Source organism: Arachis hypogaea, chromosome 15 (assembly GCF_003086295.3).
Source record: "Arachis hypogaea cultivar Tifrunner chromosome 15, arahy.Tifrunner.gnm2.J5K5, whole genome shotgun sequence".
NCBI lineage: Eukaryota > Viridiplantae > Streptophyta > Magnoliopsida > Fabales > Fabaceae > Arachis > Arachis hypogaea.
This window is the reverse complement of record NC_092050.1, coordinates 124,411,867-124,483,955: the sequence shown is the minus strand read 5'-3', so window position 1 is coordinate 124,483,955 and position 72,089 is coordinate 124,411,867. Positions and strand designations below refer to the sequence as shown.

The 72,089-nt window shown below is 36.0% G+C and overlaps 1 protein-coding gene across 3 annotated transcripts; it reads left to right on the top strand.

The window, feature by feature from the left end:
• Positions 1 to 29,796: 29,796 nt before the first annotated feature.
• On the top strand, positions 29,797 to 43,976 carry LOC112750585 (glycosyltransferase BC10-like). 3 transcript variants are annotated; one of them, XM_025799378.2, is made up of 6 exons: positions 29,797 to 29,905; positions 30,681 to 30,819; positions 36,745 to 36,814; positions 40,651 to 41,497; positions 42,044 to 42,302; positions 43,062 to 43,976. In XM_025799378.2, exons 4-6 carry the CDS (start codon positions 40,913 to 40,915, stop codon positions 43,436 to 43,438), a joined length of 1,221 nt encoding a protein of 406 aa, XP_025655163.1. In that variant the 5' UTR covers positions 29,797 to 29,905; positions 30,681 to 30,819; positions 36,745 to 36,814; positions 40,651 to 40,912; the 3' UTR covers positions 43,439 to 43,976. The 3 variants fall into 3 exon arrangements, with proteins under 3 accessions (XP_025655163.1, XP_025655162.1, XP_072072830.1); XM_025799377.2 differs by lacking the exon at positions 36,745 to 36,814; XM_072216729.1 differs by lacking the exons at positions 29,797 to 29,905; positions 30,681 to 30,819 and adding an exon at positions 31,555 to 31,604.
• The last annotated feature ends 28,113 nt before the right edge of the window (positions 43,977 to 72,089 follow it).

Here is a 72,089-nt window from a genome sequence, read left to right as displayed (position 1 = left end):
CCACACTTGGACCTTGTCCTGTGTGCTTCTCTTCAAATTCCTTCCGGTGAACTTCAGCTACGGTTTCATCTATAATGTCACATTGGAGGATGGAATGATCCTCTGGAGGATGCTTCATAACTCCATTCAGATTGAAGATCACTACTCGGCCATCTATTTCAAAAGAGTATGTTCCTGAAAAAGCATCTAATTTGAACTTTGAGGTCTTCAGGAATGGTCTTCCGAGTAGGATTGATGATGGCTTATCTGAGGTATTCTGGGGCATCTCAAGGATATAAAAATTAATGGGAAATGTGAGTCCTTTAATGCCCACTAATACATCTTTAGCAACTCCAACCACTGTGATAATGCTTTTATCTGCTAACACAAAACGAGCTGCCGACCTTTTTAAGGGAGGGAGCCTCAAAATATCATATATAGACAAAGGCATTATACTTACACATGCTCCTAAATCACACATGCAATCAGAAAATACTACACCACCTATAGTACAATTAACCATACAAGGACCTGGGTCACTACACTTCTCACGTAAACCTCCCATTAAAGCAGATATGGAACTTCCTAAGGGAATAGTTTCTAATTTATTAATTTTGTCTTTATGTATACATAAATCTTTTAGAAACTTTGCATATTTAGGTACCTGTTGAATAACATCAAAAAGGGGAACAGATACCTCAACCTTTTTGAATATCTCTACCATTTTGGTTTCAGGTTCCAGCTGCTTCCTGGGCTTCCTTGCAAGTTGTGGAAATGGAATGGGAGTGGTATCTTCCGCAGTGTCTGCGCCTTTTGGTGCTTCCTCTTGTGGTTGCACTTCTTCTTCTTCAGCTATGTCCTGTATGTCCTCTTCTTCTTCAACATCTTCTATTTCCACTACCTCTTCAGCTAAGGCGTGCTCTGGTGGGTTTGGCTCATCCTGATTCCTCTCCTGTAGTGTGGTTCCGGACCTTAGGGTGATGGCATTAATACCACCTTTTGGATTGGGTAATGGTTGAGAGGGAATTTCACTGGAGCTCAAAGGTTGGTTATTGGAGTTGTTCATTGATCTAATCTGTGAGACAAGAGCTTGCAAAGTAGTGTTCAGACCATTTAAAGTGGCATTAATATTATTTTCCATGGTCTGCTGTCTCCGATCAATAGATTGTAGTAAGTCATCATTGGCAGATGAAGAAGGATAGGTAATTTGAGAGATCTGCTGTTGGGTATTCTGTGGTCCTTGGGATTGCCTCAGGTGAGGTGCTCTGTAAGGCTGATTCTGATTCTGCTGCCTGTTGTTGTTATTATTCAACCTTTGATATCCCTGATTATCTCTGCCTCCTCTGTTGTTGTTGTCCCTCCAATTCTGGTTAGAATTGTCCTGCCATCCATGGTTGTAATTGCCACCTTGATTGTACCCTTGGTTGGGGCGGTCATAGAAGTTGAGTGGCTGCCACGGTGTTGTCTTCCTGTTAGAGCTGCGGACATTCATCAGTATAATGACTGTAATCAGCACAGATTCCGCAAACTCTCTGTGGGACTAACTGTTGGTTTTGCTGTGCTGGAGAAGGTTGAGCTTGCTGAACTTGTTGTTGATTCAATTGCATTTGCTTCAGCAAGTTGGTCATTTCACATATACTCTGAGTTAGAGCAGTAGTCTCTCTGCTAGAGGATACTTCTGCAACGGCTTTTGAACGGCCTTGTTTCTGCCTGTGATTCCTGGTAGATTCAGCTAAGTCACTAATCAATTGCCACGCCTCATCAGTGGTCTTGTACTTTTTCATAGACCCATTACTAGCACTTTCCAATGTGGTCTTATCTTGGGGCCTCATGCCCTGTGTGACATAACCGAGTAACACTATCTTGTCAATCATATGGTGGGGGCATGCTTCCAGAAGATTATTGAAGCGCTCCCAGTATTCATAAAGCGTCTCAGATTCATCCTGAACAATCATGGAAATATCTTTCCTCAGTTTATCAGTAAGTTCAGCTGGAAAGAACTTTTCCAAAAATTCTCTTCTGAGTGTATCCTAGTTGGATACAGTTGTTGCTGGTTGAGTGTAGTACCACTCTCTTGCCTTTCCCTCAAGAGAAAATGGGAAAACTTTCAGCAAAATTGAATTTTCATCTGCACTATCACGCCTGCCAGTAGAACAGGCTGCCTGAAAATCTCTCAGGTGCTTGATAGGCTCTTGAGCAGGTAAGCCATGAAACTTGGGCATCAAATTGAGCAGTGCGGTCTTTATTTCAAAATCTGTAGCCACCACTAGATGATGCACTTGGAACGGTTGTATTGAAAAATCAGGGGCTCCAGCCTCCTGGATAGTAACTCTTCTGGCTGCCGCCATGTTACCTGTACGTAAATCAACCGAATCAGTAGAACGGGAGCTGGTTTCTTTCTCAAATGGCGTTTCAAATCCGCCCTCAGAGAGGGCTAACCGACGCCGAGCTCGCCTTATTCGTGAAATAGTTCTTTCAATCTCAGGATCGAATACTGGCAAGCTTGGATCAGGAAGTGAACGCGTCATCTAACGTAAGAAACAAGTAGCTCATAGTAGAAAAATAAAAGAAAATGCAAATAAATAAATTCCAATTAATAACTTTAGCACTCTATTGCAACTCCCCGGCAACGGCGCCAAAAATTGATGCGAGCGGAAATTGGCGAGTTAAGAATGATTATAAATTATGCGTTGCCAGTATAGTTCTCAACCAACCAGAAATCCGCTTATCAATTTAAAAATGGGTGTCATAGAAATTAAAATTAAAATACTAGGAGTATGAATCCCAGGTCGTCTCCCAACAAGTTGCAGGAAAGTGTGCTATTTTATTAATCAGAAGGTTTTCAAAAAGGTTTGAGTTGAATGACAGAAAATTAAATTAGAAAATGTATATAAATATAAATAGAAGCCTTGACTGGGAGTTGATTAGATGGAAGCCCTATTCTTGTTGCAGTACTCTCAAGATTAATTGACAATTGAGATTTATTGTGTTTAGTTGTCCCTTACTAAGTAAGGGAAAGTCAAACAAGTTGGAATGTTGTTCTATCCACAGGTTCCAATCCACTCTTGGGAGGATTGGTGTTAGTGACTAGAGAGCAATCCAACAATAAACCCAATTATAATCTTTCTCTTGAGCATTCCAACTCAAGGATTCCTTTCATCGACTCACCATCAAGTTAGGGGACTACTCGCTCATTGTAAATGTAAAATTCATAACGTAAGAAAGGGAATTAAAGAAAGACATGATAAATAATGCTCAAAAGATTAATTTAAATTAAAAGTGATTCTTGTATTAATAAATGCTAAAATAATCCAATAGTAAAATTAAGTAAATTAAGGAACATGGAAGAGTAAAAGACAAGTGAAGAGAACGAACTAGAATGTCGAAGTCTTGATGAGGCAAAAACTCTTCTCAATATCCCAATGCAAAGATAACGAAAAATAACTAATCCTAAAAACTATGAATGTGTAGAGAGAAAACCTAGAGGAGGAGTAGAACTAGATCTAAAAACTAAAACTATGCGGAATGAATATTCTCTCTGGTTTCTGCATGTTCTCTGGCTCTAATCTACTTTTCTGGGCCGAAAACTGGGTCAAAATGGAGCCCAAAATCGCCCCCAGCGATTCTGTAGATTATGCAGATCGCGCATGTCACGCGATCGCGTCGCTCATGCGGACGCGTCATTCGGCGTTCTACTTTGCCACGCGGTCGCGTCATCCATGCGGCTGCGTCACTGCGATTTGCTCTTCTCCGCGCGGTCGCGTCGTCCATGCGGCCGCGTCGCTTCTCGCTGGTCATCTCCTCAATTTCTTGTGTTCCTTCCATTTTTACAAGCTTCCTTCCCAATCTCCAACTCATTCATGCCATATAAAGCCTGAAACACTTAACACACAGATCACGGCATCGAATGGAATAAAGGGGAAATAAAATACATAATTAAAAGTCTCCAAGAAGCAAGTTTTCAATCATGCAATAACTTTAGAAAGGAAATATAAATGCATGCTTATTTAATGAATAAGTGGGCAAAGATCATGATAAAACCACACAATTAAACACAATATAAACCATAAAATAGTGGTTTATCAGTGGTTTTTAAATCAGTGAACATTCTTAACCTCTTATCATAATCAAGGTTCTGAAAACCAAATCGGTCATTGAACCGCTCTAGTTACTAGTTTACAGGTTCAACCGGTTCAACAGTGGTTGAACCGAAAAAAATATTTTATAATAAAATAATAAATAAAATATAATAAACACACCAAAATTATATGATCTTATCATTTTACAAATTCAAAAGTTTTTTCAAAACACTCTTAAAATATATGTTTCCAAGCACTTTTGTCATCATCATCTTCAGCTTTACACTCATCACTCAATTAAAAAATCCACAACCCTAATCCTTTATGATTTCTTTTAAAAAAATAAAATCACATTCAAGAAGGAAACCATCGGTGTAAGTAATTGAGAATATTTATGAGACTCAACACCAAGATATAGAACAAGTATACATATAGAACAGTGCCAGATAATCTAATTCTCAATTCCATAAATCATAAATAAAAAGGTGTCTAAATATCCACAGAATCAATCAAATTCAGCATTAAAAATATCAAAAATCAAATTTTTGCAGTTAAAAAATGAAGTAAAAAATATTAGAAATGAGCGTGGCTTAAACCACCGTCTTTTGCATTAGAGAAATACACTACCATCATCATCATCACTCCCAAAACCACCATCAACAGCATCATCTTCATGATTTTCTTGCTCTAAATCAATAACATGGGACATCTTCTATTTGTTAATTTTTTGAAAGCATCAATTTGGTTTAAAATTAAAACACAGCAACAAATAATCACCCTAAACTCTAAAATCAATAAATCTATCAACAAAAATTCAAAACAGCATACTCATAAATTAAAAAACAGCACCAAAGTAACAAATCCATTTTTAACAATAATTTCGACAACAACACAAAATCAATTTCTTTGATTGATTTCACATTTAGAAATTCACTAATTAGATTCAGAACAGACTCAACAGAGTAATAACAATACAATCCAATTACAATATCACAGTAACCCACAACCCAATAATCTCAACAAAGAACATCCAAAATTATCCAAAATTATTTAACAATTATTCAATTATTTAATTATTAAATTATTAATCATGCTTCAAGCAATCAGCTTTAATAATTAATCAGCTTCAATAATTAATCATTTAATCATGCTTCAAGCAAACAGTTTTTCAACAATTAATCATGCTTCAGCCTTCAAGTAATCAGTTTCAACAATTAATCATGCTTCAAGTAATCAAAAGCAAGGTTTAGAACAAAAAAAATAATCACTCTTAATGTGAAGAACATTCCAAACAGTGTCTGGAAAATATTCTAATAACCAACAATCAGCTTCAACAATTATTCATGTTTTAAGCAATCAACAGCAAAGCTTAGAACAACAAGTAATCACTTTTTATGTGAAGAATATTCCAAATAGTTTCTCAAAAATATTCTAATAACTAGAAATCAACTTCAACATTTAAATGAATTAATCATGCTTCAACAATTATTATTACAATCAACATAGTTTAATCCTAGGGTTAGAAGCTAGAAACCTAGAAAAATACAGAGCTGGTTGGACAGTGGCGCGACAGAAAGTGTCGAACAGAGTTGGCGCCGACGGGAGGACACTGCGCGACGGAAACTCGTGCTGGCGGTGGCTGCAATTTTCAAAGGCTGACTTCGCGACGATTCGTGGCTGTGTGAATAGAGCTGGCTGACGTTGGCTCAACGGATGTTGCGATGGCGGCGGTGGCTGGACAGAAGTGGCGGTGGCTCAATGGAGAGTGAGAGTGGAGACTGGAAATGTGAGAGGTGAGAGTGGAGGCTCGAGAGAGGAGAAGGGTGAGTGAGTGGGTCTGTGTGCCTCTGTGACTAGGTTTCCCTTTGGCCCTTCTAGCATGCAAAACGCGGTGTTTTTGGGAAAATTTCAAAAACCGGCCGAGTCACGGTTCGGTTCGACCGACCAATTTCTGGTCGGTTTGACGGGCCAACTTCGGTTTTCAAATCTTGCAATTTTATTTTATGTCCGAACTGTGTTTGCCAATGGTTTCCGGTTCGACCGGTCTGACTGGCCGGTTCGAATCGATTTTCAGAACATTGGTCATAATTAGTTAATCAAGGAATTAATAATTGATTAGGATTAGAGAAATTGAATTACCAAGGAATTGGAGTTTAATTACTTATGATTTGCCATAGATACATCATTGCTTGATCAAGGTAAAAGGTGAAAATGTTTTTCCAGAAGTTTCAACATCTCTGACACCTTAACTCTTTTGAATCATATTTCTTTCGAAATTACTTGCGACTTGCTTTTATTCAGTTCTTTGTTTTTATGAAATTGCTCTTGAAACCCTTAATTTTGATTGTCTGAAATAATCAATTGACTATTTCTTGCTTAATCCGTTGATCCTCGTGAAAATGATAATCCACTCATGTTTTTATGCATGTTGGCCAGTTGTTGACAAGTTGATTTTTTGACTTTAGAATGGCGAGATTTTGAGCCAGCTCATTCCCCTCTCAAGGAATCCAAGTAAAACCACAGTTTGAGAGTCTCTTCTGGATTGTTCTTATTTCTTGAATAATTGGATCCACTTTCCACAAGTTTTTTTCTGATTTGAGAATTTGAACTAATTGGCGGCAGTCTGATTCAATTATTATATTTTTCAATGTTGAGATTTTCTACTATAATCATTGCTTCTCTAATTGCAATTGCTTCTGCAATGAGACTAGAGTTTGTATGAATCACAACTGTTGTTCCTCCCTTAATTGATCCATTACAATCCCTGATGATAGTTGCTACTGCTCCAGAATTTGATATGTTGAGGAATGTTGCATCAGTGTTTAATTTCAGCTAGTTGGGAGGAGGTGCTCTCCATATGGCAGGTACTGAGCTTTTCCTGATTTGTTCTTTGGTTCTATTGTTGCTTTCTTCTACTAAATTGAGATAGCCTAGTTCAAGTACTCTAGCATAATCGATGGTTGAAACAGGATTAGGTTCTGAGTTTTGATAGACTTTTTCGTTTTTTGCTTTCAAAATTTCCCATAATATGATTCGAATTTTACTCCAATTTTGGATTGCTTTTGATTTGTTTCCTTGATTGCATTTCCTGAGCATCTCTTGTAACCATAATCCTATCAATTTGATATTCTCTTTATTTGGTGTGTACTGCACTTGTGAGCCAAACCATACAACTCTTGTCGAGTCGCATAGTAGTAGTGCATGCTCAATTATCTCTTCCTCCTGCAAACAAATAGGACAAAGATTACAATTAGTTATCTTCTTTTTTATTAAGTTGGCTTTAACTGGCAAAATATTGTGAGAAGATCTCCACATAAATATCTTAATCTTTTGGGGAGTGTTCCATATTCCTATCCAAATATCTTTTAATGAGGAGCTTGTTGAGGGGCTTAATGCGTGAGCATCTTCTCTTTATTTTCTTGTTATGTTAGATATGATTTTATTAAGTTTTATTGAAATTTTAGTGTTTCAAACCCATTTGGATGCTACTTTGAGTCGCTCTATGGTTTTTGATTATTTCAGGTGAAGTTTGGATCAGTTTGACAGAGTTCATTTATAAGAAAAAAAAAAGAATTCTGAATCTGTTGAATGGCCGTTAAATGCCACATCTGGTGTTTAGCGCCCAAGTGCTTTGTAATGCATGCAGCCTGATAAACCCCATTTGTAGGGTTTATCTTGTGCTTAATTTATGGGATTTTATGACCTTTTACCCACACTTATTCAATGAAATAGCATGGTTTCATGATTGTCTCCTAATTTGTGCGTAAATGTGAAAACATGCTTTTTAGGCCCTTAATTGTTTAATCTTGATTTATCTTTGATTCCATTAGATGCCTTGATATGTTTGTTAAGTGATTTCAGATTTAGGAGGTAAAGATTGGATCAAGAGAATGAAGGAAAAGCATGTAAAAATGGAGAACTCATGAAGAAATGAAGGAATCACAAAAGCTGTCAAGCCGACCTCTTCGTACTTAATCGACCATAACTTGAGCTACAAAGATCCAAATGATGCGGTTCTAGTTGCGTTGGAAAGCTAACATCCGGGGCTTCGAAATGATATAAGATTTACCATAGTTGCATCGCGGATAGGGGCGCGCACGCGCACGGTACGCATACGCACCGATTTGCATGTGATTCATTAAATGCAAATTCGTGGCCAGCGAATTCTAAAGCCTTGTGGGCCCAATCCAACTCATTTCTGATGCTATTTAAGCCAAGGATTGAAGGGAAATTGACATACTTTACATACTTTTGATCATTAGTTTAGTTTAGGTTAGTTTTAGAGAGAGAAGCTCTCACTTCTCTCTTGAATTAGGATTAGGTTTTAGATCTAGATCTAGTTCTTCTTCTCTCTTCTAATTTTCCTTTTCCTTCCTTAATTGTTTTCTTATAGTTGTAGAATTCTTCTTCTCTTATAATTCATTTGTATTGTTAGTTGTAGTTTATGAACTTTCTTTTGTAGATCTACATTTCTTCTTCAATGCAATTGGTAAGTTCTTTGTTGTTTCATGATTGTCTTTCTTTTCTATTGTTGATCTCTTGCTATTCTAGTTATATCTCTCTTTAATTCTTGCAATTCATGTTGTTTACTTTTATTGTCTTCTATGTGTTTATTAAAATACTTCTTTTAGTTATGAGTTTACTTTTCTCTTGTTTGCCTTTCTATTGTTAATCTCTTACTTTTTTAGTTGTAGATTCCTTTAATTCTTGCAATTTACTATGTTTTTCTTTTATACCTTTCAAGTGTTTGATGAAATGCTTGGTTGGATTTTAGAGTAGATTTTGTTCCTCTTGGCTTGGGAAGGTAACTTAGGAACTCTTGAGTTACTAATGTCCAAGTGATTGATGATTGGGAGCCATTAACTCTAGATCTCACTAATTGATTTGGTGGAGAACTAGGACTTATGGACTTGGATTGACATAGCTCATTTGACTTTCCTTTATTAGTTAAAAGATGACTTAATGGGGTTGATCCTTGCCAATTCTCATGTTGTGGTTAGTGATTAGGATAGAGATCCTTGACCACCAACCCTTGCTAAGGCCTTTTTAGTTGTTAGTTTATTTTCATTGCCATTTATATTTCTTGTTCCTTATTCCCAAAACCCCAAAACATACCTCAACCAATAACAAGAACACTTTATTGTAATTCCTAGAGAGAACGACTCGAGGTTCAACACTTTGGTTTATAAATTTAGGGGTTTGTTTTAGTGACAAACAAATTTTTGTATGAAAGGACTATTGTTGGTTTAGAAACTATATTGCAACGAGAATCCATTTGTGAATTCTAAACCACACAAAAGTCCAATCAACAAAATGGCGCCGTTGCCGGAGAATTGCAATGGTGTTGTGTTATTGGTTATTGTATATATGTGAATATTGTGAATAGCTTGATTTTTGGATTGCTTGCTAGTCTTTGCTATTTTAGGACTTTGTTTCATTATTTTTCTATTAGATTTTGAATTTTATTTTCTCTTTTCACTATGAATTCTCACTTTGGCTATGAGTTTGGTTCTAACAATGTTGTAGGAAATGGGAGCTACAATGAGGATGTATATCAAGGATGGGATAATCAAAAGTGGGAGGAGCCATATGCATATGATCAATCCTCATGGCAATAACCTCCACCGATCAACTATGAACAAGAGCCATTCTATGATGCATATCAACCCAATGGCTATGGTGAATCTCCTTGTGACTTTCAAGAACCACCACCATATGTCTATGAGCCATATCCTCAACATAACCCTCAACCATACTCACAAGCCCCTTCTTACCAACCACCTTCATATAACCCTAATCCATATCCACCATTCCAGCAACCATATGAGCCATATGAACCACATATAGAACCACCACCATTCCAACATCAACATTTTCAAGAGCTACCTCCTCCATACTATTACCAAGATGAACCACCTCCAATATATGAAAACTTTCAACCACAAGATGAATACTACTTTCCACCATAACCTCCTATGGAAGAATACTCATGTCCATCGATCTAAGAGCCGTATGATCCTAATCATATTATCCAAGAGGAAAAAGAGTCAAGGGATCGTCTCAAGGAAACATTGGATCAACTCCAAGAAACCATGGAGCGTGTTGTGCAACAAGTGGAAAGAGTGGAAAGTAGTGAACCACTACAACTCTACCAAAAAAAACCACCTTCCTACTATGAATCCTTCCCCCAAATTGATGAGCCCTTCCATCCACCCCAACCTCCAATGGATGACATCCTTTATGTTCTTGTTCGAGGACAAGAGGAGATGAAAAAGGATGTGCAACAATTCACGGCCACCTTGGACGAGGTAGTAAACCGTTAGCATCCCAATACTTGAATACTCAAGGAACTCCCATGGTTACATGTGGAGAAACAAATGAAGAGCATAACATGAAGGAGAGATTGGTGGAGAATGAGGGAAGTTGCTTTGTATTGGAACAATTGGAGGAAGCTACAATTGTTGAAGAAGAGGAAGAAGTGGTTGAAGATTTAGGAGGTGCGAAACCACCTTGGGAGTCTAGAATTGAAGAAAACCCCTGCAAGATGATTGAATTTGATGCTAAGGAGGAATGTGCACAACCTCCAAGGCATATCCCTTATGAAGAATTGGATGGGATAGAGCAAGAATTGAGTTCTTTTGGTGATGAAGACCAAGCATCAAAGCTTAATGGTGAAGAATCCTTTGAGCATGAAGAACCTTCTCCCATTAGGTTCGAAAGCGTTGTGGAGGTAAATTTTTCTCACCTTCCCAATTATGACTTGAGTATGGGAAAAGGCTTAGATAATATTGTTGAACAAAGGATTACATTTGAAAAAACTTGTGAAGAGGTGAAAATCCTTAGAAAAAGGAGGATGAGAATTGAATACGCTTTGTCAAGATCCTTAGAAGCCTCTTTACCTAGGTTGTCATCTACTCCTTCACTTGAGTGGGTAAAATTCATTTCTATTAGCTTTATTGTCCCACTTGAGTATGACTTGCTTGAAACGGATGGTCAACATAGGATGCTTTGTGGGATGAAGCGTAAGAAAAAGATGTTTCATGGTTGGCGTTGTAAATCAAGGCTCATTATGGTAGATGCGTCAATGATGGAATATAAAGGTTAGAATAGAGCTCAACTAGATGGGTCTAGGAGGGTTGTTGGCCACTTTATTGAGAATTCACCTCACTCACCACCCGATTGGACTAATAATGAAGATCAACTTCAAGACAGGTGTGAAAATAAAGTGTGGGATCCCAGATTACAAGACGAGGATCAACTTTGGGAGCCCCAAGCTTGTGAAGAACTCTATCAACACTTGGTGAAAAAAATAAGAAATCTTGGGGTACAATGGAGAACCAAGCATTGGTGGGAGTTCTAAGATGAGTTCAAGCACAAGCCACCTTGAGAGGAGCTCCCCATAAGTCCAACTTAAGGACAATAAACAAAAGTGCTAGGTGGGAGACACCCCACCAAGGTAAATTCTTTTCATTTTTCCCTTTTGTAATATTGGTAATTAGTATAATTTCATATTTTGTTGAGTTTGCTGAGTATGATTGGTAGTTTAGTAGGTTAAATAAGGTTTTATGGTGTTTTGGTAGCTGTTTGGAGGTTTAGAGTGCTTGGATTGGTGCAAAAACATAGAAAACTTTTGAAAAACAGAGCACCATCTACGCGTACGCGCACTGCACGCGTACGCGTGCATTCAGCATTTTCACCCCTCCATGCGTACGCGCCATGTGCGTGTACGCGTGGATTGAAAAATTTCATCCCTCCATACATTGACCCGAGAGTTGCGCCTACACTGCGCCAGCATCATGCCTAAGGCACAAATCAACCCGCGCGTACGCGCACCTGGCGCGTATGCGTCCATCATGCTAATTGCGTAATGCGCGCGCACCAATGGCACCACCTGCCCTCCTGGAACATGTTCCAGAGAGTTGGGCCAATCTTGGGCTGACACTATGCGCCTAGCCTAGCCCACGCGTGCGCGCACCTGACGCGTACGTGCCCTTCGGCCAAAATGCACATCGGCGCGTAAGCGTGCATGACGATTCTCGCGCCGGAAAAAAAAAGAGTTTTTTTCTCATCTTCAATTTTCTTTTGTCCATTGCATTCACACACTTTTATTCTTTGCATTTTCATTTTGTTTTATAGCTCGTTTTTACTTTATTTTTTTTGAGTTTCTTATTTTAATAATGGTGTTGAATTCTCTTACTCAATTGTTGAGCATTCTTGCATTGCTTTGGTGCTTCTTGACTTGTTTGGTATTGATGGGTGATGAAACTTTTAAATCAATGCTTCAATCTTTTATGACACTTGTGTCTTTGTGCATTAATATGACCTCATATTGTCTTTCATGACCCACTCTTTCTTGTTCGAACTTGATGCTTTTGAGTGCTCTTTATGCTTTGATTTTACTCTTGCATCAAGTGTTAGTTAACATACCTTAGCTTATATTGTTTTCTCACTCACATGCTGTAGCTACCATGTAGTGAGAACCTTACTCTTATTTGGTATTAGCCCCCGCCCATGTTCTCTTTGCTTTGATATCTTTGTTGTAGGCTTCATTTTCTGTCTTTTTCTCTCTCCTTTTAGGTTGGCTACCAAGAAAGGAGGAAAGGAAAAGCTTTTAAATGGGGCAACAAACAAGTCATCCGCACAATCTTTTGAAGGAGCTCATCAATTGTAACAACCCATCCACCTTGCTCTCCTTTGCATGCACCGAGGACGGTGCAATCCTCAAGTGTGGGGAGGTCGTTCGATTGATCGGTGATTTTGGGTGACAAGTTTCTAATCTCAACACCTTTGCATTTCATTTTTTTAGGTCTTTTAGGATTTTTGTTTCATTTTCTTATTTTTGCATATATATATATATACACACAATAAGCTTAGTCAAAATAATGAAATTTTTCAAGATTTTATCTATAGGGCACCTCAATTGATTTGAGTGAAAACTTTTCATTAAACTTGCTTGAATTATATATATATATATATATATATATATATATATATATATATATATATATATATATATATATATATATATATATATATATATATATATATTGTGGATCATATTTTTGAGCTAAGAACACAAGCAAGTGAGACTTGAGCCTAATGGTGTGGTTACATCTTATAACCATTTATTTTTCCTTCTTGTGTGCATTATTCTCTTCCTATGATTGTAATCTTTGATTTGTTTGATTCTTTATGTCCATTATTTTGTGTATTCATGCATTTATATGATTGAGGCCATCATTTTATTTAGCTCACTTACCTAAATAGCCTTACGTTTTATCTTCTTTTGCTAGCAACTTTGAGCCACGATTAACCCACTTGTTCTTAATTTAGCACACTACAAGCCTAAAGAGGAAAACAATAAATGTCCTTATTTGGATCTTTGATTAGCTTAGGCTAGTGTATGTGTATCATTCAAGTGTGGGAACCTTGGGACATTGGGAGAATAAAAAGGTAGTTTTGTATTTTGTTATAAATATTAGAAATTGGGTAAATACTCATGTATTAATCAAATACTAAATCTTGTGCATTGATGTTCTTGTATATAGAAAGAAAAAAAATGAGAAAAACAAAAGAAGAAAAAAAGAATATGGAAAAGAAAAAAAAAACAGAAAAAGAAAGAAACAAATAAAAAGAAAGAAATAAAAAGGGGACAAAATGCCCCAAAGCAAAGCTCAATAAAATCAATGCATATATATTGTGAAATGAAAAGAAAATGCATGAGTATGAGAAGAAAAAGTGAAAGATGGGTAGCTAGGTTAGAACTTAATTGTATAGGATGTCATAGGTTAGGTGGGAAGTTTAAGCTTATCAAAGATTCAAATTTCAAGGTCACTTAACCATATATGCATCCTACCTTAACCCTAGCCTCATTACAACTTAAAGAAAAGACCTCATGATACTTGTATGCATGCATGAAATATATGTTGATTGTTAGATGAAAAATAAATCTTGGAAAGCATGATTAGGGGAGAATTGAGAGAATCAACCCTAAACACTTGAGCGAATAGAGTGCAAACACATCCGGTGAGGGTTTGATGCTCAATTACATGTTTTCACCTATGATCATCTCTTTTCATGCAAGTTTGTAAAAATATTTAATAACTCAATTCAATTGTAGATTAGACTTGCTAGTCCTTAGCCCTTGTGCATATATGCTTCTTGGAAATTGATTTATTTTGACCAAGCAATTGCATTCATGTAGATAGTTGCATATAGGTAGTTTGCATTTAGATTAATTCACATTGAATAAATGTTGATATCCTTTGCTTTCTCTTGGTTTAAGCATGAGTACATGCTTGGTTTAAGTGTGGAGAGGTTGATAAACCCCATTTGTAGGGTTTATCTTGTGCTTAATTTAGGAGATTTTATGACCTTTTACCCACACTTATTCAATTAAATAGCATGGTTTCATGATTGTCTCCTAATTTGTGCTTAAGTGTGAAAACATGCTTTTTAGGCCCTTAATTGTTTAATCTTCATTTATCTTTGATTCCATTAGATGCCTTGATATGTTTGTTAAGTGATTTCAGATTTAGGAGGCAAAGATTAGATCAAGGGAATGAAGGAAAAGCATGTAAAAATGGAGAACTCATGAAGAAATGAAGGAATCGCAAAAGCTGTCAAGCCGACCTCTTCGCACTTAATCGACCATAACTTGAGCTACAGAGGTCTAAATGATGCGGTTTCAGTTGCATTGGAAAGCTAACATCCGGGGTTTCGAAATAATATAAGATTTGCCATAGTTGCATCTTGGATAGAGGCGCGCACGCGCACGGTACATGTACACGCCGATTTGCATGTGATTCATTAAATGCAAATTCGTGGCCAGCGAATTCTAAAGCCTTGTGGGCCCAATCTAACTCATTTCTGATGCTATTTAAGCCAAGGATTGAAGGGGAATTGACATAATTTACATACTTTTGATCATTAGTTTAGTTTAAGTTAGTTTTAGAGAGAGAAGCTCTCACTTCTCTCTAGAATTAGGATTAGGTTTTAGATCTAGATCTAGTTCTTCTTCTCTCTTCTAATTTTCCTTTTCCTTCCTTAATTGTTCTCTTGTAGTTGTAGAATTATTCTTCTCTTATAATTCATTTGTATTGTTAGTTGTAGTTTATGAACTTTCTTTTGTAGATCTACATTTCTTCTTCAATGCAATTGGTAAGTTCTTTGTTGTTTCATGATTGTCTTTCTTTTCTATTGTTGATCTCTTGCTATTCTAGTTATATCTCTCTTTAATTCTTGCAATTCATGTTGTTTACTTTTATTGTCTTCTATGTGTTTGTTAAAATGCTTCTTTTAGTTATGAGTTTACTTTTCTCTTGTTTGCCTTTCTATTGTCAATCTCTTACTTTTGTAGTTGTAGATTCCTTTAATTCTTGTAATTTACTATGCTTTTCTTTTGTACCTTCCAAGTGTTTGATGAAATGCTTGGTTGGATTTTAGAGTAGATTTTTTTCCTCTTGGCTTGGGAAGGTAACTTAGGAACTCTTGAGTTACTAATGTCCAAGTGATTGATGATTGGGAGCCATTAACTCTAGATCTCACTAATTGATTTGGTGGAGAACTAGGACTTATGGACTTGGATTGACATAGCTCATTTGACTTTCCTTTATTAGTTAAAAGATGACTTAATGGGGTTGATCCTTGCCAATTCTCATGTTGTGGTTAGTGATTAGGATAGAGATCCTTGACCACCAACCCTTGCTAAGGCCTTTTTAGTTGTTAGTTTATTTTCATTGCCATTTATATTTCTTGTTCCTTATTCCCAAAACCCCAAAACATACCTCAACCAATAACAAGAACACTTTATTATAATTCCTAGGGAGAACGACCTGAGGTTCAACACTTCGGTTTATAAATTTAGGGATTTATTTTAGTGACAAACAAATTTTTGTATGAAAGGACTGTTCCGAGGGTTACCTGAAACTGTAGGCCGATCTCGGATGAGATCTTCTGTATTGGTCGGAGATGACGTGTCCGGCTGGCTGGTGGCGGCCGGAGCTGTTGTGTCCGACTTGTTGGACTTGCTGCACTGCTGATCCTTGGCCACCGGAGGGTGGGGGGTACCTGCAAGAGACTCCGATGCTTAAGTTAGCACGGGTATTAAGCAGGTTTATTGTAGAATCAGAGTATGAGTTATACCTGGGTGCTCCAGTGTATTTATAGTAGTTGTTGAGTGACCTTTTTATCTTATCTTATCTTATCTTATCTTTGGGGTGAGATCAGCTTATCTTCAACGGAACCGCCCTTCTCTCTGTAGGCTTGGGCCACCTTTGGATTGGGCTATGTTCCTTCATTTGGGCCCTTTTACTGGGCTATTCTGTCGATTTCGCCGAGTTCTTCGTAAAGAAGTCGGTCCGCTTTGACCTAAACAGGTCGGTCGCTTTGCCGCTAATCATCCCGGGTCGGACAGCTCGACCCTGGGTATGAACAGTGCCCCTGCTTGAGCTCGGTCTTCTTTTGAGGTTGAGTTTTTTGACTTCGATCTAGTGAAGCTGAACTCAAGCATTTTGTCTATTCCTTTGCAACAGCTTTTGAATGTAGAACGTTTTTCCTCAAAAAGCGCGCGCTTTTATATCGGCGCTTTGGAAACGTGCGAGGGTTTAATGCCTTCATTGACATTAATTGCCCCGTTTCCCTTTGGCTCTTTTATTTTGATTTTGAAAACCCAGAAACGGTTTCTCTTCTTTCGCCCTTTTCGTAACTTCTTCGCACTTATTCCTTTATTCTCTGCCTTTTACCCACATTTCAACTTTTCTTGCGTTGCGGCGTCTGAAGCTTCTGTTTTCGCCTGAGTTTCGCGTTTCTCTCTGCGATACTGCTTTTGTTCGTGCTTTTTTGCTCGTGAGGGGGCGGTTCCAGATTTCGTCTTCCATTCTTTGAAGCTTGCTGCTTTTTCTAGGTTGGTACTAGCTTTCTTGCTTCTTTCATAGCTTCGTCTTCAGTTTTTTAGTGAAGCTTTGATTTTGCATGTTTGAAAGTTTGAATCTTTTTTGTGGTCTTATATTTGCTTTGTCACTTATAATGTGTTTTTCCTGACTTCTTTTATGCCTTCTCTTGGTATTTTCGTCGAGGCTTTCTAGGGGTTTTATTCGTTGCTTCTGGTTGTTTCCTGTCTGATACCGATAGAAGATCTGCATCTGTTCCTCGCTTTGTCTGGAGATTTCTTTTTCGTCTGATTCTGAAAAAGTTTACACCTTTGATGATTTCTACTTGGCATGCTTTTTGATTTTAGAAACGCTTTTGCTTGGTAGACCGTAATGACTTTCTATGTTTTACTTTGATGAAAAAATGTTTGTTGTTTGAATTCTTTCTGAGAGATGCTGGGGTGCGAGCTGTAGATTTTTCCTGAAAACTTTGCCTGATTATTGCCTCCAAAGGATGCCCCAGGACTTTTGGTTTGAGTCTTGGGGTTTTCCTTTTTCTGCGTGTTTGTCTGTATCGCGTTTGAGTTGTTTTTCTCCCTTGTCCGAGATGTTTTTAGTAATTCCATCTTCTTTTCTTACTTGTAGGATTAGTTGGCCTCATGTTTTCTCGCAATAACATTGTAGAGATGTCTTCCAGAGTTCCCGAGGGGATGTCCGATTGGCTGGACTCCCTTGTTTTGTTGTGTGTTTCTATTGTGGATGCTGAATTTTGCACAGAGCTGAGGAAGCGCCATAGGATTTGTGATAACAGTGCCCGTGAGGGGGATTATGAGCTTGTTGCTCCCGATTCCGATGAGAGAGTTTGTTTTCCGACTTCCGTTGAGGGGGAACGTCCTTCTTTCTTTGCTTATGAATACTTCTTCAGCCAATTAAACGTTACTTTCCCTTTTACTGCTTTTGAAACTGACTTGTTGTGGTCCTGTAATATTGCTCCATCTCAGCTTCATCCAAACTCTTGGGGTTTTATCAAAATATTTCAACTTCTTTGTCAGGAGTTGGATATAACACCTTCTGAAACTCTTTTCCTTTATCTTTTTGTCTCGGCCAAACCTGGAGGTTCCTCCAAAAAGAAAGCTTCCTGAGTTTCTTTCAGGTCGGCCCAGGGGCATAAAGTTTTTGCCATGTATGATGAGTCGTTTAAAGATTTTAAGAACTATTTCTTCCGAGTCCGTGCCATTGAGGGGGTTTGCCCCTTTTTTCTTGATGAAAATGATGAACCTGCTTTTCCTCTGGAGTGGCAAAAGAATGTAAGAGTGCCACGTTACACATGGGAAATGCTTAGTGAGGTTGAGCGGGCCTTTGTGGTTGTTCTTGAAGATTTGTGGGGGAAACCTCCCCATCTGGACACGAAGAGATTTTTGAGTGATCCATCTTTGGTCCGGGCTGCTTTGGGTACTGTCTGATTTATTTTTATACTTGCTCCCTAGTTTTGTTTCTCCTGTGTTGTAACTTGTCTTCTATGATTGATTTTTGTGTTTTTCAGAGATGTCAAAAAATAATGATTCTATGAGGGCTTATAAGAAGGCGAAGAAGGCAACCACTGCTTTAAACATCTCGGCTAAGGCGGCCGGGGAGGGATCTTCTCAGCCTCCAGTTAAACCTCCTATACCAAGTTCTCCCGGGCCGAGGAAAGCAATTCCTACTCCTCGGGTTCGTCTGGTCGATCCTCCACAGTCTTCTGTAGCAGCTTCCGGTGCCCCTCCTAGTAAAAAGCAAAAAACAATTGAGCCTTTCAACCTTGATGCTCCTGACTTTGATGCGGTTGAGTTTGTAGATCAACAAATCGGCCCTTATGGTGCTCTTTCTATGGACGACGTGTCGCTTCTTCATCACTTTGATTATATTACTCGGAGTGGTATCAAGTTGGCACACATGGGAGCGGCCCTATATCGAACTGCTCAAAGTCTTCCTCTCCATGCCACTAAAGCTTTTATGGAGGAGGCCAAACAGGAGTTTGATCGGATGAAGGGCTTGAAGGAGGAGTTTGAAGTAAGGGCGGCCAAGTTGGAGAAAGACTTGGAGAATGAGAAGGCTAGTTCCGCTTCTCTGGCTGCTTCTATGAGACTGGCCGAGGACATGGCTATGAGGCATAAAGACAGTTATGTGACGTCTTACCGGGAGGTGTTGCGTCTGAGAGAAGAGTTGGAGAATGCCCGGGCTAATTATTCCGAACTCCAAGGTCATCTTGTTGGCAGTGTAACTGCTGCCTATGAGAACCTGAAGGAACAAGTTCGGGTTATTGCTCCCGAGGCTGACTTGTCCCTCTTTAGCTTGGAGAACGTTGTCAGAGATGGCAAGGTTGTTCCTGATGACGAGGATGATGATGATGTCGATCCTCCCCCTGCAGCCTCTACCAAGGTGTCGACTTCTGCTGTCCCTGCCGAGGTTGGTCCTCCTGCTTCTGATCCTGACTACCAGATCTTGAACCGGGATGACGGTACTGTAGATGCCATTCCTCTCCAGACTCACCCTCCGTCTCCTCGACCTGATGCTGCTAAAAAATCTTCTGACCCTTAGTTTTAACTTTTATTCCGGATATGTAGTTGGCCCGGCTTGTGGGCTTTTTTAAACTCTTTACGTTTTGTTGGTTGCTGATACTTTTCTGTTGCTTGCCTAGCAACAAATGGTAGCATGCTTTAGCTTTTTTGCGGTAGGTTTTGGTGGCCTCCGAGGCTTTTTTAACCTTGTGGATGATAACTTGTCTTTTGTGCTTGACTTGGTATTTCTTTTTCTGTGAATATTGGAACCTTACAGCTTAACCCTTTTTGGATTGCTTTTGTATTTTGTATTTTGAATCCTTTGTGGTTGTGGCTAGGTAGGTCTAACTTGATTTTTGGTTCATTCTCGCTCCGGTTTGTATTTCTGACGATTCGTAACCGATTTCTTCAAGTTGGTCTCCGAGTTGTTTTCGCAGTCCATTTCCAAGTTATTTTTGTAATCCCTTTCCTAGATCTTTATCAGATCTCTTTTAGGGATTACTTTTATAACTTGTTTGTAGTAGGAGTCCGACTTGGTTATATCGGTCCCCTTTAAGTTATTTGTAGTCCTCTTTCTTGGATCTTTGTCAGATCTCTTTTAGGGACTAGTTTGATAACTTTTAAGTAGTAGGAGTCCGACTTGGTTATATCGGTCTCCTTTAAGTTATTTGTAGTCCTCTTTCTTGGATCTTTGTCAGATCTCTTTCAGGGACTACTTTGATAACTTTTAAGTAGTAGGAGTCCGACTTGGTTATATCGGTCTCCTTTAAGTTATTTGCAGTCCTCTTTATTGGATCTTTGTCAGATCTCTTTCAGGGACTACTTTGATAACTTTTAAGTAGTAGGAGTCCGACTTGGTTATATCGGTCTCCTTTAAGTTATTTGTAGTCCTCTTTCTTGGATCTTTGTCAGATCTCTTTCAGGGACTACTTTGATAACTTTTATTTTGGGCTGACTTTGTCATGTCGAGCCCTTCTAAGTTAAAGTAATCCTCTTTAATAGGGTTGGCCAGACCTCTTTCCAGGGTTTACTTATAACTTGGGTTGACTTGGTCCGACTTCTCAACGTCGGCCAGTCTTAAAGTTATTATTTTAGCGATCCGTAAGACCTCGTCAGGTTCTTTTTTAGATCACTTTCGATAACTTTTTACATTATTCTGTGTTCATCTTTTCCGATTTGTAGAAAGTGGTTGTCATCTCTAGATCGTCCTTTGGGTGAATCGTGTTTTCACCTTTATCGGACGGTTTGTCTTTATCGTGATCGTGCAGTGAAATTGTTTTTCACTTTCTGCCGATCTGTTGCTTTATAATCGGACGATGAATGCTTCAGATTAATGCGTCTTGAAATCTTTGTAGAATATCTCAAATATATTTTATTAAAGAAAGAGTACAAATATATACATATGGGATTGTTTGAGTCTCAACTTGGTGCCTCATTAAAAAACCTTTTCAGGAAAAAGAGTGCATCCAATGATGAGATCTTTTATATCCTTTTTTCTAACTGTAGTACCTTCTGAGGTTGCAGGCGTGCCATGACCTGGGAAGCTCTCGTCCATCGAGTTCAGACAGTCTGTAGTAGCCCTTTCCAAGTACTTCTATAACTCGGCAGGGTCCTTTCCAGTTTGCCGCCAGCTTTCCTTCTCCCGGTCGAGTTGTTCTGATATCATTTCGGATTAGGATAAGATCATTCTCTACAAAACTTCTCGGCACTACCTTTTGATTGTATCTGGAAGCCATGCGGCGCTTTAGGTCTTCTTCCTTGATCCGAGCTCTTTCTTGGATTTCGGGTAACAAGTCGAGCTCTTCTCTTTGAAGTTGGGAGTTTGCTCCTTCATTGTAGTGAACTACTCTTGGCGATCCTTCCTCAATTTCTACTGGAATCATCGCCTCTGTTCCGTATGCTAATCGGAAGGGGGATTCCTTCGTGGTGGAATGTGGAGTTGTTCGATATGCCCATAGGACCTGTGGAAGCTCTTCTACCCAGGCTCCCTTTGCATTTTGTAATCTCCGTTTTAGTCCAGCCAATATGACTTTGTTAGCCGCCTCGGCCTGTCCATTGGCTTGTGGATGCTCAACGGAGGTGTACTGGTGCTTTATATTCAAGTCGGCTACTAGTTTTCTGAAGCCTGCATCTGTGAATTGAGTGCCATTGTCTGTGGTTATCGAATATGGAATTCCAAATCTCGTGACAATGTTTCTATATAAGAATTTCCGACTTCTTTGAGCGGTGGCATTGGCTAGGGGCTCTGCTTCGATCCACTTCGTAAAGTAATCTACTCCCACTATGAGAATTTTAACTTGTCCTGATCCCTGTGGGAAGGGGCCGAGAAGATCGAGTCCCCATTTTGCGAACGGCCAAGGCGAGGTCACGCTGATGAGCTCTTCTAGCGGGGCGATGTAGAAGTTGGCATGTTTTTGACATGGTGGACATGTCTTTACAAATTCTGTGGCTTCTTTCTGTAGGGTTGGCCAATAAAATCCCGCCCGAAGTACTTTTTTGGCGAGAGCTCGTGCTCCGAGATGATTGCCACAAATGCCGCCATGTATTTCTTCTAGCACTTCCCTTGTGTTGGAGGTCGGTACGCATTTTTGAAAAGGTATTGAGATCCCTCTTTTGTACAGGATGTTGTTTATGATGGTGTAGTACTGTGCCTCCCTTTTTAACCTCTTTGCCTCCTTTTCTTCTGCGGGGAGTGTTCCTTCTTTGAGGTAGTTGATTATGGGGGTCATCCATCCTTGGTCCTGACTTGTTATGGCCAGGACTTTTTCCTCTTCCGAGATTGACGGGTTTTGCAACATTTCCTGGATGAGGCTTCTATTGTTGCCCCCTGGTTTGGTGCTGGCTAGTTTTGAGAGTGCATCAGCTCGGGTATTTTGTTCGCGGGGTATGTGGTAGATCTTATACTCCCCGATTTGTCCGAATTGTTCCTTGGTTTTATCCAAATATTTTTTCATGGTGGGATCTTTGGCCTGGTAGTTCCCTGTTATTTGTGATGTAACTACTTGTAAATCGCTGTAAATGTTGAGTTTTTGAGCTCCAACCTCTTTAGCCAGTTTTAAACCAGCTAGCAATGCTTCATATTCTGCCTGGTTATTGGAGGTCGGAAACCCGAACTTGAGGGAGAGCTCAACTTGGGTTCCTTGGTTGCTTTCTATTATCACGCTTGCACCGCTTCCAGTTTTATTTGAGGAACCGTCCACGTAGAGATTCCATTCTGTGGGAGTTTCCAGGGTATCTGTGAATTCTGCGATGAAGTCGGCCAGATACTGTGATTTGATGGCCGTCCGAGCTTCATATTGGAGGTCAAATTCCGACAAATCGACTGCCCATTGTAGAATTCTGCCTGCTAAGTCTGTTTTCTGCAATATTCCTTTTATGGGCTGGTTAGTTCTAACCTTAATGGTGTGAGCCTGGAAGTACGGGCGGAGTCGTCGAGATGTTAGAATAAGAGTATAGGCAAATTTTTCTATTTTCTGGTAGTTCATCTCGGATCCCTGTAGTGCTTTGCTAATGAAGTAGACGGGTTGTTGCCCATTTTCGTCTTCTCTGACTAGTGCTGAGGCTATTGCCCTGCTCCCTACCGCGAGGTATAATATGAGCGGCTCTCCTTCTCGTGGTCGAGATAGGATAGGTGGCCGTCCTAAGAACTCCTTGAAGTCTCGAAAGGCCTGCTCACATTCTGTCGTCCATTCAAACTGTTTTCCCTTTCTTAAAGTGGCATAGAAGGGGAGAGATCTTATCGCAGCTCCTGCTAAGAATCGGGATAGGGCGGCCAATCTCCCGTTGAGTTGTTGTACCTCTTTGACGCAGGTTGGGCTTTTCATGTTGAGTATGGCTTGACATTTGTCTGGATTTGCTTCAATTCCCCTTTGTGTGAGCATGAAGCCTAAGAATTTGCCTGCTTCAACTGCGAAGGTGCATTTTGCGGGGTTGAGTCGCATGTTATGCTTCCTTATAGTGCCAAACACTTGAGCCAGGTCGGATAGTAGTGTATCTTCGCTTTGTGTCTTTATCAGCATGTCGTCCACATAAACTTCCATGATTTTTCCGATGTGATCTGAGAAGACTTTATTCATTAGCCTTTGATAAGTAGCTCCTGCGTTCTTGAGACCGAAAGGCATCACGATGTAGCAGTAGTTTGCCTTTGGTGTTAAGAACGATGTCTTTTCCTGATCTGGTGGATACATGGGAATTTGATTATATCCTGAGTACGCGTCCATAAACGAGAGGTATCTGTATCCGGAGGAAGCATCTACCAGAGCGTCAATACTTGGGAGTGGGTATGGATCTTTTGGGCAGGCTTTGTTGAGATCGGTGTAATCGGTGCATATGCGCCACTTCCCATTTGATTTTTTCACCAAGACGACATTGGCTAGCCATAGTGGGTACTTGACTTCTCTTATGAATCCTGCCTCTAGCAGTGCTTGTATTTGTTCTTCCACAGCTTGGGATCGTTCTGGTCCGAGTTTTCTTCGCTTCTGTTGTACCGGCCGAGATCCTGGGTAAACCGCCAACTTGTGGCACATTAGCTTGGGGTCTATGCCTGGCATGTCTGCGGCTTTCCATGTGAAGAGGTCGACATTATCTCATAAGAATTGTATTAGTAATTCTTTTGAGTCTCCTCTTAGGACCGTGCCGATATTAGTTGTTTTGTCCGGGGTGTCTCTGATCTGAACTTTCTCTACTTTGCCTTCTGGGTGCGGCCGGAGTTCTTCTCGTCGATGAGCTCTGCCGGGCTCGATTGTATGAAACTCTTCTCCTCTGACCCTGAGGTTTAAGCTCTCGTTATAACAATGACGTGCCATCTTTTGATCTGCTTTTATCGTGGCTATTCCTTCTGTAGTTGGGAATTTCATGCATAGATGTGGAGTTGAGACTATTGCGCCGAGTTGATTGAGTGTTGTTCGACCTATTAGGGCATTGTAGGCTGAACTTACGTCGACCACAATGTAGTCTATTTTGAGGGTCCTGGATTGGTTTCCTTTTCCGAAAGTGGTGTGTAGTGATACGTATCCCAGCGGTTGTACCGGGGTGTCTCCTAGTCCGAACAGATTGTTCGGGTATGCTCTAAGCTCCTTTTCGTCTAAGCCGAGTTTGTCGAAGGCTATTTTGAATAAGATGTCGGCAGAACTCCCTTGGTCTACTAATGTGCGGTGTAGATTGGCGTTTTCCAGTATAATAGTGATGACCATGGGATCGTCGTGTCCTGGGATTATGCCGGATGCGTCCTCTTTAGTGAATGTTATTGCTGGGATGTTGGGTGCTTCCTCCTTTCCCTCGACATGATATACCTCTTTGAGATATCTCTTTCGGGATGATTTGGAGATCCCACCTCCTGCGAATCCGCCGTGTATCATGTGGACGTGTCTTTCTGGTGTTCGAGGTGATCGTTCAGCTCGTCCATCATCTTCGTCTCTTCGTCTTTTTCTTTGGTCTTCATCTCGGGTGGCCAGAAATCGATCTAATTTTCCTTCTCTTACCAATTTTTCTATGATATTTTTCAAGTCGAAGCACTCGTTGGTAGAGTACCCTCGGACTCGATGGTATTCACAATATTCCTTCCGGTTTCCTCCTCCCCTTTTGCCTTTGAGTGGTCGTGCTGGGGGGATCTTTTCTGTATGGCAGACTTCTTTGTATACATCGACCAGGGATGCCTTGAGGGGAGTGTAGTTATGGTATTTTTTTATTTTCTCCCCCTGTCGATCTTCTTTCTTTTTGGAGTCCTTATCTTTGTCTCGGTAGGAGGCTCCAAATTTTGAAGTTTCTCCCAGCCGCGCGTTCTCTTCCATGTTGATGTATTTTTCTGCTCGTTCCTGTACTTCATCTAAGGAGGTGGGATACTTTTTTGATATAGATTGACTGAAGGGTCCCTCTCGTAAGCCATTGATGAGCCCCATGATGGCGGCCTCGGTTGGTAAACTTTGTATGTCCATGCATGTTTTGTTGAACCTTTCCATGTAGTTGCGGAGGCTCTCCCTGTCTCCTTGCTTGATCCCTAGTAAGCTGCGTGCATGCTTGGCCTTATCTTTCTGGATGGAGAATCTGGCCAGGAACTTTTTGGCCAGGTCGTCGAAGTTTGAGATGGACTTCGGAGGTAAGTTGTCGAACCATCTGATCGCCGTTTTCGTGAGAGTTGTTGGAAAAGCTTTGCAGCGACGGCATCTGAGGCATCAGTAAGGTACATTCTGCTTCTGAAATTACTGAGATGATGGTTGGGATCTGTGGTGCCGTCATACCAAACCATATCCAGGAGCTTGAAATCTTTTGGAATTTTGGTCTTCATGATTTCTCTAGTGAACGGATCTTGTTCTTTGCGTGAATTTTCCTCAGAAGTGGTTCGTGGAGCTTTTGATTTGAGGTCGGCCTCTAATTGCTGTAGTTTTTCTTCTAGTTCTCTACGTCGCCGTACCTCTCTTTGCAGATCCTTTCCGATCTCCCGTTGTTGCTGGGTTTCTTTCTCAAGTTGCTTTAAGCGATCTTGAAGTGCTTCTATGGCTCCCGGATTTGGTGAGTTCTTGTCCCCGTTAGGTTCCGGGGTATCCTTTAGTGTAGAGTCCGCGTTCTTGTGCGGTGTTCGGTTTTCTAGATCTGAGTCGTGGTCGTTGTCATGGCCGTCCGCCATGGTTTTGGGATGACTTCCAGGTCCCCGGCAACGGCGCCAATCTTCCGAGGGTTACCTGAAACTGTAGGCCGATCTCGGATGAGATCTTCTGTATTGGTCGGAGATGACGTGTCCAGCTGGCTAGTGGCGGCCGGAGCTGTTGTGTCCGACTTGTTGGACTTGCTGCACTGCTGATCCTTGGCCACCGGAGGGTGGAGGGTACCTGCAAGAGACTCCGATGCTTAAGTTAGCACGGGTATTAAGCAGGTTTATTGTAGAATCAGAGTATGAGTTATACCTGGGTGCTCCAGTGTATTTATAGTAGTTGTTGAGTGACCTTTTTATCTTATCTTATCTTATCTTTGGCGTGAGATCAGCTTATCTTCAACGGAACCGCCCTTCTCTCTGTAGGCTTGGGCCGCCTTTGGATTGGGCTGTGTTCCTTCATTTGGGCCGTTTTACTGCGCTATTCTGTCGATTTGGCCGAGTTCTTCGTAAAGAAGTCGGTCCGCTTTGACCTAAACAGGTCGGTCGCTTTGCCGCTAATCATCCCGGGTCGGACAGCTCGACCCTGGGTATGAACAAGGACAATTGTTGGTTTAGAAACTATATTGCAACGAGAATCCATTTGTGAATTCTAAACCACACAAAAGTCCAATCATCACAGCCATTCTGTGAAATCAGCGCTAAACACGGACCTGGGCGTTTAGCGCCAGGTGCCGCGTAACGTGTGCGAGCTCACTGCCTCGACGCGCGCTAAACATTGAGCCTGGCATTTACCGCCAGGAAGACAGCAACAATTGGAGGACTCACTGCCTCAAGGGGAGCTAAACGCCGATTCTGGCATTTAGCGCCAGTAGCGCGGATCCAATTTTAATGAAGGGGCTTCATTAGTTAGATTTGGGTCATATTTATTATATTTTATTTTGTTTTGGTTATTTTTATTTATAAACACAATCTTTTGGGCTTTATTAGTTATTATTCTATTTTATTTTCAAATTAAATTAGGTTAGATATAAAAGAAAAAAATTTAGCCCTTTGGGCTTTTCTTTTCTCTTCTCCCTTATTCTAGTTTTCAATACTTTGGAACCCTAGTTTTCTCTTTGAGTCATGAGCAACTAAACCTCCCTTGTTAAAGTTAGCAGCTCTGTTTATTTTATAGATTAATACTGTTGTTACTCTATTTTAACTCATATATTGATTTAAATTCAAGGATTACTTTCGTTCTTCATCTTATGAACTTGAGTGTATTGGAAAATAGCTCTTGTTCTACATGAATTCTTGTTGATTATTAGAAAAGTTATCTCACCTGAATACTAACTTGAAAGTAAATTCCTCCTAAATTACTAATTGTCTGGACTTAACGGGATACATGACATATAATCCTCTTATATTTGGGTAATTAGGATTTTTGTGGCTAATAAACTAGAATTGAACCTAACCCTCTAATCTATATTAAGTGACCAAGGAATTGGCGGTTGATTAGGTTAGATGAGACTAAATCACTAAGGAATTAGGGTTTAGTCAATTACAGTTTGTCATGAATTGGATCTTGCATGATTAAAGTAGTTGGTAAGAAATATAAATTTGGAAAAATAAACATCTCTAAAACCTTAACTGTTCTCTCACATATTCTCACACTAAGTTCACTGTTTGCCTTCTTAATATCTGAATTACTATTTAATATTTTTGAACCCCAAAACACCAATTTTCTGCTTGTCTAACTAAGTAAATCATTTAATTGTCGTTGCTTGGTCTATCAATCCTCGTGGGATCGACCCTCACTCACCTGAGATATTACTTGGTACGACCTAATGCACTTGTCGGTTAGTTTGTGGTTTTAAAAATTCGCACCAGGGTTGTCTCTTACACCTTTTTCCTCTTCTTCTTTCTTTGTGATGTGATACCCGGTCTTGACTGTGTAGTTATTTTCTATCCTACCTATACGACCAAATCAATTTGTCCTGCTCCATTATTCTGCTGATTGTGTTCAGATGATCTTTTCAGCAATGACTATGGGAAACAAGTTTTCTATCTTTTGTTTGTCCCACTCTTTTGATGGTAGGATCAACTCTTGCACTCTTTGATCTTCATTCCTATCCTTATTTAGTGGTAGTTGATGCCATATATCCAGTTGTCCTCCTATACTTTGATGTTCCTTCCTTAACCTATAATCTATTTTGCTTTGTTCTTCAAAAGCTCCCTCCCTAATAATAATATACTATTCCAAATCCAAGATCCTTCTTGATTTTTTTGAGCATCCTAAAAGTTGCAATAAAAAAAATATAGAGCTTTAAGAATCTGTATCTATACGGCATTCGGATGTTTGATGATCCTCTAAGCATGCTTTGCTAGATGGACAGTGTTTCGGTGATGAAACTCCTTATCAGTTTAGGTTTATGAAGCAAAAGCTCTTGCTTGCCTTTTGGGCTTAAAAACAGCCCATGGGTGTTTTTTTTTTATGTTATTATTAAAAGTGATAACATAGAGTTTATCTAATAGAGGTTATTCAATCTGTTAAGAATAATAAAACCCATAGTAATTTTTTTGGATCCTTTATTATGTATTGTTTACAATTAGCTTTGAATCTTAGATTAATAGTTTACTCTTATGTGAAAAGGAGTGGTGATAGTGACTCATGAATTGGTCTAAATAGTTCTTACTAATTTTAATGAAGTGTGAATGGATGATGCTCTAGTCCATATTTGTAACTTTGCTCTTTTGAAAGTTTCGAGTCCTATTTATAAATGAACGCTATATTGTTAAGAATTTCGCTAGGGAGCCAATGGAATATTTATACAATGTATACAATAAGCTATGAGTTTAAAAATAAACATCACCTATACTATCCAGAATAACCATCCAGATACTAGGGATAATAAACATCTCATGTCATGAAACCACTCATCCCAAAAGTGAGCTTAAGTTGATTTTGGGTTTACAAAGAATCGAACTCTTAACCTTTCGGATCTAGAGCTCTGATACCATGTTATGAAATCACTCATCCCAAAAACTTAAACTGATAGGAAAAGATAACACTAATAGTTATATCTTTAATACTGAATCGGACATCCCTAAACCTCCATTGTACACATTGTACAGATATTTTATTGGATTCCTATACTTCCTCTTTGTTAATTTGTTATCCCTTCACACTTAAAAAAAAAATCAACCTTGGATTTAGTGTTTTGTTGAGGGAAAAAAATGTTTCATACACTATATTTATGAATACATTTTATTTTTTATATTAAAAATAATTAATTAAAAAATAAGATAAGATAAATAATTTATTTTTATACTATAAAATAAAAATGTTAAAAAAATATACATAAAAAATTATGTAAATATTATTTAAAAAAACAAACACACACGCACAAAATGCAGTTGAGAGAAGAAAAAAGTAGAAGAAAATTTATACTAAAAATAGATATAATTAAATTAAAGAAGGAATTGGAATATGCTTTATAAATAAAAGGCATATTATTAATCAATTACTGCAGAATACTTATAACACTTCTTTTGATTGTTATTATTACCAAATGCGGTTTAGTTACAGAATTTTTACTTACTCAATTGCCCATAATTTTTATGGAAATCCTATCTTTTAGCTGAAATGGTCAAATATAGAAGCCTAAATAAGTTTATTAACCCATATTTTTTGGTGCAGAGTGAACCAAACTTAGTAAACTAGACTATATTCCTGCTTTATCAGGAATGTTACTTAAATCCATATAAAATGAAACTGATAGGAGAAATTATATTCTTTCTTTCCTTCCTTCCTTCCTCCGTCTTGGCTGATACGGTTCCATAAATATTGTGATTTACGACCAGGCATCCATGGCAAGTAGTTCTTCCTTTAATCCTTATCATTTTTTCCTTTTGTCTTTCTATTTTGTCTTATAGTAAGTTGTTTTGTCAATGATGAAGGTTTCAGTTCCAAATCAGAGAATTATCACTTTTCTGTTTTGTTGAATTTGTTTGTTGGACAAGACAAATAAGACAAGTTTTAATGTAATTAATATAATTATAGTATAGATGTTAAAGTCATACATCATTATAAATAACGTTTGCTCATTTTTGTAACAAAAGAACATATATAATCCAAAAAGAACATATAGTATAGATGTAATTAATATAATTTTAGCGTTTTCTGTTTGGAAGGCACGTCGAGTGCTTCCCTGCGCTTAACCGCGTCAACTAGTCAGCACTTCAAAAATAATAGCAGGTGCCATCGTGACAAAATAGTGGTACATAAATAAATTTTGAAAAAAAAAAATACAATTTAGTAGTAAATTTTGGAAAAAAGTGACATATTGATTAAAAAAAAGCCCCATTAAATCTGACTTGGTTGATTTAATTTGTATTCTTTTTATTCTGATCACATAATTTGGTTTCTAATACAATATCCAATGGAAAACTATAGAACTTGTTAAGATATCATCATATTGTAAATGGCTAGTTTTAATGCACTGCAACGCATTCACTTAAAGAAATGAATATGAGTTTTAATATTCTATCTTTATAAGTTATTAATTTAATAATTTATTAGGATTTAAAACCGCTTGTGAAAAGAGATAAGTGATAAGTGATTAATTATTGAAACTCATATATGCAGATTCATATGCGTGGATGCCTGTACGTACATGTATAGATTACCTAGCTAGCTTGTGGATGTAAAATAAGGAGATCCGGAAAAAGACATTGGTAGTTGCTGATGGTGTTATAAATATTTTTCGCTCAGAATAAACTACCAGGTTTGCATTTTGAGATTCAATTATTTATTAGAAAATATTAGGAGGCTAAGCATTTTTTTTAAATTAAAGGAAAAGTTAATTAGTATACACTCATCAAATATAAAACAAATATAAAAAAATAATCATTTAACATTTTTTTAATAGTATTTTTGGATAGTAGTTTTGGGTTTCCTTTATATTCCATATATCGTTTGTGGAGATTTAAGATAATTAGAAACAAATACATGGAAGTAGTGACACATGAATGCTGGTGAAATATGGAAAAGAAATTCAAATTATTGTCACACTAACCATTCCTTTAAGAGTATAAGTGTAAATTTGAACACAATCTCGAGAGAGAACTTCATTAAACTTTCTCTTATTTACACTTTACAAGCACAGTGGTAGATTGGTAGCGTATAAGTTACCACTTACCATAACAATTTCACCCCATTAGCCATCCGCGTCTGGGGTTTTATTTATTTTTATTTTCTCTCTTTTTTTAGTATTTCCTAATCTGAAAAGTGGCGGTTTAATTCGTTGTGAATCTAAATTCTATTTAAAAATTTGTCACTAATGGATTGTATACACAAAGTTAAATTTAAATCTTCCAACCCTTGTTTAAATAAAAATGAAGTGTTTATTTGACTAACCTAATTTTTTTTTATTCTTTAAGAGAGTGTCTTTTTTTTTTTGTCAGTAAGAGGGTGTTTTAGATAAGGTTTTTTTGGAAGGATTAAAAGTCGGCCTCTGAAGGAAAAGTTTGGCCCAATACCTTGAGAAGATTGAATAAGTCTTCTTAAATGGTTAGTTCACTAGTTTGTTTAACTAAGTGTCGAATTTTGAATCCCAAATGCATGTAACAATTCACTGGTCAACAACAAACCTCTTAAATAGAGCTCAATACTATAGCAGATTAGTTTATCGAATTAGAGAATACCGTGAAAAACAAAAAAAAATAGCTAAACTTTTTTAAGAAAATTTTAACTCAAATATTTTTTTTATTTTAAGACAAAAAAGATTAAAGGACGTGTCAAAAAAAATTGGATGAAAAATATAGATTAAAATATATTAAATTAATCAACCAACTTAATACACACAAAAAAATCAACCAACTCATATGTCATTAATGATTTTTCGAAATCAAACTAATTTATGAACTAAACAAATTTATAATTTTTTAGATAAATTAAGCCAAAATCTACAAAATTTCTTAGTCCAAATCAATGAACACTTATAACGCGTAAAAAAAAAATTAATATACATTTATTAAATATATTTTTAAGGTAGTATTTATTTAGTGGGTATGTCCATCAAATTTTAAAACATGATGACACACTTACACACATGTTTTATGTTTGATTTTTAAAAATACAAAATAAAAAAAATATATTAATACACAATAACTCATAAATACACAAAATTTATGTACCTCCTAATTAGTGAGACATTAAAACGCATATATTGAGACATGAATTTTTTCACTTATACCTTTTATTAAGTTTCATAATTCCAACTCCTATCTTTCTATTCTAAGTTTCTAACACTTCTTTTTTTCTCTATCATTTTCTTTGTTTCTCCCTTCCATTCCCCCTTTGTCTCTCTTCTACCTGTTATCACTATTGTCCCTCTTCTTTCTATTTCTTCTATCTATTACATCTCAGCTTTTTTATTTCTTGAATCTTCTTCACCTTTATCTTTACTTTCCTCTTTCTCTGAACATGCTTTTCTTCTCACACTCACTGTTGTAACGAATTTTTTTTTTTAACTTTTTTGGAGACATGCATATCTAGATATGTGATAAAAATAATAGAAATGTGATGAGTGACAATAATACATCTATAATGACAAGAAGATTTTTTTTTAAAAACAAAAGCAATTTTCATTCTTGAGTTGCTGTTTTTTTTTTTTAAATTTTTTTTATTTTATTCTCTTCTTCTGGTGGTATTAGAATTTTTTGGATTTGATTGTTATTTTGGTGAAGAATGATAGTAAAAAAAAAAAAAGTTATGTTACAGTGATGTAGTAGTGTAAACTAAAGATAGTGAGAAGAAAAAAGATAAAAATGACTTTTAACTATTTGTCATGTCTTGTGAATTGTTATCAAACAAGACACACAAACACCGATTTTTTTGTGTCTATGTATCACTATATCTTACATTGCGTTTGGATGGTATCTATGTATGAGAGACATATACACAACAACACTTGTGCACTGTTTATTTAAAAAGAGTAAAAAATACGGTTACACATAACTACCCACAAAAAATATATATTTTGTGTTTGGCTAAAATGAAGAGACATGGATATTTGACTTGAGACATAAATCAAAATTCCAAAATTATCCAACTCACATTAACATTTTTTTTCTTCTCTTCTCTCCCTCTTCTAACTTCCATTGTTATTGCATCTCAACTCCTCCTTTCCAGATCTATTTCATCCTCATCCTCCACCATTCTAGATCCATCAAGTAGTTACGCTTTCAAAACACTTTGTGTTTATCCTCTCCAAGATCGATGTCTCTCTCTCTCTGGATCTCTCTTTCTCATTCTCTCCTCTTTGGCATCACCATCTCTCTGCCGAACGTCACAGTAACCGCAAACATAAAGAAGGTCGTCCAACACTGTGGTTTGCCTCCGCATCATCCTTCACCATCACCGTCATTTTTTTCCATCATTTGTTTCTCCTCCGATACATCAACAAACTCTCACCTTCCTTAATTTTAGATCTGTTTTTGCCATTCTTTTATTTTTTTTGTTTTTTAATTTGAATTGTTTAAGCGATATTTAAATTAGAGTTGTTAATTTTATTTATTTGAAATAAGATTGAAAGATTAGTAGTGATGATAGTAGTGGTAAAAATTGGTGATAATAGTGGTAATGATAGTGTTGGTGTTGAGGTTATTTTGATTTGGAAGTAAATTTGATTTTTAAATTAGGTAGACGTGTCTTGTATAATATGACTATTATCACAAAAAATATAAAAATTTTGTGTATATCTATATTCATATATTTTTGTGTTTTTGTGTCTATGTCTCTAATTTTTTAAAGATAATAACCAAACATAGTGTTAGTGTTTATATTTATCTTTTATTGAGACATCAAATAAACAGAGCCTAAATCAGAAATATATCTTTGTTAAAAACATAAAATTAAAGGTCATTAAGTCAAGAGCTATGAGATTCTTTTGGAGTCACAAATAGTCGTTGAGTTATACTTACTGACACAAAACGAAAAAATAATTAAAATTATTGTGATTTTAAATAAATTTAATTGCATATACAATTTTTTTATAAATTATTATATATATTTTTATACTTACTATTCTCTTTTTTAATTAACATTCTTTTTTATTTAATGAAACTATTAGTATAATTAATTAATATTATTTAATTTTATAAAATAATTATTAATTATTCGTGCCAAAAATAAATTTTAAAACATAAAAGATATATCATTAGTTTTACAAAAATGATATGTTACACAAAAATTTAACTATCAAATTTACCATCATGTATTTATTGTTTAATTAATTTTTAATAAAAATTTTATATTTTAATATGTTTTTTGTATCAATAATTAATTTTTAATATTGTTGTTAATTTTTAAGATATATATATATAGAAGCATTTCAGTATCATGATTTCAGGTGTTACAATATTTTTAGCCATTAACATCAATTATATAAGCTAAAACTAATTTTATAATTAAAATTAATAATTAAAAATATTAAAATACTTGCGATTATAATATATTTAGGCTTTGTTTGGATATAGAAAATAAAATAGAAAGAAAGAAAATAAGAGGAAAGAAAATGAGAGGAGAGAAAATAGAAGAAAAAGTAGAGTTATTTGTGTGTTGTTTGAATGAAGAGAAAATAGATAAAAAGAAAATAATTTTTTTTTTTGTTTGGATGGAAAAAAAGTAAGAAAAAAGAAAATTATAATGGTATAAAAATACATTAATATCTTTATAATAAAATAAAATATAAATATTTTTATTTATTTATGTTTTATTACATTTTATAAATATTATAATTTTATATATTTGATTTAAATTATTTATCTAATACATATATAATGTTTAAATACGAATCTCTATTATAACAATATATTAAAACTGTTAAAACTAAATTTATATTGATAATTATTAATAATAATAGAATTATGGGTAATATTATAAATACACAAAAGATAACATTTTTTTCTTTATTTTCTTGTTTGTAATGGAAAAAAAATTATTTTGGTGAGATTCACACCCAATTTTTTTTTTATTTTCTTTAGCATCCAAATAAAGAAAAATAAAAATTTTCACTCATTTTTTTTATTTTTTTTTCTTTTATTTTTCTCTAAACCAGACATAGTGTTAAAATGCTTCCTCCGTATATAGTAGTCAAACAAACTGTCAAAGAATACGAAAAGGTTGGCGGCTGTTTAACGACTTGATCTAGTCCTGTCCCAACATCTATCCCATATACTTTCAATATCGAACATGTCCCACGTACTAGAGCAGACGACGCATCCTTTGTCTTAGCTATCACAAACGACGAGTTTCTAACTACGAAATCGCCCACGTATATTCATTGTTCTAAGGTTTAAATATGTCCCACAAACAACATTCGATAAAGCAATTCATGCAGCACCCTGTTAGGCAAATGATGATTAAAAGATGACAAAGCATAATTTTATTATGATTTTAAGGCACGATCATATCACCATTTTCAAAGAGATATTTTGTAATGAGTAAAAATGAAATTTATTTCCAATTAAAATAATTTTATTAATTAATTTATTATAAATAAGAGAGTAAGAATGTAATTAATCACGTATAAATTTAGTGAGTAATATTCTTTTTCCTTTTTGAAAATTTTCTCTCTAAAAAATGATCTCTTCCTCTTAATTCTTCTCTAATTTTTGTATTTAATTTCTTTTTTTTTTTACATATTTATCTCCATATTTAGTTGCTAAGAATTTATGATAATACTCTTTTAAAATATAACAAAATTAATGAATTACTTAAATAGAAATTATAAAAAAAATTATCTTATACTTAAAACTCGAAAAATAATAAAATTTGTGAAATATGAAACAATTTGTAGAGAATGAATGAGACACTTTTTATTAAATCACTCTTCCATCTTAGCCCATGACAACAATAAAGACGTCTCACGGTCCACAAATTCAACCCAACAGAATACACAAATTAAATTATAATTTAGTCTTTATCTTATCTTATAGTTATCTTTATCTTTATCTATATCTTATCTTTATCTACTTTTATCTTTCATAGGCCAATACTCTCTATATATACTTAGTTTTACCTTCATAGTTTACAATTCATTCAATCAACAATCAATAAAATTTCTTCATCTTTTTCTTTCACAATTCTTTTATTTTCCTATTCTTTCACAATTTTATTATGGTATCAGAGCTCCTTTTGAGCTCTGCTGACATCCATGGATCAAGAAGAAAGGGCACACCAGCAATTTCATCCGGAGTCTCTTTTGGACCTTTTGTCAGCCCAACACTTTTCTTTCATGGCACTTCCTTTCAATGAAGAAGCTCGTCCTTCAAAACAACTTGAACTTCTGCCAAGTCCAACTACTCATTATCTTTGTTCTTTCAATACCTTTTCTACTGTTAACAATTCTTCAAATCGAGATTCATTCTTGAATACTTGGATCATTGATTCTGGTGCCACAGATCACATTGCATCAAATTTGTCTTGGTTTATTTCTTACACACAAATTTCTCCTATTATTGTTCATTTACCAAATGGTTCTCGAACTACTGTTTCTTATAAAGGCATCGTTCAATTTTCACCATCATTGGTTCTTCATGATGTTCTTTATTTACCTCATTTCAACTTTAATATTATCTCTGTTTCAAAAATTACTTCAGCACTCATATGTGAACTCACTTTTTCATCTTCTTCTTGCACTTTACAGAGCAACAATTTGGGGACAATTGATTTGGCCAGAATGAGAGATGGATTATATGTCTTTGAACCCAATTTCGGTAAAAATTCATCCACTACACACTCCATAAATTCCATCCAATCTCCACCCATTACACCTTCCAATATATGGCATTTTCGTTTAGGACACCTTTCTAGGCAAAGACTTAATCATTTACATAAACAATTTCCTTTTATCTCTATGCATCATGACGAGGCTTGTGACATTTGTCATCTTTCTAAACAAAAGAAACTTTCATTTTCTCAAAGTTTTAGCAAAGCCAATGCAAGTTTTGATTTATTACATTTTGATATTTGGGGTCCGTTTCGACAAAATTCTATTCATAATCATAAATATTTTTTTACTATTGTTGATGATTTTAGCCGCTTTACATGGGTTACTTTATTAAAATCAAAAGGAGAAATACAGAATCAAATAAAAAATTTTATTACTTTAATTGAAACACAATTCAACTCCAAAGTCAAAACTATTCGTTCCGATAATGGACCAGAATTTATTTTACCTGATTTTTATGCTTCAAAGGGCATTATTCATCAACATAGTTGTGTTGAAACTCCTCAACAAAATGGAAGGGTAGAACGCAAGCATCAACATATTTTGAATATAGCTCGTGCTCTTATGTTTCAATCTAATTTACCATCATCTTTTTGGTCTTATGCTGTTAGACATGTTGTTTATTTACTTAATAGAGTTCCATCATCCGCAATTAATTTTAAAACACCATTTGAGATTTTATTCAATCTTCCACCAAATTATCATGACATTAAAGTTTTTGGATGCTTATGTTTTGTTTCTACCCAAATGGTAAATAGATCAAAATTTGATCCAAGAGCCAAAAAGGCTGTATTTATTGGCTTTCAATCTGGTTTTAAAGGGTATATTGTTTATGTTTTAGAAGATAAAAGAATTGAGATTTCTAGAAACGTAATTTTTTATGAAAAGATCTTGTCCTTAGTCACAAAAAATGTCCAATTTCAGACACTTAACCCAACATTGCCAAACACACCTTCTCAAAAACAAGATTCAGTTAGTCTTCCAGTTGAACCCTCACCTATACCCATTGACCCAACTCTACCTAGTTCTTTATTTTCTCCAACAACCTCTCCTTCTTCCTCACTATCGTTTCCTAACCAAGTTGAACCCATGACCACCGAATCCCTTTCAACACTAGACACCAGCCCACCATCACCTTCTCATCCCCCGTCACCTTCTTCACCACCTGAGCAACCCCATCCTCGTTATTCCGACCGGCCTCACCGACCTCCAGCATATCTCTCTAATTACTTGTGTAATTCCTCTCTCATTTCTACAAATCAATCTCCCTCAAAGTGCAAGTATCCTTTATCTTCAGTCATGTCTTTTTCTTCTCTTTCATCTTCACATAAAAAGTTTCTTTTATCTCTACATTCTGACGTTGAGCCAAAGTCTTTTAAGGATGCCAATCAACACTCTAATTGGCGTAGTGCTATGAAAGATGAGTTGGATGCTCTTGAGCTGAACAAAACTTGGCGTCTTGTTGATTGCCCTGTAGGGGTTAAGCCGGTTGGCTGTAAATGGGTCTATCGCATCAAACGCAAGCCTGATGGTTCAGTTGATCGATATAAAGCACGCCTTGTGGCTAAAGGGTTCACTCAAACTGAAGGTGTTGATTTCTTGGAAACTTTCTCCCCTGTTGTCAAGCCTGCCACTATCAGATTAGTTTTGGCATTGGCCTCTATGAAGCATTGGCCTATACATCAGTTGGATGTCAATAATGCTTTCTTACATGGGGATCTTTCTGAGGATGTTTATATGACTCTGCCACCCGGATTTATATCTCCTCAACCGAATCAATGCTGTAAGCTACTAAAGTCACTGTATGGTTTACGACAATCTAGTCGTATGTGGTATGACAAACTTTCTCATCTTTTGCTATCTCATGGATATCAGTAGACCTCATCTGATTATAGTTTATTTGTCAAATTCATTGGTGATCAAATTTCTATCCTTTTAGTCTATGTTGACGACATTGTTCTCACTGGTAATTCTGTTTCTGAACTTGCTGCCATTAAGTCTATTTTACAGCAACACTTCCGAATTAAAGACTTGTGCTCATTAAAATATTTTTTGGGTATTGAAGTTGCTCAATCAGAGAAGGGAATTTGCTTATCTCAGAGAAAATATTGTCTTGATCTTTTGGAGAATTCTGGTTTATTAGGTGCTAAACCTGCCTCTGTTCCAATGGATAGTACCACAAGACTATATCAAGACACAAGTCCCTTGCTATCCGACCCTTTTGTATATCGTCGTTTGGTTGGCCGTCTTATCTATCTCACCACTACTCGACCGGACATCATGTATGCCACTCAACAATTAAGTCAATATATGGCATCTCCTACTGAATCTCATCTTCAAACTGCCAAACATGTGTTACGATATCTGAAAACTAGTCCCGACAAAGGACTTTTCTTTCCAAGGGAATCAGAAATTCAGTTTCTCGGCTTCAGTGACTCTGATTGGGCCGGATGTCCTGACACTCGGCGATCTTTAACAGGTTATTGTTTCTTCTTAGGCAGTTCTTTAGTCTCTTGGAAGACCAAGAAACAAACCACAGTTGCCCGCTCTTCCACGGAAGCAGAATATCGTGCACTTGCCAACACAACTTGTGAACTTCAATGGATACTAAATGTGTTACAATTTTTACGCATCTCTCCTATCCGCCCACCAGTTTTATATTGTGATAATCAGAGTGCTCTTCATATTGCTGCTAACCCGATTTTTCATGAACGGACCAAACATTTAGAGGTTGATTGTCACTTGGTTTGACAAAAAGCTCAAGTTGGAGTGATGAAACTTCTCCCAATTTCCTCTTCTGGGCAACTAGCTGACATCTTCACCAAGCCTTTGTCTCCTCAACCCTTCCATCTTAATTTGAATAAGCTTAGTGTTCTTGACATCTTTCATCCTCCAGCTTGCGGGGGCGTATTAAACCACTCTTCCATTTTAGCCCATGACAACAATAAAGACGTCTCACGGCCCACAAATTCAGCCCAACAGAATACACAAATTAAATTATAATTTAGTCTTTATCTTATCTTATAGTTATCTTTATCTTTATCTATATCTTATCTTTATCTACTTTTATCTTTCATAGGCCAATACTCTATATATACTTAGTTTTACCTTCATAATTTACAATTCATTCAATCAACAATCAATAAAATTTCTTCATCTTTTTCTTTCACAATTCTTTTATTTTTCTATTCTTTCACAATTTTATTACTTTTCTCATGATTTTGGGCACATATTTATAGAAGCAACCACGAATATGATTGACTAATAAGCACAAAACATCATATCCCAAAATACTATGTTTCAACCATTCTATCTGTTTACAACTGTTGTCTCTTATAATATTTGATGGTGGAAATTTATATGTAGTTATTTTTATGTGAAATTGTTAACTAAAATCTATTAGATAATAATTTAGTTAAATTTATCTGCAGTGTAATTAGGTATTTTTTTTAAAAATTGTCCATCATTTAGTTTTTAAAAGAGAAAAAAATAAAAAAATAAGTAATTTTCTATAAAAAAAACAAATAACTTTTTATAAGAATGTATATTTAAATTAATTAAATAATATTATTTAAATAAAAAAATTGACTAAAGGCTAAAAATTTAAAAGATTAGTAGCATTTTTAATCTGTCACATCATGTAACGACGTTTAGCTATCAATTTCATAGGTTTTACGGTATTTGAATTAACATGACACTTTTTAAGTTTCAAATGATTGCATTAGTCACAAACGGTGTTGTTAGTTTGAGTGTTAACATTTATTAACTCTTTTGTTTCTTTTATTTTCTTGTCTTAATAACTGACCATCTAGCCTTGTACAGGTTTCCGGAACAAGCAAGTAGAGTCCTTTTTATTTTAATAAAGGGAGGTGTACAAATTCAAAACACCCAAGGGCGCAAGAAAGAGGAGAGTGCCTTTTATTTCTGTCTTACTCTTCCAGTGCCCACATAATATATATTTTTTACTGTATAGATATCTTCACTCACAGATAATCAATTTTCTCTGTACCAATACATACATACACCTTCAATTTATTCTCAATTCTAAACACATACCCAAGGCAACAATAGAATAATAATCAAAATGATGAAGAGTTCGAATAATCAAAATCCAACGAACTCTGCTCCAAAACTCTTCGGTGTTCCTCTGCAGCAAGGTCGTTTTCTTTCTTATGTCTTCTTCTTGTGCTGTGGTGTAACAATTGGAATCTTCAGCAGCTACTACTATCTTAAAAACGGCATACCAAGCCTTCAGTTCCTTCGATCCTCGCTCACTCAATCCCCGCCTCAGGCGCCGCCGGACGTATCCTTGATCCCTCCGCCGTCAGTAATATCGGAATATTGGAGCAATGAGAACGTGAGTGTCACTGAATTGAAACATGGACCCCTGCGGCCACGTCATCAGGCGCCAATGCATCATATGAATGATAAAGAATTGCTTCGGGTAGCTGCAAAGGCTGTGAGGAATGGGACGTATCTGAAACAACATCATGTTCCTAAGGTGGCTTTCTTGTTCTTGGTAAGGGGTCCTGTGCTTTTGGCTCCTTTGTGGCAGAAGTTCTTCGAAGGGAATGAAGGCAAGTACTCTATTTACGTGCATTCTAATCCATCCTATGATTCATCAGTTCCGGAGAGTCCGGTTTTTCGAGGACGGAGAATTCCTAGTAAGGTCAGTCTTTGTTGCTTTACTGTAATTATTATTATTATCCACTATTCATTTACATTTGCTTCAACATGCAAGAATCTAAATTATTTGGGCCAGCAATTTTTATTCATACTAGCACTCTGCTGGTACATTTGACACTTTCTTTTGACATCAGCAAATTTGTTGGTTAACTATTGACTGAAAATAGTAAATTGTGCTAGTCATGTAACATTGCTGAATCTTAATATTATGTAATCAAGTATAAAAAAACTGTAAATTTCAATGTATAAAAATGTTGACATATATATATAAAAAAAAGGAATGAGTAATTCTCTTCCTGAGGTGAAAGGAGAGAAGATAAATCAGAACAAAGAAGCTGGAAACAGGTATAAGATAAGTTAGTTTCTTCAACTAAATAATGATTTTTCATATGATTGACAAATTAAATAAAACAAAATAAAAGCTCGATGACAGAAAAATAGGAACTGATATGCACTTGAATTGCCAAAGCCATTTACATAACGAGAATTCAAAAACTAAATGTTGTTCATCTGGTTCAACAAAATACAGAAGGTGGAATGGGGCGGCGTCAACATGATCGAAGCAGAGCGTCGTCTTCTGGCCAACGCGCTGCTCGATCTGTCGAACGAGCGATTCGCTCTCATCTCAGAATCCTGCATACCCCTTTTCAACTTCTCCTTCACCTATTCCTATTTGATTAACTCTGCACAGAACTATGTCATGGCTTATGACGAGGACAGCGCCGTCGGAAGGGGACGGTATAGGAGCAGCATGTCCCCAACCATCACTCTAAAACAATGGAGGAAAGGTATTGTAGATGATTACTTATTTAATCAGCTAGTTAAACTGATGAGTTAGCAGTGGTTAGTTATAATCACAACTAGGGGCTAGTTAGTCACTACTTAGAGTCTATATGGTGATGCTACTGAGAAAAAAGACCGTCTAGAACTTATTTTATTTAGTATTTATTAATTCTCATCATAATTAAATAAAATAAATTTTAGTTATTTTTAATTAATTATTTTTTATTATTAAATATTTCCTTAGTTACCATAATTAGAGTAATTAAACAACTTTAACAATATTAGGAGAGTTTAATTTTGATCGTAATAGTGGAATAAAATATTTTATATAATTATTTAATTATATTTAATTTTTTAATAATTATTTACGTAATTAAAATAAAAAATATTTATTTTTATTAATATAACCTTATATAACTGAATATATATATATATATATATATATATATATATATATATATATATATATATATATATAATTTTTTACACCAATGAATTATTAAAGTTAAATTCATATTAAAAATATATTGCTAATATTAAAGTAAATATTTTAGTATTCTTTTTTATATTTATTTTTTAAATTAAAAAATATTATTTTAATTTTAATAATATTTTAAGTGTTGCTAAAGTTAAATAGTTACCGTGACCACCATGTCCATAGGACTACAATTGTTTCTAGCATCATAGGTGTATACTTTTACCGTTAGCTTCAAATGCAAGCAATAATTCATTTCATCATTTATGTTCTCTGTTTCAATAAAAAGGTTCTCAGTGGTTCGAAATGGGTAGAGAGCTCGCTCATCAAGTAGTAACAGACAAAAAATACTTCCCAATTTTCCAAAAGCACTGCAGGGGATCATGCTACTCGGATGAACACTACTTGCCAACATATGTTAGCATCGAGCATTGGAAGAAGAACTCGAATCGGAGCTTGACCTGGGTTGATTGGTCGAAAGGCGGGCCGCACCCGGCGAAGTTCGTGAGACCGGAGGTGACCATTGACTTCCTCAACAGCCTGAGGGACATGCAATGCCCATATAACGGAAACAGCACAAATGCTTGTTATCTTTTTGCCAGGAAGTTTTTGCCTAGTGCATTGATAAGGCTACTTAAGGTTACTCACATAGTTTTTCGGTTTTAATTACAGCAATATACAATACCACAATAGGTGTATGTGCAACAAGGAAATGTCACGCTGGAGATGCAATCATTTATTTTCTTTGTTATTCATCTCCTAAGTGTGTTCATATTCCTCGTATAGAGATTATCATACCCATTATTCCCAATCATTAGTCCATTTACAAATTATCTTTAAATGGGTTTATGTATTAGGTTTATTTACTTCTTCTGTTTTAGATTAGTTGTCATTTTTATCCTTTTTGTTACATTAAAAAATCAAGTATACACATGTTTATCTTTTATATACTGATTTTTTAATGTATGAATAAAAGTGAAAGTGATAATTAATTTAGAATTGTGGAAGTGTATTTTTGTAACAGTTGATTCACACTCAACCATCAATGTAGAACAGGTGATTTGATAAGTGGTTGTTTTGTTTTGGGGGGCTTCATGATAATTGGAAGTTCCAGTTTTTAAAAAAGCTCAATCAAGTTATTCACCAAAAAGAGTAAAGAAACAGAGAAAAAGGCAGGATTAAGCTTGTCTTTTAATTTTTGAAACCCATGTCATATTACTCTACACGTTACGGTCATTACCATTGAACATTTAGGCTCCGTTGGTTCATGTTTCACAAAGGCTGAGATACTGACACAAGGACATAAATACTGAGACAAGCACACATACACAAAAACACAATTAAAAAGAATTGTATTTGGTAATTATAGTGGATAAAACATACATTATTTTAAAAAATCTATTTTACTCTTAATATATAAAAAAAATTCATTAACTTTATCTTTATGTCTTCATCTTCTTCTATCAACTTTCAGCTAAAAAAAAAAATTATAAAATCAAAACTAATTTATAATTCTATTTTCATAATTCAATACAAATTCAAATAATAAAATAAAATTTTATATACATATATTATTAGGGTTTGTGTCAAGAAGCTTGAAAAAAAAAACAGAAAGAAAAAGAAGAGAAAAAAAATAAAATTATGAAGTGCAAAGATAAATATAAAAATAAAATTATAAATTGTAAAAATGAATTTACTCTACGTCAGCAACTTGTACTCAACCAATATATATACTTAAGATGACGGTGAAAAATAACAAAAATAAAGAAGAAGAGAGAAGGGAGTCCTTATTCGTGGAGGAGGAAGCGTGCCCAGAGAAAAAAAAAAAAGAGAAAAATGAGATAAATGTAAAATAGTATAAAAATATAATTTCATTTGTGTCTTAAGTAAAAAATTTGTGTCTTACCTTTTTAAAGAGACACAAATTACTTGTATTTTATTGAATTCATGTGTAATCGTGTCTTTTTCAATTTTGTGTCTTAATAACCAAATAGTGAACATATATACCTGTGTTTATGTCTTTGTGTCTTGTCTTAAAAAACAAATACTATTTTAAACTACACAAAACTAATCGATAAAGACATGTATTTCTAGGAAGCATAAAACTCTTCTAGAATAAAGAAGTTGGTAATGGAAGAAAATAAATAGTTAAAGTAAGGTAGTAGAGTTCACAAAGAATAATATTTGTACTAGCAGACGATTCATACAATGTACGGAAGAAAAATATCTCTTAACTAAATTTTTTTATTTATTTTAACTCTTAAAAAATATTTTTGATAAAAAAAATATAGGTAGACAATGAAAATATTAAATAATGTGAACAATGGATATATCAGATGTTCAATTCATTAAGTGTGCAGATCGTTTATTCTGATATTAAAATTTAGGTGAATAATTTAGAGTGTAGTATGTTTTACTTGAATTGGACCAATTTTAGAGTCCGTTGTTCATGTTGTTCAACAAAGTCATTGGTTAGCTCGCATAACCCTTTCTGTTATTCTTTTATTAAAAAAGATTCCATTAAAAAATCATTGCATTCTATAGAATAATAATCTGATGCTTCTATTAAATCATCTAAGGGTTAACCACCAAAAATACTCTCGAATTATTCAAATGAGGACAAAAATACACCCAAATTTTACTATCGACAAAAATGCCTTTAAATAATTTAAAAACGTGACAAAAATATCCAACAGTAAATATATATTTTTCAAAAAATGCCTTAGAGATTGAATTTTGATGTGATTTTTTTCAAGTATAATTAAAAAAATGAGATATTATTTTTTTTCTAAGTATATAGTTTTTTGTGATTTTTAAAAAATATTATTAGTTATTAACAAAAAACTTACACACACACAAACACACACACACATACATACATATATATATATATATATATATATATATATATATATATATATATATATATATATATATATATATATATATATATATATATATACTTAATGAAAAATCACCAAATTTTAAGGATAATAATATCTCATTTTATTTAATCATACAAAAAATTGTATCAACATTCAATCTCTAATATATTTTTTGAGAAATACAATTTAATGTTAGATAATCTTGAAAAAAAAAACTAATATTAAATAGATATTTCTCAAAAATTATATTAGAGATTGAATTTTGATGCGATTTTTTGTAAGCATGATTAGAAAAATGAGATATTATTATTCTTAAAATTTGGTAATTTTTTGTTAAGTATATATTGTTTTGTGGTTTTTTAAAAATATTATTGGTTGTTAACAAAAAAATTTTAAAAAAATATATACTTAATGAAAAATTCACCAAATTTTGAGTATAATAATATATTATTTTTATAATCATGTCTGCAAAAAATTGCATCAAAATTCAATCTCTAAGATATTTTTTGAAAATATATATTTACTATTGGGTATTTTTGTTGTTTTTTTAAATTATTTGAAGGTATTTTTGTCGATAGTAAAATTCGAGTGTATTTTTGTCGGCGTTTAAATAATTCGGGAGCATTTTTGGTGGTTAACCCATCATCTAAAAAATTTTTATCGATCACATTTTTTCAAAAAAAAAAAAAGCAGGAAAAGAAAGTGAAAAAAGAGAAGAGAGACAAAGTGAAACACCAGTGTTAATGGGAATTTATGAGAAGGAGAGAGATAAGAAAAACTGAAACAATACATAGAGTAGTAACCTTCAAGTAAAATTAAGGATTAAGTACTTTTTTCGTCACTAATATTTGAGGTGAAAATAAAATTGTCTCCGCCTTTTTTTCTTATTAAAATCATCTTCAACGTTATAAAACATTATAAAATCGTCATTTTCTACTTCAATTATATTTTTTCACCAAATTACCCTTAACCATTAATAAAAATAACATTAAAAAAAAACTCACCTCATCTCACTCCCCAGCATCTCTTCGCTCTCTTTCCCCACCCCCACCCCCACCCCCAATCCCCTTCCTCATACTCTCTAAGTCTCTTCGAACTCCCTCCCCCCATCCACCCACCCCAAATCCCATCCCACTATCATCATCAGTTTCCAAAAATAAAAAAAAAAATTAAACCCCATCCTACCATCATCATCCATTCCCAATAACCCTCCCTCATTAACATCCTCTCATCTCTTTCACTCACGTAGCTACGCCGTTGCCTCCCAACCGGTGCCAAAGAGCTTCCATCCACAGCAAGTCGCCGCCTATTAACTTATCGACAACGATGACCACATCCACCATGAAAGGAGCTCCATTATTGCCCCACAACTCCCACCCCTTGCCGTCCGTTCCCCTGACGAAGCAACTGTTGGCGTCTCCTCACTGCAGAAGACGACGTCAACAATTACGCGAAGGTAGCCTGTCTCTGGGTGACGGTGTAGCCCCAGGTGGCGAATTTGATGCAGATTTTCTAGAAGAGTGATAAACCTCATTTTTAGGGTTTATCTTGTGTTGAATTTAGAGCATTTTATCAACCTTTTCTCACATTTATTCAAGGAAATAGCATGGTTTTGTGATTCTTTCTTAATTTGTGCTTAAATGTGAAAACATACTTTTAGACCCTCAATTTGATAATTTTAATCTTCCTTTGATTCCACTAGATGCCTTGATGTGTTTGTTAGTGATTTCAGATTGAAAAGGCTAGGAATGGATCAAAGGAGTGAAGAGAAAAGCATGCAAAGTGGAGAACACATAGAAAAACCAAAGATTTGGTTGCACCCATCCACGCGCACGCGCAAGGGACGCGCACGCGTGGATCGTAAAAATCCCATGGACGCGCACGCGTCAGTGCTGGCACGTGATTTTTAAGTGAAATCATGCTTGGCGAATTCAGAGGGGCTGTGGGGCCCAATCTGAACCAACTTTGGCACCAAAATGCTTAAAAGGACCAAGGATTGAAGGGGATTCCATCAGTTTGCACATGAGTTTAGTTTAGATCTAGTTTTATAGTTAGTTTTAGAGAGAGAAGCTCTCTCTTCTCTCTAGAATTAGGATTAGATTTAGGTTAATAAGCTTAGATCTAGTTTAATTTCACGCTTTCATCTACTTCTACCTTTCAATTCTTTGTTGCTACATCTTGTTCTTCTATTCTTTTGTTGTAATTTTCTCTACTTTGTTTCTATACTTTGTTGTTGATCTACTCTTGTCCCTTTTATTTTCTTTTAATGTAATTTGAGGTAATTCATATTAATTATACTTTCTTTGATTGTTGTTGTTAATTCTTTGCAATAAATTGTTGTTAGATTTCATTCTTGTTGTCAATTTACTATGCTTTCCTTTTATACCTTCCAAGTATTTGTCAAAATAATTGAAAGGATGTTAGAGTAGAATTTTATGTTCTTGGCTTGAGAAGGTGTCTTAGGAATTCTTGAGTTACTAATGTCCAAGTGATTGATAGTTGGTAGCCATTGACGCTAGCGCTCATTAATTCAATTAGTGAATAGCTAGGACTTATGGACTTGGATTGATATAGCTCACTTGACTTTCCTTTACTTGTTAGAGGATGACTTAGTGGGATTGATCCTTGCAATTATCATATTGTGGTTAGTGATAAGGATAGAGATCCTTGACCACCTAACCTTGCCAAGACCTTTTCATCATTTGAATTCCTTTGCAATTTACCTTCCTTGTTTCTCATCCAAAACCCCAAAATATACATGTCCATAGCCAATAACAAGAACACTACCCTGCAATTCCTTTGAGAGACGACCCGAGGTTTAAATACTTCGGTTATTAGTTTTATTAGGGGTTTGTACTTGTGACAAACAAACTTTTGTATGAAAGGATTATGTTGGTTTAGAAACTATACTTCGACGAGATTTCATTTGTGAAATTCTATGCCATCAAAAATCTCTTTCATCAAAATGGCGCCGTTGTCGGAGAATTGCAATTGTGTGCCTTGTTATTGGTTGTTATATATATGTGAATATTGTAAATATGTTTGTCTTTTACTTGTTTGCTAATTTTTGTTAGCTTTAGGACTTAGTTAGTTTGTTTTTGCTTCCACTATGAATTCTCACTCTTTTGGCTATGAGTTTGGTCCTAATTGTGTTGTAGGAGATGTGAACTTCAATGGCAACATGTATCAAGGATGGAACCAACAAAGATGGGAGGAGTCTCAAGGAATTGATCACTCCTATTGGCAACAACTTCCGGATACTTATAGGTACAATTCCCATCCTAATGCATGTCAATTCGATGGCTATGGTGAATCTTTTGGTGATAATCAACAACCACCATCTTATGCCTATGAATCTTATCCTCAACATGAACTTCAACCATACTCACAAGCCTTTCTTTACTAAGTACCTTCTTAAGATCCATATCCATCATATGACCAATCACCCATACCATATCCTTATGACCATTATGAGTAAGAACCTTTAGAACCACCACAATCCCATCATGATTACTACCCAGAACCACCTCAATACATACAATCTCCATACCTTTATCAACAAGAACCACCTTCCTACTATGAACCCTTTCTCCAAAATGATGAATACTCTTATCCACCCCAAGCCCCAATAGACGCTTCTCTCAACTTGCTACTTCAAGGACAAGCCGACATGCAGAGGAACACCCTAGAGTTTGTGACTAACTTGACCAAAGTAGTGCACACTTTAGCCTACCAATGCTTGAACACTCAAGGTGCTTCCATAGCCACATGTGAAAGATCAAAAGAAGAGCAAAGCATAAAGAAGAGATTTGAAAATTCGGTGGAGAAGGAGGAGTTGGGTTTTGTATTGGGATAATTGGAGAAACCTATGATCGTTGAAGAAAAGGAAGAAGTGGTTGAAGATTTAGGAGATGCAGAACCACCATGGGAGTCTCAACAACCTCAGGAGCATATCTCAATTGAAGAATATGAAGAGGTTGCTCAAGAGATGGAGTAAATCATCAACAAATTCCTATCAAAAGTTGAATCACCTTCGATTGGACAAGAAATTGAAGCTATTGAAGACAATTCCAAGACAAGTGATATTGGTGACCTTGTTGAAGACCCTTCCATTGAATGTAGAGTTGATATTGAATTGGACTTCACACAACCTCCAAGGCTTGATTCGATCGATGATGAGGAGGAATTGAAGGACGTTGACAAGCAAGAAGACATTGAAGGGAATTGTCAAGAGGTGGAAACAACTAAGGAAGAGCCTAAGGGAGAAGACCTCGCATTGTCTAAGTGTGGGGAGGTTCCCCCTCCTAAATCACCATCCAACACAACACTCAAGTGGGTAAAATTCTTACCCTTAAGCTTCACTTTCTCACTTGAATATGGCTTGATTGAAACGGATGGGCAACTTAGAACTCTTTGTGGAGTTAATAGTAAGAGGGAGTTGTGTAGTGGTTGGAAGTGTGGTATTAGGCTCATTAAGGTCGAACCTTCAAGGCGTAGGGACCATGGTTGGATGAATGCTACCTTGTGTGGGTCTAGAAGAGAAATTTGGTGCGCTAAAGAGAATTCTATGTGTCAACCACCCGGATGGAAGAACCATGACAATCAACTTGAGGACGGGTGCAAAAATAAGATATGGGATCCTGGATCGCACTTTGAAGGCCAACTATAGGACCTCATATCTTGGGTAGAACTTCACCCAAGCTTGGTAAAGATGGTTGAAATTTCTGACAACCAATTGAGGGACAAAGATCCTTGGAGATTCAAGGATGAATACAAGCACAAGCCACTATGACAAAGAGCTTCTCAAATGTCCAACTTAAGGACTTAAAATAAAAGTGTTAGGTGGGAGACACCCCACCATGGTAAACTCTTTCCATTTTCTCCTAGATTTGATTAATAAGTGATTTGAGTTGCCATTGTAGGTAGTTTCCTCTTCATATAGTTGCTTTAATAATTTGGTTGCTAGTTGTTTGTGGTGCAAGTTTTCCTTGCTTATACTTGAAAACTCTTCAAAAGGCAAAAATATTTTTGTGATTTTGCATTTATAGTTGGTTTTGAGTTGTAGGTAGTGTTAGGGAGGGTTTAAGCTATTTTTAGTACTTCTGAAAAAAAAAAGAGCAGGGACGTGTACGCACGTTGTACGCGTACGCGTCGATGAGTGAATGCAGCCCCCATACATATTCCAGAGAGTTAAGCGAAAGTGGTGCAAACACTGTGCTTCTTGCACAAGTTTCATACCACGCGTATGCATACATCACGCATACGCGTCGGCGCGCATAAGGGAAGGCATGCGTACGCATACATCACGCGTACGCGTCGATGCACTGACACAAAGTCCATACATTTTCCAGAGAGTTGTGCAAACGTCGCGCGCTTATTAAGCGTCTGGCCCCATCCTCAATGCACGCGGACGCGTACCTCCCGCGTACGCATCGAAACACACTCTCCCCATCCGCGCTTAAGCGTACATAACGCTTGTGCGTCCATCCCTTTCTCGGCCACCCACGCGGACGCGTACAGGATGCGTACGCGTGGATTCAAATCCATTAACCCCCAGGGATGCGGAAGCCCTAGCATTCATGCAGCCTTTCTCGTCAACATTTCGCTTCCTCTTCGTTTCTCTTTCACTCACAGAACCTCCATTGCCACCCCAAGCTCTGCACCACCCACCAACTCTGGCGACCTCACCGCCGCTGCCGCCATCTTCTTCCTTCCTCTTCTCTCCTCTCTTTCTTTCTTCCTCTCTTCCTCTCCCTTTCACCGTTCCTTCTCACCTCCGCTTATCTCCCCTCTCTCGGCCAACTGCTCAGCCTCCGCCCAGTAACTCCGTCGCGACCCGTCATTGTCGCTGGCGAACTTTGCCCACAGCCACCAACCCTTTTCTGCTTCCTTATCCGCCTCCCTCCCTCCGCGCTCCTGCCCTGCCCCAGCGCCGCCGCGAGTTCAACCGCTACCACCACTACTGGGCGGTACTGCACACTTCTCATCCCTGCCTCCATTTTTCCAGTTCCCTACTTTATTCTTCCTTCAGGTTCCCTTACCTCCCACTACTCTGACTACGTACTTTTTAATTACTTTCGTTTGCTAATTTTAGTTAGATTAGTTATTGAATTTCTGTTTGTTAGGTTAGCTTAGAAATGTATGCGGTTAGGTAGCTAGGTTGTGGTTAGAAGATTCAAGCCCTGATAAATGCTTCGTTCTTGTTACCTGATATAGTGAATGTCCTCTGTTTACTGATTGGTGATGGTATTGTGCTCTATGTATATCTTGTCATTGTTGTGCTGAATTTGTTTCATGTGGATTGTTTCACTGCTGCCCTGTTACTTTCAACTGTGTCTTATGCACTGTTTTTATTGATGTTGGCTATCCGAGAACGTCTATTTTACTGCCGGAATGCTGCCAAATTTTTTGGTATCTCTTTGAGTTGAATTTCAATTAACACACACCAAACTCAATATATAGGTTGATGGGCCAGCATATCTGTGTTATGTCTATGTTTCCTTCTATATTCCTTGTTGATTGATGGGATCAAGAAGCTAGTTGACAAATTTCTGTGTCGATTAGGACTTGATTAGCCAATCAATCTTGAACCTCTATTATGTCATGCACCGCTCAAGATAGGTCCAACTACTTTCCTTCGTGGTCGTTCTCGAGTTCATTCTTCATTGACCATTGAAGGCTTTTCATAAACTTCCAAAGGACCTAATCTTGAACACTTCAATTGAGGTTCTTTCAAGTTGTAATTGTTGGTGCAATCTTGCCTATGTAACCAGTTTTTCTTGTCTAATTGGCCTTGGGCTACATAAGCACATTTTCGATTTTTTGACACTAATTATTACTAACTTGGTGACCATGAGCATTGTTGATGAATTGCTTTTTCATTGTTTGCTTTATTCAAATTTATATTTCATCATCAATGACTTGCATCACACTCATGACTGTGAGCATGCTTGTTCTTTATATACCTTTTGCGCTTCTTGTGGTTAAGTTCCATATTTGTCATGCCGCTTATGTCTAACCTAGTTTTCTAACTTCTAACTTTGTTGACTCTCTAATTCCTTTTTCTCCTTTTAGTTTTCCCATTAACTCCTTTATATTCTTTGGGCATGATGACTATGGTGGCTTAACAAACAAGCATTCTGTTACTGTTGCACGATTTCTTGGTTGCATTTTGGATTGAATTTTGTATTTTATTGCTTGCATTTCAAGTTTTCATCTTTTTGACTCACTTCATGATTACATGTCAATCCTCTTGCTTTCTGTATGTGCTTAATGCCTTGCTTTACATTCCTCTACTTGGCTTAATTGTTTATATCCTGTCATATCTGTTTTTAGGATGTCTGATAGAGGGAAAGCTAAGGTTACCTTTAGAAAGAGGAAGAAACCTCAATCTTTTGCTGCTTCTCTGATGAACGGATTTTTGATGGTAAAGAATTCTCAATAATTCTCTTTGTAAGTATAGTTTCTAAACCAACAAAGAATCCTTTCATACAAAAATTTGGTTGTTACTAAAGCAAACTCAATAAAATAAACCGAAGTATTTAAACCTCGGATCGTCTCTCAAGGAATTGCAGGGAGGTGTTTTTACTATTGGTTATGGAAAAGTATCTTTTTGGGTTTTTGAAATGTGGAACAAGGAATTTAAATAATAAGAAAATAAATTGATAACTAAGAAAGCCCTTGGCAAGGTATGAGAATTAGAAGTCCTATCCTAGTTATCCTTATCAATTGTGACATCAATTGTCCATTACTCCCACTTAGTTAACCTCTAACTATGAAGGAAAGTCAAGTGGATAAATCAATTTGATTTCTCAAGTCCTAGTAAACTCTTAAGGAAAGACTAGCTTTAGAGGGATCCAAATCAACTAGCAACTTTCAACTATCAATCAACAAAGGAGTTTGATAACTCAAGAGTCTCCAATTACTCAACCAAAGACAAAAGGAGAGAAATCTACACTAAAATCTAACCAAACATTTTATCAAACACTTGGAAGGCACAACATAAAAGCATAGAAAAGTAATAAGAGATAATAAAATTAAAACCAACAATTGCAAGCATCAATGATAACAAATAAAGGAAGAAGCAATAAACATGAATCAAATCAAATTGCTTTAAAAGGGAAATCAAATCTAACATGAGAATTCATAAACTAAATTGGCAACATAGAGTAATCAACAAGGGAAATAAATAAACTAGAATGCTAGAACAATTAAAAGTAGAAGAGAAACTAAATTAAACCAAGATAGAAATCTAAAATTGAGAAGAATTAAAACTAAGAAAGCTGAAACCTAAAACCTAGAGAGAGGAGAGAGCCTCTCTCTCTCTAGAAAACTACATCTAAACCTAAAATTATGTGAATGAATTGTTGTATCAATGAATGAATGAATGAATGAATGAATGATTCCCCTACTCTGAAGCCTCTAATATGTATTTTTCGGGCTTGAAACTGGGCCAAAATGAGCCCAGAAATTGCTCTGATACGTACAGCACGTGATTCGGTCACATGTACGCGTCGCCCACGCGTACGCGTCGCTTGTCTGCCGCACCATCCACGTGTACGCGTCATGCACGCGTATGCGTCACCTAATAGCAAGGCAACTATGGCAACTTTTATATCATTTTGAAGCCCTGGATGTTAGCTTTTCAACGCAACTGAAACCGCTTCATTTGGACCTCTGTAGCTTAAGTTATGATCGATTTAGTACAAAGAGGTCAGGCTTGACAGCTCAGCAATTCCTTTAATTTCTTGTATTCCTTCCACTTTTGCATGCTTCCTTTCTATCCTCTAAGCCATTCCTGCCCTATAAAGTCTGAAAACACTTAACGCATAGATCACGGTATCGAATGGTATAAAAAAGGGAATTAAAATTGACAGTTTAAAGGCCCATGAAACATGTTTTTAACTATATCACAGAATTGGGAAGGATTTGTAAAATCATACAAATTGTATGAATAAGTGTGCAAAGACTTGATAAAACCCATTCAATTTAGCATAAGATAAACCATAAAATAGTAGTTTATTATTCTCCTTTTACTGATTATGCCAAGAACCCTCTTTCGGAAAAAGACAAAGCAGATCAGCAACTGCCGCCTACGGACGCACACAGGTTTCCTAACCTGTACTGTGAGCTCTGCTTCCCGACCTACCGGCTGAAGAACCTCAACATTGAGAAAAAACTGGCCATTCCCGCCAACCTGAGGCGATCTATTGAGACCCGTATTGAGGGGATGGGCCTAGGTTTTGTTGATAGGGCGTTGGGTAGGTTGAACACGTCATGGGTTCAAGAGTTCTACTGCAATTTCTTCAGACATAACCTTGACTTGGTTCAACTAAGGGGCGGACATATATTGGTTACAGAGGCTGCTATTGAGGATGCACTCCACTGTCTGCCTAAGACCAGTGACACAGATGTCTATGTGCAGGCTGGAGTGGAGATGCATTGTATGACATACGATTATGATGCCTTGAGGAGTGTTGCTGCTACCCCGGATGCCCCTTGGGAGATGGATGCTGACAATAAGAAACCTAAGGTGATGTTATTTGCTCATCTGACGAGGGAGGCTAGGACATGGCAACCGATCCTTTCCCACTATGTCATGCCGACAATACATTTTACTGAGATTCCGGTGGATATGCTCGTCCTGATTAGTTGTATTATGGAGGGGAAGGAGGTATACTTTTTCCGATTGATCAGGAGATTCATGTGGCGATCACACGTCCGTGACACACTTTCATTCCCGACTTTGATCACTGAGATGGCTGAGCGAGCCGGTGCTCTATGGAGAGCGGATGATGAGTCACCACCCCCAGTCAATGGAAAGGAGGACGTGATTCCGTGGAGAGCCTGGGTGAATGAGAAGCCTCCATCCCGGCATCGCTCTAGAGCTAGAGTCAGAGCAGCAGCGACACCTGGCCCTTCATCTTCCTCGGCCGCAGCAGGCCCATCTACAGCAGCAGCCCCTTTTGCACCACCACTAGCACCCCAGCCGACATATCTATTGGTACAACATCTTTTCTGCTTCATGGAGCGTAGTGAGCGCCGCATCATGCGACGCCTAGATAGAGTGGATCAGATGTTTGTAGCACTGGGCGTCGAGTTGCCCCCTATTGCCGACCCTTCTTCTTCAGAGGAGGGGAGCATGAGGAGGAGCAGGTTCAGCCAGAGGCACCTACACAGACACAGGCTACCCCAGAGGCGCAGCAGACCTCCGTTGAGTCACAGCCTCAGCCCCAGCCAGATGCAACAGTTGACCCTCACCCCGAACCCGAGCAGTAGCATCAATGGACGATGCTCCATTCTAAGTGCGGGGAGGTCACCGTCGTCACCGTCGGTGGATTGCTATTTTGGGTGAACAATTTCGTACATTTATCACTGATTTTGTGTTATTTTTAGTACTTTGCACTTTATTTTTACTACACTTTTGGGATTATTGTATATATTTGTTATTTTGGATACTGTTATTTTAGTTTGTTGCATTTTGCACCTTGATTGGTAGATATTTCATACTTTTAGTTGGATTTGCTTTATGTAGTTATTTTAGCTTTTTTGGTTGTGATTAGAAAAACACTTGGATTGTTGAAACCTAAGTTTACCCTTTTTACATAAGGAATTTGGTTTGATTGAAAAAGAAGCGATAAACTAAGGAAATTTTTAAGATTTCTAAATCACAACATTGCATTTAGGATAAGCTTAGTCAAATAATGAAATTTTCCAAAGAACTTATCTATAGGGCACCACCCCAATTGATTGAAAAATTTTTGTGGAACTTGCTTGAACTATATATTTTGTGAAGCATGTTTTTGAGCTAAGAACACAAGCATGTGAGATTTGAGCCCAATTGCATGGTTACATCACATAACCACTTATTTTCCTTCTTGTGTGCATTATTCTCTTTCTATGATTGTGATCCTTGATTTGTTTAATTTTTTATGTCCATTATTCCTAGTATTCATGCATTTATATGATTGAGGTCATTGATTCATAAAGCTCACTTACCCAAATAGCCTACCTTTTACCTTCTATTGTTAGCCAATTTTGAGCCTATGCTTGACCCAATTATTCTTTATTTTAGCACATTACAAGCCTAAAGCGAAAAATAATAAATGTCTCCTGTTTGGATCTTTGATTAGCTTAGGCTAGTGAGAGTTCTTATTATTCAAGTTTGGGGAGATTTGGGAACATTGGTTGGGATAAAAGGGTGTTTTGTATTTCTATATTTGGGAATTGGGTGCTTGCTCATGTATTAATCAAATGTTAGACCTTATGCGTTAATGTTCTTGTATATAGTTTGAAAGAAAGAAATAAAAATGAGAAAAAAAAAGAAAAAGAAAAGTGAATATGAAAAGAAAAGAAAAGAAAAAAATATAGAAAAAGAAAAAAAAAAGAGAAAAGCAATAAAAAGGGGACAAAATGCCCCAAAGTAAAGTTCAATAAGAATCAATGCATAAGTGTTGTGAAATGAAAAGAAAATCCATGAGTATATGAAAAAGTGAAGAATGGGTAGTTAGGTTAGAACTTAATTATATAGGTTATCATAGGTTAGGTGGGAAAGTCTAGGTTAATCAAAGATTCAAATTCTAGTCCACTTGGCCATATATATAATCCTACCTTGACCCTAGCCCCATTACAACCTTTGAGAAAGTCCTCATGATAATTGTATGTGTGCATTGAATAATTGTTGATTGTTAGATGAAGAACAAATTTTAGAAAGCATGATTAGGAGAGAATTGAGTGAATCAACCCCTAAACACTTGAGTGACTAGAGCGGATACACATCCGGTGAGGGTTCGATGGCTCAATTACATGTTTTCACCATAATCATTCTTATTCATGCAAGTTTGTAAATCTTTTTGATAATTCAATACAATTGTGGGTTGGATTTGATTCCTATTGCTTTAGCCCTTGTGCTTGCATTTGTTCTGTTTTGACCAAGCATTTGTATTCATATAGGTAGTTCCATTTACATAGGTTGCATATAGTTTAGTTACATTGAATAAATGTCATACCCCTTGTTTCATTCTTGGTTTAGCATGAGGACATGTTAAGGTTTAAGTGTGGGGAGGTTCATAAACTCCATTTTTAGGGTTTATCTTGTGTTGAATTTAGAGCATTTTATCAACCTTTTTCCACATTTATTCAATGAAATAGCATGGTTTTGTGATTCTTCCTTAATTTGTGCTTAAATGTGAAAACATGCTTTTAGACCCTCAATTTGATAATTTTAATCTTCCTTTGATTCCACTAGATGTCTAGATGTGTTTGTTAGTCATATTGAAAAGGCTAGGAATGGATCAAAGGAGTGAAGAGGAAAGCATGCAAAGTGGAGAACACATGGAAAAACCAAAGATTTGGTTGCACCCATCCATGCGCACGCGCAAGGGACGTGCACGCGTGGATCGTAAAAATCCCATGGACGCACACGCGTGCTATACGCATACGCGTCGGTGCTGGCACGTGATTTTTAAGGAAATCGTGCTTGGCAAATTCACAGGGGCTGTGGGACCCAATCTGAACCAACTTTGGTGCCAAAATGCTTAAAAGGACCAAGGATTGAAGGGGATTCCATCACTTTGCACATGAGTTTAGTTTAGATCTAGTTTTAGAGTTAGTTTTAGAGAGAGAAACTCTATCTTCTCTCTAGAATTAGGATTAGGTTTAGGTTAATAAGCTTAGATCTAGTTTAATTTCATGCTTTCATCTACTTCTACCTTTCAATTCTTTGTTGTTACATCTTGTTCTTCTATTCTTTTGTTGTAATTTCCTCTACTTTGTTTCTATACTTTGTTGTTGATCTACTCTTTTTCCTTTTATTTTCTTTTAATGTCATTTGAGGTAATTCATTTTAATTGTGCTTTCTTTGATTGTTGTTGTTAATTCTTTGCAATAAATTGTTGTTAGATTTCATTCTTGTTGTCAATTTACTATGCTTTCCTTTTATACCTTCCAAGTGTTTGTCAAAAAGCTTGAAAGGATGTTAGAGTAGAATTTTATGTTCTTGCCTTGGGAATGTGACTTAGGAATTCTTGAGTTACTAATGTCCAAGTGATTGATAGTTGGTAGCCATTAACGCTAGCTCTCATTAATTCAATTAGTGAATAGCTAGGACTTATGGACTTGGATTGATATAGCTCACTTGACTTTCCTTTACTTGTTAGCGGATGACTTAGTGGAATTGATCCTTGCAATTATCATATTGTGGTTAGTGATAAGGATAGAGATCCTTGACCACCCAACCTTGCCAAGACCTTTTCATCATTTGAAATCCTTTGCAATTTACCTTCCTTGTTTCTCATCTAAAACCCCAAAATATACATGTCCATAGCCAATAACAAGAACACTACCCTGCAATTCCTTTGAGAGATGACATAAGGTTTAAATACTTCAGTTATTAGTTTTATTAGGGGTTTGTACTTGTGTCAAACAAATTTTTGTATGAAAGGATTATGTTGGTTTAGAAACTATACTTCGACGAGATTTCATTTGCAAAATTCTATGCCATCAAAAATCCCTCTTATCAAAAAGCCAACCAGTGTCGAAACCGTATCCATGGGTCGTGAAGATGGTGGCTTTGATTTTGTTAGGTTGAAGACGGTGAGATTCTAGACTATAGAGAGTTTATCAAGAAGGCACATGCTCATGAGGTTAAGGTTGTTATGGCCACCGATCTCTTGGCACCGACTGTGTTGAAGTCTCCTGGTGAGTTGGGGGCAGATATTGTTGTTGGCTCGGCTCTGAGGTTTGGTGTTCCGATGGGTTATGGAGGGCTTATTCGTTGTATTCCTCTTTTTTTTTAACTATTAATTGAAATAAATAATGAATAAATTAATTATTGTGATTCTTGTTGTTAATAAAAGAAACTTGTTGTTGAATAAATTAATTATAGTTTTTTTCTATCTTTTCTTCTATTGTTGATGTTGGTAGTGTTCGTGGATTGTGAGAAGGAGTCTGTGGGTTGCATCTGGTGGTAAGAGAATGACAGTGGAATGAAGGTAGAGGTGTAGATGATTGGGTGCCTGTGGTGGTGGGTGAATGAGGTTCAGTGCTTCACTGGTGAATGAATGAGGTTGAATGGTAGTGGATGATGAAGATGATGAAAAAATGGAGATGAAATGGAAGTGAAGGACAATGATGGTGGGAATTGAAAATTGATGATGGTGGTGGGATGAGGTTTATTATTTTTATTTTACAATTTATTTTTTACGAGGATAAATTTGTCTTTTTAGGTAGAAAAGAAAAATTTTATAACATTTTATAATGGTGAGAATGATTTTAATAAGAAAAAAAGGTTGGAGACGATTTTGATTTTGACCTCAAATTTTAAGGAAGAAAAAAGTACTTAACCCTAAAATTAATTTTCACTTTGTTTCAATTATATAAAAAATGGAGTTGTAAAATTTAAAGAGCTCATGAAAACACTACAAGAATTTGACAAATTAGCGACAAATTTTTGCGAGAAATATTTTTTGTCACTAATCCGTCACTAACTTGAGAGGAATTAGTGACACAATAACAACAAAATTAATGAGCGGCCATAAAATATCCGAACTTGAGAAAAATGATTGATTAGCAAGAGATTCACGAGTAAGTTTGTTTTACTCGCAAATTGACTTTTGTAGCTAAAAAAAGAACGAAAAAAATTTCCTCGCTAATTTGTCACAAATTAATTAGCGAGTGACAATGTTCTAGCAAATCAGTCACTTAGGAGTTTAATCGAATCAAAATAAAGTAGCGAGGGATATTGTTGTCACTATTCCGTCGCAAATATTTGATATACAATTAGCGAGAAATAATTAACACACTAGTTCGTCGCTAAATAAACTTTGTGCGAGAAGGCTAATTAGTGAGGAACAATGTTACTAGCTAATCCGTCATAAAGACTTGAAATGCATTTTGCGATGAACAATTTCCTAACTAATTTGTCACCATAGTTTTTATTTTTAGCGAGCAACTAATTTCTCGCTAATTTGTCGCATAATATTGTAAAATTCAAAATTCGGGTAGCAACAAAAAACAATCGTTGTTAACTCGTCGCATTGGATAAATCATTCAGCTAAGAAAGTGTTCCTTACTAATTAGTCGCTAACGTGGAATTACGAATATTGAGCGCCTAGGACCTAAGTAGTGAAAAATTTGCGACCATTTAACAACTAACACACTTCGTTCACTGATTTTAAGTCGCTGATTAGCAGGCGAAATACATTTGTCACTAAATTGTCGCAAGTTTAATTTAGAGAGAAATTTGGCAAATGTAATCTCGTCGCAAAGCAAAAGCTATATCCTACCTATTTTGTAGCAAATTACTCGCTAATCTCGTTGGAAATCCATCGCAGAGTTATAACAAATCAAAAGCTAACCGAGAAAAGTTAGGAGTAACTGGTCGCAATTGAGTCACTAATCAAAAGCTTATTTAGTGAGGAATTAGCAACTGCTTAACAACTGATAGACTTTTCTCACTTATTTCATGTTGCTACTAATTTGTGAAAAAATACGTTAGTCCTTATTTCGTCATTACTTTAACTAGCGGCTCACGAGGCACTATTGTGCCTGTTCAACCGCTTTTCTATTGAGTTTAATAAATTAATTTATATTTTTATTTTTAAAATTATAAATTTAATATTAATAATTAAAAATAATATTAAAAAATATTAGGTTATCATCATGTGTAACAAAATCAATATAAACACTTACTAATATTATTTAAAGATTAGTTATTTATAAATATTATTAAATTTATTTATTTTCTCAATCCTATTTAATTAGATAGAAATTTAAAATTTTATATCCAAATCGTTCTTTATCTCCGTCCATAATTCTAATAGATAAAAAATGTATTTCTTAAATCTTATCTTGAACATCTTTAATTATCTTTAATTTTATTATATTTTAAAGTTATTAATTTTTATTTTAATCATATCATCTTATCATATTATCCACTATCCTTTTTTCTTTTCTTATCATTCTTTATACATGTATAACTATTATTGTCTCTAATTAATATAACTGTCATCTTAAAAACTGGTCAAAAATATAATTATCAATTAATTTTTCTTCCTTCTTTTTACAGTTACTTTTTTATTTTACACATAATTTATATCCTTGTTGTCTTCTTCCTTATTCTACTGAGTACATGTAGTACTCTTTCCCTATCTTTCTTCTATTTAATGAAAAACATAATGATAGATATGTGTATGGAGAATGGTAAGAAAAATAATAAAAAAAAATTAAAAATTTTGAAAGAATAATGAAACTAAAGATGATTTAAGATATTAAATATAAAATTAAACGAAAAAATTTTTAGCAATTAAAATAATGCGAGAAAAAGAGTTCTTTAAATTTAAATTTTTATATCTGCTTCAAATTAAATAAGATTGAAAAAATAAATAAATTTATAAATATTTATAAATTTTGTATCTTGATTATTACATATATGATTTTAGTGTTATACTTAAATTAATTCAAATTTGATTATTCAATACATTAAAAAACTTAAATAACTTATGAAATTTTTATTTTTATTTATTTATTAATAATATATTATTTTTATTTTTTATTTTTATTAATAATATATTATTTATTAACAATATATAAATAACGTTGTTCCAACCCAGGTCCCCCTCTTGATCTGAACGAACATTAAGGTTGAGCCTCAACGTCTCTCTTCCCTGGATCTCGTTCTCGCCACTCTCTCCCTCAAGCGCTCTCACATCTCTCACGCCACTCTCGTCTTCGGTGTCTCACATCTCTTTTGGTCTGGCACTCACCATTTCAGACTCAAGGTTGTCGCGCTCTGTGTCCTCACTGTCTCAAGCTCAGTCGCCACCTTTCTGCACTCGTTGTCGTGTTCTTGCTTCGGTCGTCAAGCCAGTTCACCAGCTTTCTTCACCGTCACCGCCTCGCACCCAGTCGCACACCTTCTTTCCTATCGTCGTCACTGCAGAAGAAGCAGCAAGTCCAAGGGTCGCTCTCTGTCTCATCATCCTCTTGTATGCAGACGCGTGCCTTCCCTGCACTGGTCATTGTCGGCAGCAAAGGTAGCAGGTCCCGGTGGGCTGGTCTTTGTTCGTCTTCTTATTTTGAGCCTTGGCGTCAGCTTCCTTCCTGTAACCCAATTTGGTGAGTTCTAATTAATTTACCCTTTCTTTCTTTTGTTGTTGTAATTCATCAATGCACTTTGATTTTTTGGTTGAATGTTGAATTTGTTGCTGAAAGTTGAATGTGTTGCTGAAATTTGTTACTGGAACCTTGAAGTTGTTACTGTTCTGAAATGATCACTTAAATTTGTCCATGGCTAAAAGAATTAGTTACTGATTGAACTTGAATGCACTTTGATTTTGTTGTTGAATGTTGAATTTGTTGCTGAAGTTGAATGTGTTGCTGAAATTTGTTATTGGAACCTTGGAGTTGTTGTTGTTCTGAAATGATCACTTAAATTTGTTCATGGATGAAAGAATTGGTTACTGATTGAACTTGAATGCACTTTGATTTTGTTGTTGAAAGTTGAATTTGTTACTAAAAATTGAATGTGTTGTTGAGATTTGTTACTGGAACTTTGAAATTGTTGCTGTTCTGAAATGATCACTGAAATTTGTTCATGACTGAAAGAATTGGTTACTGATTGAACTTGATACTTTGATTTTGTTGTTGAAAGTGAATTTGTTGCTAAAAGTTAAATGTGTTGCTGAAATTTGTTACTGGAACCTTGAATTTGTTGCTGTTCTGAAATGATCACTTAAATTTGTTCATTATTGAAAGAATTTGTTACTGATTGAACTTGATTTTTTTGCTGTCTTGCTTCATATTGTCATGAATTTTAAGTTCCTCTTTTTTTGCTGTAATGATAGTTCTATCAATCTCTTGGGTTTTTATTGTATTAAAAGATATAATTAGTTATTGATATTTTTTATTGAACCCGGTATATCTCCATACTTTTTAACCTCATGATTTGAAGTTCTTGACATGAGATTAATGATACCCAATTGTTTTTGGTGTTTCTAATACTTCAAATTGTTTATTATTATTTCCTTCAAGCTTTGTATATTATCTTTTTATGATTTATATCTTTATTTTCAAATTGAATGTATTATGTTTGTTACTTTATAACTTGTAAAAGGGATTATTTAGTATGATTGTGAATAAAAATATATTAATGAAATTTACGAAAAAATACACAAGACTATGTCATTTATATGCATGTTAAACATTAGTATTACAACTAAAATGAAACCTTAGTCCAGATAATCATGGCGCCCGATAGAAGTTGGATGTTATGATGGCAAGATTGCACTGGTATCTAACCAAGGAATTTAAGAAAGGTATTGTGGAATTCATAGATTTTGTAGAAAGAAACCCGACAGTCATTGATAGTTTAAGTCACATTCTTTGTCCATTCACAAAATGTAAGAACAGAATTAGGGATGAAATATTTTGGATCGAAAAGCATTTGTGTGATCGTGGGTTTATAGAGGGTTATATAAACTGGACTGCTCATGGTGAGGAAAGATGGGTTGAACAGGACACAACGAATGTTACCCAAGAACATGAAGAGGAGAATACAATTCCATATGTAGACATGATTATTGATGATGCATGTGATAACTTAAATGTAGTGGATGGTTTAGAAGAGGATCCAAATCCATCAGCGTCGAGGTTTTATAAGTTGCTGAGGAGTACTGACAAACCTTTGTGGGATGGCTACACCAAGCATACAATATTGTCAGCTGTAACCCAGTAAGTGAACTTGAAGTTAGAATTCAACATGAGCGAGAGTTGTTATAATCGAATGGTTACCATAATCAAGAGCATAATTCCAGAATCAAAGAAGTTGCCAGAAGATTTCTACTGGTCAAAAACAATGATTTAAGGATTGGGATTAGGATATGAGAAAATTGATGCTTGTCCTAATCACTGCATGCTATATTATAAAGAAACAAGTAACAAGACTAGTTATGTAGCCCGCACAATGTGTGGACACCCATGATTTAAGCCAAAGGAAAGGGATACAGCTAATAGCAGTAGGGATGCGCCATACTCAATATTGAAATATTTTTCTATTACTCCAAGGCTTCAACATTTATTTATGTCTAAAACTACCACGCAATATATGAAGTGGCATGTGGATTGAGTACGCCAAGATGAATCGGTGATCACACATTTGGCTGATGCTGATGCTTGGAAAAAATTTGATGCCACCCATGAACTATTTGCCCAAGAATCTAGAAATATTAGGCTTGGACTTTGCACTGATGGTTTTAATCCATTTTCTGGCTCGAAGATTCCATACTCAAGTTGGCTTGTGTTTGTCACACCTTACAATCTTCCTCCAAGTATGTGCATGAGAAGAGAGTACATATTCCTCAGTCTTTTGATCCCTGGAACAAAGTCTCCCAAAAAAAGATTAGATGTTTATCTTAGACCACTGATTGACAAGTTAAAAGTTTTGTGGGACAATGGTGTTACTACTTATGATGCATGGAAAAAGAAAAATTTTAACATGAAGGCAGCATTATTATGGACTATAAGCAATTTTTCGGCTTATGAAATGTTGTCAGGTTGGAGCATGCATGGTCGACTTTCTTGTCCAATTTACATGAAGAACATTAAATCGTTTCGACTACAACACGACGCTAAACCCTATTGGTTTGATTGTCATCAACAGTACTTGCATGCTGGTCATGCATTTCGTCATGATCGGTACTCTTTTAAAAGGTCAACTATGAAAAACTCTTTTCCACCGAAACGAATAAGTGGAGTTGAAATCATAAATAAGTTAGACAAACTTGAGAAAGCTAACTTCGGGTTAATTCGAGAGGAAAAAAGGTAAACTTTGGTACCATTCATAATTTGGTGAGAAAAAAATTTTTTTGGGAGTTGCCTTATTGGTCAACTAATTTGATAAGACACAATTTAGACATTATGCACATTGAAAAAATATTTTTGACAATATCTTTAACACTGTTCTGGACGTAAAGGGCAAGATAAAAGACAACACAAATGCAAGAGAAGATTTGAAGATAATATGCAAACCCCCTAACTTGGAGTTGGTATTCGAGAATGGAAAGTGCAAAAAACCAAAAGCAACATATGCCTTAGATTATCAACAAAAGAGGACAGTATGTGAGTGGATAAAGCAATTAAAATTTTTTGATGGTTATGCATCAAATATTTCATGATGTGTTAATCTAGCATATGAGAAGATATATGGAATGAAGAGTCACGACAGCCATGTTTTCATGGAAAGACTAATTCCACTGGCATTTTGAGACGCATTTCCAAAATCCATATGGGGAGTACTAACAGAGCTCAGCTTGTTCTTTAAACAAATTCGTGCTACTAAAATACGCCCTGATGCTGTGGAGAAGGCAGAGATTTCCATTATTGAAATAGTTTGTAAGCTAGAAAAAATTTTTCCACCAGCTTTCTTTGATGTGATAGAGCATTTAGTTATCCATATCCCCTATGAAGCTAAGGTTGGAGGACCTATGTAGTATTGATGGATGTATCCATTTGAAAGGTGTATGCTATAATTAAAATGAAAATTTTGAAATAAGGCAAGAGTTGAAGGATTTATTTGCGAAGCATATAAATTTTGGAAGAAATTTCAAATTTTACTTCTATGTATTTTGAGTCAATAGTACAAATAAGGCGAACTCAAGTTCCTAGGAATGATGATGGTGGTTCAAATATGGAAAAAAAATCACTTGTCTATTTTTAGATACCCATGCCTTTCCATCGAGCGAGATTCAAAGAAATACTTAACTGATGAAGAGCTTCATATCACCCACACATACATTCTTGTCAACTGCAAAGAACTAGAACCTTATCTCCAATAAGTCAGAAATAGTTTTTATATTCATATTATATATACATTAATTTTACAATTAAATTGAATGTTATATTGATTAATTAATTTATTAGACAATTTGAAAATTCACTGAAAGAATTGGATCCAAATATCTCCAAAGATGAAATACTAAATGCATGCAATAAGGACTTCAGTAGATGGATAAAGAATCAAGTGAGTAATTTTTGAAATTAAATATTTAAAACATTAAAATTATTTTTTAAAGCAAGAATGTATAACTTTCAATTGTCATTGTATTCATTTGTAGGTAGATACAGGTCACATTGAAAGTAGAATGATTCAACAGATAGCTCATGGTCCTTCCAAGTCTGTCACTTCGTACAATGGCTTTAAAGTTAATGGATATAGATTTCATACTAAGGATCGTGATAAAAATAGAGCTACTATGAATAGTGGCGTATGTGTTAAAGAAAATATTTATGGGAAAACTTACTTAGACTACTACAGCATTCTGAAGGAGATATTGGAATTGTCATACTTAGGCTATAGAAATACAGTATTTATCTTTCGATGCTACTGGTTTGACCCAATTAATTGAGTAAAAGTTGACGAGAGATATGAGTTAGTTGACATAAAGTATATATCAAGACTACAATCAAACGAGCTGTTTGTTTTGGCTGAACAAGCACAACAGGTATATTACACAAGATACCCACATACACTACAAGGTTTTTGTTGATTTGTGGCAGTTTTTTTTTCTTATTTGTGGAGGTTTAAAATCCCACCAAATGATTTGTGAGAGTTTCTAAAACTCCCAAAATTTGAGGTACAAAACCTCCACAATCTATTCAGTGGAGGATTTTGTGAGTGTTTAGTGGGGATTTTATATTGAACTTTTGTGGCAATTTTAAATCACTTTTGTGGCAGTTTAAAATCCCCATAAATTAATTTTTTAATTTAACACAAATTAACTATTTTATGAGATTTTTAAACCTCCACAAATCCTGTAATTATTTATTTTTAATTTCAAATCATTCATTAATCTCATCTCATTTACATATTCTCAAATTAAAAATCTATTTTTTAATATCAAAATTTAAAAACTAAATCTTTTATAACACAATTCCTCAATATAAGACATAATTCTAAATATAAAAAAATTCTCATTCTACATAACTACCCAAGGAAAAAGAGAAAATTCAACCCAAATGTGAGAAAAAGTGAAGGCTTTATTGCCTCCTAGGCCTTCTTAATTGTTGCTAGTGTAGAGCTTACTTTCAAATTTAGAAAGATAGCCCTCAAGAAAGAAACATAAAGAAAGTAAATAAGAGGCACATCAACTATTAAAATTGTGTAAGCTGGATAAACTTTGAAAAATGATTAAAAGGATAATAATGCCAATGCTAAACAGGATGGAGAATCCAGCATGGTTAAATGTATAGAAATATCATGGTCTAATAAGTGAGATGCATATAATAAACAAAAGCAATCATGGCATTCATCTAAAGGGGTAAAACCTATTATAACACTCTATAATAAAAATTAAAATCTTAGTGACTAAGAGATACCTCGTAGCATTTGAACATGATTTAATCAGGCTCTAGGCATTAGGTTTTATTGCTAAAAATATCTAGCATATTGCATTTAATTTTGGAATCATAAATAAGAAATGATTTGATTGTGAATTTTATTGCTCTTGCTTTTACAACTACTATCAAACTTGGTTACAGAAAAGTCTATTTAATGATGAGTAAAAATATTCCATTTTCAGTGATAAACCCCGATTTCGTGATTTATCTTGTGCTTATTTTAGGGGATTTTACGACCTTTTCCCACATTTACTCAATGAAATAGCATGGTTTTGTAATTCTCCCTTGAATTGTGCTTAAGTGTAAAAACATGCTTTTGAGGCCCTCAAACTAGTGATTTTAATTCACTTTAATTCCATTCGATGCCTTGATGTATTTGTTGAGTGATTTCAGGCTCATAAGGCAAGTATTGGATGGAAGGAATGAGGAGAAAAGCATGCAAAGAGGAGAATGCATTAAGAAACAAAGATTAGGAATGCATCAATGGGCACGCACGCGTACAAGGCATGCACGCGCAAAAGTGGTTTTGCATAGAGACGCGCACGCGTACAAGACGTGTCTGCGCGGGTTAAGAAACAGCCAATCGACGCGCACGCGCACATGGCGCATACACGCCGATACTCTCACGTGACCCACTTAAAGGCAAAACGCTGGGGGCGATTTCTGAGCTGCCCATGCCCAAATCCAACTTGTTTCTGAGTGTATTTCATGCAGAATTGAAGTCCAAGCAAAAGGGGAAGCAATTAGTTAGTCAACATGAGCCTTTAGTTAGTTTCTAGAGAGAGAAGCTCCCTCTTCTCTCTAGAATTAGGTTAGGATTAGGTTAATTTGTCATAGATCCATGTTTAATTCTTTCTTTCATCTTGTTTCTTTTATAATTTCTCATGTCTACATCTTGATCTCCTTAGTTGTAATGCTAAATTCTCATTTTACTTTCTCTTGTGATGATGAACTCTTGTTGAATTTGATTTACATTTAATGAAATTTAATGTTGATGTTCTCTCAATTGTTGATTTGAGTTGTGAATTTACTTTTCTTGCAATTGGTAGTTGATAGATTTATTATTCTTGCACTTTCACCATGCCTTCCACTTGTACCCACCAAGTGTTTGACAAAATGCTTGGTTGGGCTTTAGAGTAGATTTTGAGCATTCTTGGCTTGGAAAGAGTAATTAGGCACTCTTGAGTCATGAAAACTCAACTCATGTTGGTGATTTAGAGTTGTTAGCTAGTATTGTTTCCATTAACTCTAATCTCTTGCTATTTCACTTAGTGAGTCGATTAGGACCTTTGGATTAAGATTAGCTAGTCTTGTTAGACTTTCTTCGAGTGTGAAGATAATATGATACCTTCTTCCATCTTCGGGGATGATGTAATGAGATAAATTCTTGTTTATATTCGTGACATGATTAATTAGTCATGTTTAATATTCTCTCTTTGTGAAGATGACATGATACCTTCTTTCGTTTGTTGTTGACTAAATAAGATGAATAAATCAATGTATGACTAGGATAGAAAGCCTATATTCTCAATCTTTGCCATGAATGTCTCCCTTTATTACTTGCTTTCTTTAGTTACTTGCTTGATCTACTCTTCTTGTCATTTAAATTCTTGTCTATTTACATCCTTGTCCCTTTATCAATCATACCCCCTTTGTTCCTTCATAGCCAATAATCATTCACTTCATTACAATTCCTTGTGAGACGATCCGGAGTCCAAATACTCTGGTTAATTCTTATTTGGGGTTTGTACATGTGACAACCAAATTTTTTATTGGGAGGATTGTTTGTCGGTTTAGAACTATACTTGCAACGAAGAATTCATTCAATTGAGGAAATTCTATACCATCACAACAAGCCGAACATCAAAATGGCGCCGTTGTCGGGGAGTTGCAATGGTGTTATGTTATTGGCTATTGTATATATTGTGAATAGTTTGGTTTTTGGGTTTGTTTGTTAGTTTTTGTTAGTTTTGGGGTTTGGTCTCTTTGTTTCTTGTTAGCTTTTGTTTTTATTTTCTCTTATCACCATGAATTCTCATCACTTTGGCTATGAGTTTGGTTCAAACTATGTTGTAGGAGATGGAAGCTTTAATGACAACATGCATCAAGGATTTGGAGATCAAAGGTGGGAGGAGCCCCAAGCTTATGGACAACCTTCTTGGCAACAACCTCCTCCGAATTCTTATGGGTATAATTCTAATCCTAATGCATACCAATCTAATGTATGTGATGACCCTTATTGTGATTGTCAACCATAACCATCACATGCATGTGAACCCCCTCCTCAACATAGCCCTCAACAACCATACTCACAAGCCTCATACCACCAGTCCACCATCCACCTCCATATGAACCTAACCCATACCCACCATACCAACCACCATATGAACCACATTTAGAACCATCACCATTCCAATACCATACTCCCATGAACCACAAAGTCCATACACACCACCTCAAGAATTTTACCAATTTGAACCACCTTCCAATTACAACAACCTTCCCTCAAACACTGAACCTTCTCTTCCACCATCACCTCCCGATGAAGCCCCCATGTTAGAATTGAGAGATCTTGAATCTCATATCTTAAGGCGACAAGAGGAGGATGAAAAGAAGTTTGCGGAGTTAAGAGCAAAAATGGCTATCATGATAGAAGCCATTGGTAACATGGTCTCATCTCGCCTAAGCCTATGCGATCAAGGCACTTCCATTGTCGAATGTGGAGAAGCAACCAAAGAGCTTAGTGAGGAAGTGAACTTGAAGCTCCATGGAGAGGAGGAGGAGTTAAAACAAGAAGTACAACAAGAGGAGGAGGTGGAAATTAGTGAACAAAAGGAAGTAGTTGTTGGATGTTTAGGATATGTTGAGCACATAAAGGAATCTCAAGTTGAAGAGCCCTCCTCCACGAAGTTTGGAAGGGATGTTATAGAGGAGAGTGATGTTGAAGAAGTAGATAGAGAATCGAAGGAAATTGATCAAGAAGTGGATTCTATCATTAGTGATTTTTTGTCCACATTGATTAACCCCCTTGATGATCTTGTTGAGTCTTCTTCCAGTGAATTAGAAGGCAATGTTGCGAAGGATATGCAACTTCCAGGGCATATTGTGAATGGAGAATTGGAAGAACAGTCCCAAGCAGCAAGCCCTCCTATTTATGATGATTTCAAATCAACATATGACCGTTTTGAGCTTGATGAGTCCTTCCCTACTGTGCTTGGAATTGATGACGAGGTAGACTTCACTAAACCTCCTATCTATGATGAGAGTGATGGGGAAGAGATAGAACAAATTGGTGAAGAAGAGTGTGAACTTGAAGAAGCTCGAAGAACCTTGCCAGGTGGTGGAAGCCTCTAAAACAGGGTAGACAGGAGTAGAGAGTGCTTTATCAAGATCTTTGGGAACTCTTCCACCTAGGTTATCATCTAATCTTTCATTTGAGTGGGTAAAACTTCTAACTCTTAGCTTTGTTATCCCACTTGAGTATGGTTTACTTGAGACGGATGGCCAACTTAGGGCGCTTTGTGGAATTAAGCGAAAGAGGAGGATGTTCAGTGGTTGGCGTTCTAAATCTAGACTCATTATGGTTGGAAGCTCAAAATTGAAGAGCATGGATTGGTGTAATGTACAATTAAATGGATCTAGGAGGGTAGTTTGGTGCCTTCATGAGGATTCAGCTTTCTTGTCACCCGGATGGAATCAAGGCGATCAACTAGAAGATGGGTGCAAAGATAAGATATGGGATCCTGGATCACACCATGGGAATCCACTTTGGAAGCTCATATCTTGGAGAGAATCTCACCAAAGCTTGGTGACAATGGTTGGAACTTCTGACAACCAATTGAAGAACAAGCACTCTTGGAGGTTCAAGGATGGATACAAGCATAAACCACCTTGACAAGGAACCTTCCAGATGTCCAACTTAAGGAGTTAAACCAAAAGTGCTTGGTGGGAGACACCCCACCATGGTAAACTCTTTCCATTCTCTTGTAGATATAATGAATGAATGAATTGGGTTCCATTGTATATAGTTTCTTTACTTC

Excerpts from the sequence above, each read along its gene's own strand:
- LOC112750585 (XM_025799377.2), top strand. The coding sequence starts at position 40,913 with ATGATGAAGAGTTCGAATAATCAAAATCCAACGAACTCTGCTCCAAAA. Across the intron at positions 41,498-42,043 it reads GACGGAGAATTCCTAGTAAG|AAGGTGGAATGGGGCGGCGT; the intron begins GTCAGTCTTTGT and ends AACAAAATACAG. Across the intron at positions 42,303-43,061 it reads TCTAAAACAATGGAGGAAAG|GTTCTCAGTGGTTCGAAATG; the intron begins GTATTGTAGATG and ends TTCAATAAAAAG.